Source organism: Callorhinus ursinus, unplaced genomic scaffold (assembly GCF_003265705.2).
Source record: "Callorhinus ursinus isolate GAN/ISIS: 27379988/994484 unplaced genomic scaffold, GSC_fseal_2.0 scaffold22, whole genome shotgun sequence".
Taxonomy (NCBI): Eukaryota; Metazoa; Chordata; class Mammalia; order Carnivora; family Otariidae; genus Callorhinus; species Callorhinus ursinus.
Genome location: NW_027397084.1, coordinates 27706215 through 27778303, shown reverse-complemented (window position 1 = coordinate 27778303; position 72089 = coordinate 27706215). Strand labels below are relative to the sequence as shown.

Below are 72089 nucleotides of genomic sequence, written 5' to 3'. Positions count from 1 at the left end.
TTTTAAGAATCTAAATATTTCAATTTTAAGGATATTTATTACTGAGCACTATCAGTCATTCTGAGGAAGTAAGTTTCACCCAAGTAAGTCTTCTAATTAAGATCTTCGGGGAAAATACTGCAGCCAGTGATGTGGAAAGTGGCATCTATATACCTGCATCTGGGTGAGATCGTAATGAACTTGTGTGAGGTGATGGGTGCTCTTCATGTCTGATAGTAGGATATGAAGATTTGAGAGCATGTGTTAAAATAATGTTATTATTTATGTTTAATATATATGTTCTCAGGTAGAGGAGAATTTAAATGTATACTATAAACGTGCATTTTAAATATTTACTACAGAGCTTACTTAATATTTGCATAATTGGCAAAGTAAAGGATTAACTGTCCTGCAAAATTTGATGATTCTATTTTAAGGAAACTTTAGGCTTTAGAACATAAAGTATTGGTTAGGAGATATTATAAATATTCTATGCAAAATATGACTAAGACTTTTAAAACTGTGTTAAAAGCAACAGGGAGAAATTCTTATGGTTTGGATGGGGTGAAGGGTGCTCACATGATAGAAGAAAGTGGAAGTGTAGAGAAGGCACCAAAAAAAAAAAAAAAGTGAATTTCTAGGCAGAGAGCAGGACTCCCAGCAGCAAGGGAAGACTCGGCCACAGTGGTGCCCGATTTAGCACAAACCCAGCTACTTAATTTCTTCCCCAACCAAAGTTTTCACTCTTGTCTTTTGATGGGTTTTCTGGTTTTGCAACAGAGGTAAACTAAAAAACAGGGATTACTTTCTGCAAATTCATTTCGTAACCAATCTACTAGAATCACAGTCTGTGAATTGTGAAACTGATTGTGTGTAGGTACAGATTTTTTTCAAGTGGTCCTAAACTGTATTTGAGAACTATATGCTCCATAAGATTGAGAATCATCAAGATTTTCTTTTTCCTTCATGCTATCTTAAAATTTGGTTTTACTCTTCCCTATTGCGTGCCGCTTCTGTGAAAGGCTTTTAAAGCTGGCCACGTTTGTTAGTTAACTTACGATGGGATTTTTCTTTCATTGTGTCCTTCCCTTTCTTGGCCTGGCCCATGTGTTGCAGGGAAGCCCAGGCTCCCCAGGCGTCACAGGACCGAGTGGGAAACCAGGAAAACCCGGAGACCATGGCAGACCCGTAAGTGGACAGATTGCGTGTCAAGAGGCCCCTCCCTGTGGCTATAAATAACGAGGATGCTACAAGGCTTTGGCCTATTTATGTTATCGCTGCCGTAATGGGTTTGAAGCATTTGTTGAAACTATACTAAAACCCATGGATTTCACTTGGTACCAGTTCTAAAGTTTTTCTCTCTGAGTTATAACATTTGGGGATGAAAATTGTGGTCATAGGGTTTCTTTAAAAGGAGAATGGGATTTTGAGCCAAGACACATTTTTCTGCACTGTATAAACACTCAAAGCTGGGTCAGCAGAATGATTCTTTTATTTAGGAATGGTATGCTGCTTAAGATAGAAAAATACGTGATGGTGGTTCTCGGCGCCTCCATCCCGTCCAGAGTTTTGCAGATGTTAACCCTTCATGAAGGTCATCCAGCCATGCATTCACTCATTTCTCTCTCACTGAGGATGCTAGACCAGTAGTCCCAGGATTAAAAGGATTTTTCTAATCCACTCCTTTACTTTTTTATATGGCCCTGCTCCAATTTATATACAGTTTATCTTTCTTTCAGTCAGATGGTTTGATTAAAATAGTAGTTAAGATGGCATTATGCCGATCTGGTATTTTCAGGTTAGTCCCTCCAAAACTGAATTTGAAGTTCCTAAAATCACAAATCCAGAAGCATTTGTAATGACCATTGAGCATCATCTTCTTTACAACCTTTTTCTTCTTTGTATGTATGAAGTGTGAAAATATTTTCAGCAGTTTATTTGTCTGAATTGAATTCTAAAATATAAAAATTTATGCCAAAGATAATGAAGTCCAACTATTAGCAATGACACAAGTCCATCAGGACTGTTCTCTGGACAGAAATCTTTTTTTTTTAAAGTATTGTCCAAGTTATATAAACCCCAACTTAAAAACTGTTTAATGTCAAAGAAACTTAGGGTAGAATCTTTATGTGACAGGGCCTGCCTTCCATGTTTACATAAAATTAAGCAAGCAGCATAAAGATGAAAGGACTCCTGATACACTTTACAATCTGTGTGTACCCTAGCACATGAATTTATTACTCTCTTTTCCTCAATGAATCATAGCAGAAACTTCACAAGAGCAGTTAAAAGCACATGGAACTTTTCTACCCATTCAGAATTCTATTTCATTTGAGTATGACTGAAATGGAGTTTCACATAAGAATCTACCTGATGTAATTGTTGGCTGGAGCTAGACACCTAAAAGAAACTTCTGCTCCCCTTACTTGAAATGTGATCTCTAGATACTGGCAATAAAGATGATTCCTACAAATCATATATACTAGAACAATCTCAGAGTGGCAGTAAATTAAAACACACACACACACACACACACACACACACACACACACACACACACCAGGAATAATCTCAAAGTAGCAGTAAATGTAGGAGAAAAAATTCCTTGAAATTTACAGAAGGCTCCAAACTAAGTCATAATAGTGTTTCCATAAGTGTCTAATATTTTTGGCAAAGGGAGCACTAAACTCTGGTTTCTTATAATTTGGTAACATTTATTTGGACCTTACCTACCCTCTTTTCTCCCTTTATTTTCCTCATCCTTCTAAGGTGGCAAATTGCTCCTTCTTTTCTTCTCTTTTCTGATGTACCTTTAATTTCTTAAACTAAAACTAGCAGATGGATGTATAAAGGTCTTAGCAAAGAGCTTGGCTCAATCACTGTTAGCTCATGTCATTAGCTATGGTTACCAGTTGGTATCTTCTTGATAACTTGTAGCACATGATGTTGTATAGAGGGTGCTTTAAGGAACTGCTTGTGGAATATTTGTAGTCATTTACTCAACACCTGGTTAGTGTCTAAATGTGTTAGCCCGTGTTCCAGGGCCTGGGGATAAAACAAAGTTTGTGTAAACAAGACAAAGTCCTGGCCTTCATGGAGATTCTTCTAGTGGGGGATACAGACCAAAAATGTCTAACTAAACAATATAGTTTCTGGTGGTGTTGAGTGATACAAAGAAAAAGGGAACAGAGTAAGGGGTCAGGGAGTAATTGTGGTAATGAGAAGGTGGTTATTTTAGATATAGTAGTCAGGGAGCCCCTTTGAGGAGGTGACAGCTGTTTGAAGATCTGTGGGAAGAAGATTCCAGGTACAAACAAAAGTCCCAAGTGAGGAATGAGTCTGGCAAGTGAAGGTATAGCAGAGAGGCCTGCGTACCCTAGATGAAGGGCGTTGAAGGGGAGAGGGATAACAGGCAAGGTCAGAGAGCTGGGCAAGTTGATCATGTGGACCATCTAGCCAATGATATGGAATTCTTATTTTGTGCTAAGTGTGATGGGAAGCGCTTAAAGGCAAAGAAGTGACATAATCTTATTTCCCTTTTAAAAATATCACCCTGGCTTCTGTGTGGAAAATAGACTCTATAGGGGCAAAATGGGAAAACAGGAAGACCAGTGGAGAAGATATTGGAGCTGTTCAGGCAAAATTCTTGGAGGCTGTAAGAAGTGGTTTGGTGTGGGGTATTATCTGAGCATCAGGTTTGTCAGTGGTTTGGATGCTCCTTCCATGATAGCAGTTGGCAGCCTAGAAACACATTATGGAAAGACGAAAACTTCTTGCACTTGAGAAAACTTTTTAAAGATCCTCTCATGGCCAGTGAGAGGCTTGACAGAGTAGGGAAAATATTCTGTGGCTGTGTTTCAATTTGGGACCACCATTTGGACTGAGTTATTTAGTAAGAGAGACACATGGTTCCTTTTATACCCAATGTACACACACACACACAATAACTGGAGGAAGTTAGAGATATATATTGACGTTAGGAAATTGACGAAGAGCCCACTGGTTCTTACTAGAACTGAACCTGGATTAACCTCATGGACCCTCTAAAATAAGAAGCTGAGCTACCCAGTCACGGTGTAAAGGAAAGTATAATGGTACCAAGGGCAATTTCTCATCCATAGTTTAGTTCCAAACTTATACTGTGAACAGCATCATGAATGTATGCAGAATACATAACTTCTAAATGTGTGATCATAAAATTCACATCTCAGCACTAACTTGGAGGATATGTTTTTCTGAGAGAGACAGACAGACAGAGAGACAGTGAAAGACAGAAAGATTCCTTTTTACAGACAGACAAAATGCAAGTAACATGGATATAAATATGCTGTGTCATTTTGCTAATCTGTTAGAAAGCAGACCTTGCTGTCTTTCATCATGTGCCTTCATGAATCATTTTAGATCATGTTTGTCAGTTTCTAATCTATGAAATTCCTGTATTTCAGGGTCCATCTGGATTGAAAGGAGAGAAAGGCGATAGAGTATGTATTTCTTAAAATTTGACTTATGTTTATTTTGTGTGTTAAACATTGAAGTCTGAAACTATCGAAATAATATGCTAATGATTCTCATTGATTTAATTAACAAGGGAGACATTGCTTCCCAGAACATGATGCGAGCAGTTGCAAGACAAGTCTGTGAACAATTGATAAGTGGTAAAACTTCTTTTATTTTTAATGTATGAATGATTTTTAAGTTTATTGCAGGAAAATGTAGAGTTTGAGTCATAAAGTTTCTAAGATACATGTTTCTATTTCATTTTGATGATCTCGTATTTTTATTCATTCTCAGTTTTGGATCTGGTTAGATAAAACTAGTGATATTTTAATGACTGTGTCATTAACATAAAATAAGAACCCAAGGTAAAATAATAGCTTGTTATCCTATACTTAATCTGATGCAAAATCATATTTTGAAAGGGCTTTTCAATTTCCTTATTAGGATTTTCAGTGATCTTCATCTGGGTATATGTAGAAGCAGCAAACATTGGATTTTTTTTTTTTTAAGATTTTTATTTATTTATTTAACAGAGATAGAGAGAGAGCATAAGTAGGCAGCGGCAGACAGAGGGAGAGGGAGAAGCAGGCTCTCCGCCGAGCAGGGAGCCCGATGCGGGGCTCGATCCCAGGACCCTGGGATCATGACCTGAGCCGAAGGCAGCCGCTCAACCGACTGAGCCACCCAGGCGCCCCAAACGTTGAAACTTTAAGTTATTCTATGACTTTAAGGAAGGAGGCCCATCAAGATTAATTTGATCACAGAAAGTACATTTTGGTGGGGACCTTTTTATTTGCCTCCTTATTTTTTTCAGACTCTTCTTACTCTATGAAGTCTACCAAGTAATAAAGTTCAGTGCCCACAAACCGAGTATGGCCTTAAACTCAAAGTTCCCTATTTCAGAAGTCTTAGCAGTGTTAATGCAAGTGTGATCCTGAGGAACACCTGCATTAGAATACCTTGTTAAAAATGAGGGTTCCTGGGCCACACCCCAAACATAGCGAATCCCTGCCTTTGGAGATGAGGCCCAGAAATCTGTATTTTTCAAAGGATCCCACAGGTGATTCTAATTGGCACTACAGCCTGATTATCATTCTTAGGTACACACAAAAATAGTATACTTTCTTAATTTAAGAAAGGTTCTCTTTTGAGTGACATCTGGCAAAACATAGGGCTTTATATCAGAGCCATATTAAACTTTTACAACTCTTTTATGGTTGATAGTAATGCTATGGCTTACTGGTCAGTACTTTGTGGAGACAGTTGTTTATCAGGGATCATTTTGTCCTGGATAGCTGGAGTGTTTTATTTTGAGGCTTCTAATTAGAATGTGTCCTAGAGGGCGCCTGGGTGGCTCAGTTGGTTAAGCGACTGCCTTCGGCTCAGGTCATGATCCTGGAGTCCCGGGATCGAGTCCCTCATTGGGCTCCCTGCTCAGCAGGGAGTCTGCTTCTCCCTCTGACCCTCTTTCTTCTCGTGCTCTCTATCTCTCATTCTCTCTTTCTCTCAAATAAATAAATACAATCTTTTAAAAAAAAAAAAAGAATGTGTCCTAGAGGGGGAGGAATAGAGATGGATTGCACTAGACACTAAGAGAAAAGAGTTTCGCCATCTCATCCCTTCCCTACTGGGTTTCTTACTAACAAGTCTTTCTGTTTGTAGGTCAGATGAGCAGATTCAATCAGATGCTGAATCAGATTCCAAATGACTATCACTCCAATCGCAACCAACCAGGCCCACCGGGTCCCCCAGGCCCCCCAGGCAGCGCGGGGGCCAGAGGAGAACCGGGACCTGGGGGGCGACCAGGCTTCCCCGGCACACCAGGGATGCAGGGCCCCCCGGGTGAACGAGGTGGGTTTCTCTGGCTGCTATGCAGGGATAAAGAAAGGAGTTTGCAAGTGTGGGATCTGGGTCAGGTTGAAAAGCACGTGGAAGACTGGACTTGGCAACTGCTTTAACTATTCTTGTTTGGACAGCCCCAGAAGAGCTGTGTGTCCATGAACCTGTCTTTTCATTCAGGCAGCCCCAGGCCATCGAGATCTGTATCAAAGAACACAGGAAGATTTTGTCAGGAGATCTCAGTAAAGATAATGCTGTGTTCTGATGGTTGTTGTCATTGTTGATGGAAGAAACTGTATTTTGGCGAACTCACTCGGACGCTAAAATCTGATTAATTATTGTGACTGGCAAGAGTTGGGCACCAACTGAATGTACTTAAGCAGCCCTACAGCTTTAGATCCAAATTCTTTTGGTTCCTTTATTCAGGGCCTGGCACTGGCCTTACGTGTTTGTTTGGCTTTAATTTCATGGTAGATAAGTGTCATTGAAGGAAAAGAAGAAAAATAAGATTATTTGATTCCAGATGTTTCAGGACTCTGGGTGGTCGCTTTGGTCAAAGCAGCAGCTAATATTCTGGAGAAGACTTAGATACTTCGGTAATTCTGACGGTTTGGATGTTGTGCAACGGGGCTCCCAAAGATAAGATACCTTTAAGATGTTTCTCAATGAGTTGTAACTATTTATTCAAGATTCCCGTTCTAAATTACTGTTTCTAAAAAGAATATATTAGACATGTTTGTTTTCTTCAAATAATTTTTCCCCTGAGTTGTAGCCAGATTTGTTTCTTGGCCATGAATCTGGAATTACCCAAATGTCTAGAAGGAATTTGGCTTCAAGAGTGAACTTCTGTGAAAAATTAGGTTCTGCTTTCACTAAAACAAGCGAATTACTTGAATTGAGCATTATCAGTTACGATGAGAACTACGTGTTTCCCGATAATTTTCTCCTTGTGCTTTCTCTTTTTGTCCTCGCTTAGGGTTGCCGGGAGAGAAAGGTGAAAGGGGCATTGGGTCTCCAGGACCTCGAGGGCTGCCTGGCCCCCCAGGTACGTTTGCCCGAACATCAAATAAGTAAACAGCAGAAACACTGGGAGAGCATACAGCCCCAAGAGATTCACCATCTAATCTTCCGAGCTTCAGGCGGGCCTGCCACCACGAATATATTTTAGCAAGAAGTTCAGCTTGTATAACCTCCTCACTTTTATGTTCTCTTTGTTCAAAAAACTTTTTGACTGTGTTCCATTAAGCATTTACTATAACTTTAATATAAAAGGGTGAGAGTCTTAGTGACACAGAGGGTTTCTATTTTCGTTTTTATGGAATTCCTATTTGTTTTGTTTGGCCATGTAGCCTTTAAGGATGGTGTTATTTCCTGTTTCTTCTCATATTCTTCAAGATGTTGCTAGCAGACCGAGAAAATAATATTCTCACTAAAAAGCCTGACACATTGCAAGATTTCATTCACAGTTTCTTTATTGGTGTTTTGGAAAGAACTAATAGTCGTCTCGTTGTTTTATGCATTTCATTTCCTAGGCCGAAAATGGATTTTTGTTTTTCTTCATTGTAAGGTCCACGAGACCCTTGTAACCAAGGTCAGCCCTAGTGGTTAAATCTTTACATTTATGTTAACCATAAATAAGTATAACTTGATCCAGAAATAACATCCCTTTACATAGTCTGCAGGTGTGAAGCAGGCGCTCCCATGTTTTCCTGGTAGTCTGATGTGGCTAATATAGCCATTTTCTTCAGAGAGTTTTGTCTCTGTAAGAGTGGGAGCCATTCGGGGAACTCACTGATATCTTTAGTTTTGCTTAATTCTTGGTAAGTCAGTTTTCTTTGGATAAAATCGTTAAAGTAGTTCTGTCTCTGTCATTAACTCTCGATGGATCACTGGTAAGAAAGTTCCACACTTTAGTTCATCCTGGTGATCTCTTAGGGGAATATTTTCTTTCTGTATGCTAGTGAATCATCTAGTCTGGAAAATTGTTGATTGCCTCGGGAGATGTATTTAACAAAAGGGGAAATCTTTGTTTTAACCCCGCACTAGGTCCACAAGGAGAATCCAGAACGGGCCCACCAGGGTCCACAGGATCCAGAGGTCCCCCTGGCCCCCCGGGTCGTCCTGGAAACTCAGGTACCCGAGGCCCCCCAGGTCCTCCTGGGTACTGTGACTCGTCCCAGTGTGCCAGCATCCCATACAATGGGCAAGGCTATCCAGGTATGTTGTTGCCCGCGTAGGAACCCAAATTCACCTGAATTAAGAACCTTTATGGAAATCAGATTCCCCAGGATTGAAGGAAGGTTGATTTGGGGATTTCTTGAAGATAGCAACTCTTTCAGTTACGTGTTTTGATTATGTAGTAACACTGTTCTCTCTTAAAGCGTGAAACGTTGCTTCATTGTTAGGAGTTGAATAATTATTTGCTTTTCCTTCCTGTATTTGTACATCTGCCAAATCACATTGTAAACCTCTCCTTAATTTCTTTTGGAAGTTCAGAGAATGCAATCAAATGACTTTTTTTTTTTTTTTTAAACCTAAAGATTGGGGAACAGGGATTTGTTGAAGGTAATTGTAGAATGTCAAGAGTACATACTAAAAAATTGTTTTGGGAATCTAATATTTAGGCAAACTACTTGATAACATGGGGCAGACAACTGAAAATAATTCACTGTCTCATGCTGTCCATAGTATTAATGTTCATAAAATCTGGGACTTGATTTTTTTCAAAGAGTTGGTAGGGCAGGTCTAGTGTTTGACCATTATTGAGGCCAGATCTCTTATGCCTGCTTTTGGGCATGTGGGGACAGGGGAGATACGTTGATCTGGGAATAAGAAACTCATGCTGTGGTCAGTGGTGACCTTTTCATCAGCGCACCCTCAAGCATCTTGCAAGTTTTAAAAATGATACTGCTGTTTGATATGGTTGGCTACTAGCAAATAGTGCATGAGTAGTTGAATATCTAAATATCTATATATCTATATATTTATGTGCATAGTTATATATGACCAAAAGTAATAATGAATTTTAATGCCAATTTCTCATGCAACTCGTTCACAAAATTATAATTTACTTCTTTTTAAGAAAAATTTTAATTACCTCTACCTTATGGTATGTGTGAATAACTGGAAATATATGGATATATATATATATATTTTAACCATTACATACTTAGATGGATGTGTATATATATTTTTTGCATAGTAATTCAACTTTTAAAAACTATCATCTTTGACCTGTTTCAGGTTCCGGCTAACAAATTTTCTAAGTCGCCAGTGCTGCTTACAGTTTGAATACATGAAAATCCTGTTTCTGAGATGTTTGCGCACGTGCTTATTAGGAAATGAGTCTGTATGGAAATTTCACCACAGATATGGTTAAAGAAGCGGGTGGACATCATAAAGGAGGGTGGAGACTCTTTATACTAACTTGAATGAGACAAAAGCAGTGGTGTTAGTTTATAAGCCTGATGCATTTCAGTAATAATGTAGAAAAATATTATTAAAAAAAAAAGTTCAAACCCACAACCATGAGGAGCCTCAGTCGTGAAAGAGGCGCATAATAAAACTACTAACCAGCGGAGGTCATGCCATTTTGAGAAAAACAATTAACCTGGTTAAAGAGAAATGTCTTATGTAAATAATAAACTAATTGTGGCTTGTAAATGATTTGTATGTGATCCTGTCCACTAAAATCACTTAACAATTCTACAGTAAGCTTCTGCATCAAAGCCTGCTGCTTGCTCTGTGCCGGAATAACACCGAATGGAATCTCCTCATCTCTTGCTTGTTAGCAATGTGTCTGATTCAGGGCATGTGTCTTATTATTCTTATTTTTTGTACATGTACTCTCATTTGGGTTTTGTAATTGCAATTTCAAACCAAAGTTTTACAATCACTTTTTTTTTTTTTTGCTTCCTGTTTCGCTGTAGTCACTGGGGTTCCTTTACCCACCGAACTGTAACTCAGTCTGTGGGAGAGACAGCCACAGAAAATGTCCTGTACTGTATATTACCTGGTGATAGTTGGATTTCCCCTCCACAGTTCAGTTTCTAGGAGCCAATAACACTTCCCTTATCTCCTCATCTTTCCAAATTGTTCTCTGAATTGAGGAGTTTGAACTCATGAACAGTGGCTTGGGGATTCGCGAAAATCCTACCTAGGTCTCTGCGTTTACAATTCTTTGGCGCAGCCTCTGACCGTTCCCAGGTACTTGTGCAATGATTGTATGTGCTGCTGGATCCTTGAAGGTTAAAAAAAAAATGTGCCATTTTTATTATTTGATCATCACCAAATTCTCTCTGCAAATGGACGTAATCAGAACATTGTAACTTATCTATTTATAGTAATGAGATTCAGACTGGAGTGCCATCACCTCGGGTGATGAATTTAGCTTTTGCTGTATGTGTGCCTTCCAAATCATGCCATAACTGTAATGTTGAATCGGACAGAGCCGTACGTGCCCGAGGGCGGGGCCTACCTGCCCGAGCGCGAGCCCTTCATCGTGCCTGTGGAGCCCGAGCGGACAGCCGACGAGTACGAGGACTACGGCGCCGACGAGCCTGGCGACAAGCAGCCTCCCCACGGGCGCTGGCGGCGCGCCCTGCCCGGCAGTCCAGGGCAGTGAACCTGAGACCGCGCGCGCAGCGCTGCCACGCTGGGGGGAGGTGTTGGGATTTTCATTGACAGGTCAGACAGAGCAGTGTACGTCTTATCTGCGTTTCTTCCGGTGTTGCTTCATCCAAGAGTATGCTTTCTGACTGTAGAGAACCTTGTTTCTGCAGGAAACCTAGCTCGCTGCACGCAGTCTTGTAGACATTTTTGCCTTTGCCCTTGAAATGCTTGCAAAATACTTTGCTCGCAAAAGCTGCAAGGAGAGAACGTGCCTTGTGCCTTTAGTTAGCACAAAAGGCAGCCTCAGTGAAACTCTTAGGTTAAGCAGTAAGTCCTGGAACCCAGAACGACTGTATATTTCGAGAGGGCAGTTCATCTTTTCCCGTACTTGTTTGCAATTCAGTTACACCACGATTCAAGTAATTCCCCTCCTCAAACGGAAAAAGAGGAAAAAAACCCAACTCCATTGCAATAATTTATCTTCCTCTTCTATCTTCTGTTATACGTTAGGGCATAGAATGCTCTTATACATCTCCTTTAACAACCACAAACCTTAAGCCATGTAGCTGAAATTATTGTATCAACTGGATACAGTTCCATATTGCCTTAAACCTCCTTGTTTTAGACACACTAACATTTATGCCAAATTGCAGATTATTCTGCAAAGATGGAATTGCATGTTTGTGTTGTATATTTAGTATGAACTTTTTTTTTCAGAACATAATGTTTCTTAGTTATCAAAAGCAGTTGGAAGATGTTTGCAAGACTATGAATATAGAATTGCTGCTTTTATATTTTAACTGCAGATTGTGAATTTCACTGCCTTATATTATTTATTTCTGAAACAAAAGAGGCATTTTTCAATAAAACTACTGAAAATTTGACATGGTATGTTTTTTTTCTTTGAATGGCCTTTTGGAGTGTTCAGGCGGTTGTCACAACAAACAAGTTTATATCCTTGGATACGGTTACAAATCTTGCTAATACTATTAAATTATGCTAAATAACTTTAAATTTTTAATGATACGGTGAAGTCATAGAGAATGTTGAGAGCCTTAAAAAGCTCAGCAGATTCCAAAGGCTTTATTGAGAATGTAGAGGATGTGTGGGTTGGTGGAAAAACAACGAGGTATCCTAGGGGACCACAAACAACCAAATAATCTTTAACAACCCACATGATTTTGATTTAATCACCTTCCTATACCATATTTTACCCAATAACATGTTTAATGCAAAAAGGAAAATTCCTTAATGGAAATTTTTACATTTAGTTTTAAAAATTTTCTAAATGTAAAAATTTCCTTTTGCACTTTGGTGAATTCAGTAACTTCATCCTAAATAGCAAAGAAAACAATGTAAATGCTGGTTTGAAAGAACCAACATCAATCGAAGGAGAGAGGTGGTGATAAAAAATTTGCTTCAGAGCAAAACGTCTGAGTTAAATACTTCCTGGAGACCAAGATCAAAAGGAAACGACAATAAATGAATGCATTGTGTTCAGGAGGTTTCCAGCAGATAGTGCTAAAGTCATAGCATTCCCCAGTACCTACATTTAAAAAAAAATTTTTTTATTATTATGTTCAATTAGCCAGCATATAGTACATCATTAGTTTTTGATGTAGTGTTCAACGATTCATTAGTTGCGTATAACACCCAGTGCTCATCGCCACACATGCCCTCCTTAATATCCATCACCCAGTTACCCCATCCCACCCCCCCTCCCTTCTGTAACTTACATTTCTAAAGTTAGAAGAGACCACTGAGATCATCCCAGTTCAATTCTTTGCTTTATGGAGAAGGAAACAAACTCAGCTAATTAGTATCAGAACAAGACTAAGACTCTAGGTCTTGTGGTTCTTAACGCAGTTTTATTAGGAAGTACTCTCCCCTTCCCCTCCTGGGAACACTTATACTCTCCAGGCAGGAGCTTTCAAACCTTACAGTTTATGAATTTATTCTGATTAATCTTCTGATTCATTTGGGTTTCTGATGCTCCTTAATGAAGAGCCTTTGTATCAGGAGACTGAAGACAGGTTCAGTTCCTTGTCACTGACCCAGCTGAGTCCCAAGACCACATGAGTTTGGGGCAAAAAGGAATTCCATCTGCTCTCACTGGCTCGATGTGGGTTTGATTTTTTTTTTTAAAAGATTTTATTTATTTATTTGACAGAGAGACACAGCGAGAGAGGGAACACAGGCAGGGAGAGTGGGAGAGGGAGAAGCAGGCTTCGCGCAGAGCAGGGAGCCCGATGCGGGGCTCGATCCCAGCACCCTGGGATCACAACCTGGGATCACGACCTGAGCCGAAGGCAGAGGCCCCTGTGGGTTTGATTCTTGACATCAGCGATGCCCTGAATTAACTACCTGCTAGTCTGTGCTGGGAGAAGGGATGAGGGGCCAAGGGTTCTAACTAGGGGATAAGCACAAAATTAATATCTAGCGGAGCTACATGTTGTGATTTTTATTTTCATAGTATATCTGCTCCTTAGTTTTGGTAAATCTTATGTTAAAATTATTTCTGTAATACCTGATCGAGTGGATACGGACAAGGGATAGGGAGAAGAGGCCAGGTAGCCCGGGTTTAAAAATTAATGGTAAAACCCCACAAAATCAAACATGTGAGTGCTGGTTTATTTATTCAGACTCACTTTGGAGGAAACATAGCACAACCTGAAACACTTATTCTAGCTCTTTAAATTTTAAAGTGTTATAAGAAATTCATTTTCTATAATTTGTATTAACAGCTAGTTCTCTTATTTTTAAGAAACTAGTCTGAAAAGTCTGAAGGGATTGTAGCTTCGAATGAGGTCTACTGTGGGAGATATTTCAAAAATTTAAAAATAGCACATACATAGATACTAATTTCTGAGCATTCTTATAAGAATATTTTGTACAGTGGGATTAACAATTTTTTAAGTAAGCTTAACAGGTGGCTGCATGTATATTTTCTCAGATTTGTGAGCGTCTGTTTTTGAGTCTGTAAAGAATTATGCTGCCTATGGGATTGCTCAAACTTGCATTAAATTTTTGTACAAATAAGGTGAATATAATTGTTTCCAAGTATTTATGATATTTTACATATATTGTACTGTATTTGGCACATTAGGTTATGTCCTCATTTAGTTTTTTGTCATAATTTCTCCATAGTAAAAGGGACTTGATCATACTACCCTCATATGGTTTGAGTGCCTTATAAAGAGTAGCCACTTGGGGCGCCTGGGTGGCTCAGTTGTTAACCTGAGCCTTCGGCTCAGGTTGTGGTCCCGGGGTCCTGGGATCGAGCCCCGCATTGGGCTCCCTGCTTCGCGGGAAGCCTGCTTCTCCCTCTCCCACTCCCCCTGCCTCTGTTCCCTCTCTCCCTGTCAAATAAAAATAAAATAAAAAAAAGAGTAGCCACTTATATAAAGAACAGCTGTGGTAAATCTTTTATTTTTCAAAGGCAATCCTTTAAATACAAGTTAACATTGATCCCTAAGTCTCTCTATACTTGAGGTTAGAAGATGAATTTAAATGTGAATCTCTAAATGAACATTTATTAACCTTTTCACTCTTAGATCTGGCTGCTGAAGTCTATTGGAAAAATCACATGGACTTACTTTCAGGGAATGACCTACGTGTGGTCACTTACAGACTGTCTCCCATGCTGATGTCTTACCTGGTTCTTTATCAGTACATCCAGCAGTATATCCCTCCTTGAAGTTCTACAGACAACTCAAAATTAACACATTTGATATTTACTAGGATTAGAATTCAGCTGTGACTAACAGAAAGTCACAAAACAACAGTCGCCTAAACAAGTAGCAATTTCTTTATTTTTCACGTTTAAAAAGCCAAAGACCCAAGCTCTTGCTATCTTGCTGCTCTTCTGTTTGTGGTTTCCATGGCCCAGTTAAATAGATAATCCAAGATTGTTAATCGAGCTCTGGCTATGGTGTCCATATTCCCCTGCAGGAAGGAGAAAGGGTGGAAAAAAAACCCCGCCCTTCCATTTAAGTACACTTCCTGGACGTTGTAAACATAACTTATTTATATTCCATACCATTAGCCAGAATCTAGTCATTTGGCCGTATCTAGCTCTAAGTGTGAAATGTTACCTTTATTTTGGGTGGCCATGTGCCAAACTAAAACCAGCTATTCTATTACTGTGTAAGAGGGGAAAGGAATACTGGTGGTCAACTCAAGGCTTCAGTCTTTGACACAGTGTCCAAATCTCAACATGTCTCTCCATAAATCTAATTTCCTCCATTGTCCGCGCCCCCCCCCCATCATCAAGTTCCTCAGGCCAGAAATTTGAGAATGACCTTAAACTCTTCCTTCCTTCATTTCTCACATCTAATCAGTGAAGACTAGCTGAGTGAACTCCCACATATTTCTGAATCACCCTCATGACTCAATTGTTACTACTCAATTTTAGACCCTTGGGATTTCTTGTCATGACTATAATAAATGGTCTCTTAAAGGGTCTCTTTTCCTGTAGCCTTGACCCCCCCTCAAATAAGTCTTCAGATTCCAGAGTGATTCAGCATGTTGGAAATAGAGACCCAAGAAGATGTATATTTTATTTATTTATTTATTTTTATTTTTTATTTTTTTAAAGATTTTATTTATTTGACAGAGAGAAACAGAGAGAAGGAACACAAGCAGGGGGAGTGGGAGAGGGAGAAGCAGGCTTCCTGCTGAGCAGGGAGCCCGATGCGGGGCTCGATCCCAGGACCCTGGGATCATGACCTGAGCCGAAGGCAGACGCTTAATGACTGAGCCACCAGGAGCCCCAAGAATATGTATATTTTAAATATATTCTTCAGGTGAGTCATAATGATCAGCCAGAATGGGAAACTTTTAACACCTTCTGTCTTTGGCTTTCGATATATTTTTTATGCCAAAACTATATTTTTGGCCCAGTCCTTTCTTTTGAACCTTTAGGCACATACATCCAAGTGCCTTGATACATCTCCAGTTGGACATTTTACAGGCATTTCAAATTCAGTATGAACAAAGTGAAATCCCTCACTCCTTGGTCCACCCCAGTTTTTCTTTTTTAAAGACAAGTTTCTTGTCTTTGTGAGTGATACTCTCTCAATGGCTTAACTTAGAAACCTGATAATTAACTTTCCCTTCCCTCACCTCCTACGTCCCATCAATCACTAAATCCTTTTGATTCTCTCTCCTAAGCATCTTTCAACTGTTCACCTCTCCCATACCCCCATTGCCATTCTTTCCCTCTAGGCCCCATTGACTGGTCTGGATTCCCCAGAAGTCTTCTATCTGGTCTCTTTCCAGCCACTTTTTCTTCACTCCAATCCATTTTTCTTACAGCTTAGCAACCAAAATGATTTGTTAAGAATGCAAATCTGGTCACATCACTACATTTCTTAAAAATTTTTAGTGGTGTCAAGTTCAGAAACCTTATCAATACTCATTAGTCATTTGGTTGGTAAGCCAGCTAGGACAGATGGGTCTTGGGAAAGAGACATCCATGAGGGAAATCCTGTGTTGACCATTGACCTCTATGTGGGGAAGGGTGGCCCACATGTTAAATAGTTGTGGCCCACAGTGTGAGACTGCAGGGCCACCCTGAACATGCTGGCTGATCTAATAATGCACTTGTTGGAGGAACTGTGCATTGGGTCGGGGGGGCACTGCAGCAAAAAGAAACACACGGCTGCCACAGGGTGCTGGGCTTTACTGTGGGTGGTTTGGCTGCACACCCATGTGCAATTAGAGCCAAAGCTTGAGCTAGAAAATTGGAAGTAGAGCTGAGATTAGAGAAGAATGTGAGGTTGTTGGCTTTGGGGCTGAGAGATGAGGTGAGAGGGCCGGATAATAAGTTGGTGACCTTAGCATGTCATTCTGCAAAACAAGGAAGTTGCAAGCTGCTGTGGATGAAGGTGAAGCATTGGTGACAAAGCCTCATTGGGACACGAAAGGGTGCAATCCCTGGGAAAGTGAGGCGAACAAAATGGAGGATGCTGTAGTGATTGACAGTGGAATGGATGAACACCCCATGCCTTCTGATGCTTAATACAAAAGAAAGCAAAAGCATAGCAGCAACAACCCCAGTCAGTGGGGCAGCCCCCAGTTCATGATGAGAGAATATACTCTCACTGAGCTTATTGCTATAGCTGCCAAGTCCCAGCAAAAGGCCAAGGGAAGTATCCAGACATAGTACAGCTATGAAGGTAGGGGAGAAGGGGTAGGGGGTGGGAGGGTGGGGGGGTGGGAGTGCGACGGGACTGCGTTTTCTGACTCAGCAGGAAGCAAAGAAAATGAGCAACTTTCCTACCCACCATGGCCTCCAACAGCACCTGTGCTTAGGGGGTTCAAGGCACTCACTACCTTATAGACTGGATTATTCTAATCTGCAGGGAGGCTCGGCCCAGTGAAGGGGGTTTCTCTTCTCCCTGGGCATGTGTGAACCCAGAAATTTCTAAAGGAGGTACAACAAATTCCTAGGGGGTAGGGAGTGAGAGAGATCATATATGCCCCTGTCTTTGAAAGCCCAGACCAGGTCACATTCACTGTAGGAATGAAAGCCATGATACTCCAGTCTGCCCTAGTACCTGGTATGGATGCTGATATCTATGCTGAGCCTAGCTGTGGGACAAGACATTTATGAGATCGAGCAGTCCATTGCTGATCTGGGGGAAATAGACAAATCCTGGGAATTGGTATGGTTGTGGGAAAAGCCCGAGACAGAGAGGGAGCTTGAAAAGTCAAAAGAGAATTTATTTCAATCAATTGTAAAGTACAAAAGTAACCCAGAAGCAAATGTGGTTTGACTTTATTGCTGCCGAGGTCTCACTTGAAAAGACAGACTGAGAACCTAATAATGTATTGGCCAGCCTATGGAAAGCCTTGAAAACGAACAACGGTTCAGACCTGCCCCACCTGCCCCTACTATCCCATATGCCCCATCAGCTCCAGCAGAGGCCTCAGGGATGCAGTCCTATCAGGGGTGGGACCACCCACACCTCGGGGAGAGGATGAAGGCCAAGATTGCCTGTAGGTGAGGGCTATGCGGGCAATCAGAGGCTTCACATTGAGCACTATTCATTGACATCCCAGAGATAAACAAAAGGTGATGGTTCTCATTGTCACTAGAGCTGAATGTACTCTAATACAGGGTCACCCTTAGAAGTTTTTTGACCATTTTAGTACCATCGATGGTTACGATTATGGGTAGCAAGTTCCCTTTGACAATGCAATTTGGACATTCTCTTCCATAAGAATATAAGGCTTTTATCTCTTTAATACCAGAGAAAACATTGGGAATGGACATTTTACAAGGTCAAACTCTGAACACCTGTACAGGTGAATTCCACCTCTGGGTTATAGTCATCAAACCAGTGCTAAGGAGAAATGCCAATGGGGAACCAGTAAGAATGGCAACAGTCAAATGATATAAATTGCCTGGGGGACATAAGGAAATCGGAGAATGGAACCAAGTGGGTATTGCACTCCCTGGCCATTGTGCTTTCAACTGCCTGGTAGTGCTGGTAAAAAAGCCAGATAACTCATGGCGGAAGATTATGGACTACTAAGAATTCAAAAAGTATTATTCTCCATCCATGCATCTGTGCCCAGCATTGACGCCATCTTAGATATAACTTTGCCATGGTCCTATGAGTGTGCCACATTGTACTGGACTTAGCAAATGCTAAAATGCAAAAATCTATCTGTCTTGGAGCTGCCTGAGACCAGCCTTATAAATAAGTTCTCTTGCTTATTGAATCTGCCACCTACCAATCTGGAGTGATCTGCCTCTCTTCGAGATCTCCTTGACCTCTGTGTACAGAGGCCAGTTTCAGATTTGACCTGGGAATTTCCTGATATTTTGAACCAACACCTATACTTGTGAATTCGAGGCAATGTGAACAATAAAAAGTAGATAATTGAAAGGATGCCTGGGTGGCTCAGTCAGTTAAGCATCTGCCTTCGACTCAGGTCATGATCCCAGGGTCCTGGGTCCTGGGATCGAGTCCCACCTCAGGCCTCCTGCTCAGCGGGGAGCCAGCTTCTCTCTCTGCCTGCCACTCCCCCTGCTTGTGTCCCCCCATCTCTCTCTCTCTCTGACAAATAAATAAATAAAATCTTTTAAAAAAAGGTAGATAATTGGCTAGATTATAGGAAACATTTCATGTTCTCTTTTTCAAGGTTGATAACTGGAAAATGAGAAATAGAGGTTGTTCCAAAGTCTCACTGAGTTATTAATTCAAAAAGCCTCAGGTGTTCAGGAAATGCCACAGAGAAGAAAGGATGTTTTTATCTTCTTTCATTAAAAAGAACTCTTTTGTCCAAACCACTCCCTCCAGAACCAATACCTCATAGGATGGTTAGACAATGGTGTTTGCTATGAAATTGATGTTTTGTTGAGATAACTGTAGTCAGTCATTGGAGCTTTTGATTGTAGTTAAAGTTACCCTAAATGGGATGAACCAAGCACGTAAAATGGGAAATACCTTTAATCAGAACATTTCCCAGGGTTGCCAAATCAAAGCAGATGTGAGATATTTATCAATTTAAATTTCTGCTATTTATATACCTCAAAGCAAAAGCTACTGAAACATGTTTAAGGTCAATTCCTTTGAGTGGAGCTCAACTAACAAAGAGAATTTACACATTTTTCTTCTATATATACCTTTAACTTTACATTTTCTTATAATATGTATTTTGTTTTTCTCAACCTCTCATTTCTTAGTTTCTCAGCCAGCAATATTAATCTTAGAACAGAACGCAAAATGTAATTGATGCAAGTGGACATATTAAGTTAGATTTTAAGAGAACGTCTAATGAAGTTATAAAATATTTCCCATGGATATTTTAAAGACAGGAAATAAAACAGACATGTAAGCTCTTTTGTGCCTGGCATGATGCTAAGTGCCTCCACTTTGGCATTCTTGAAAGTATTATTATCCCCATTGTACAAATGAGAAAAAAACTTTCAGAAAATTAAATGACTGCTGTGGTCATACAGTTAGAAAAGAGAGGGGGCTTCCACTCTAAGCCTTTCTCCTATGCTGTGTTGTCCTTACCTGTGGGGGTGTTGGCTGAGTTCGGTCTACAAGTCATGATGCAGTCAAGAGTGCAAACTTTGCTCTCAAATAGACCTGGGTTTGAGCTATAGCATGGGTGCTTTCTCACTGATATCCTAAGAAGTTAGTTTACCTCTCTGATTCTAAAGTTCTGAAAACTTGGGCCGTATGCCTACCTCTAGAGTTGCGGGAACATTAATACCAATATTTATTATATTTTTGGCCATATTAAAAAATTAGGCCGGGGTGCCTGGGTGGCTCAGTTGGTTGAGCCTCTGTCTGGGGATCAAGTCATGATCCCAGGGTCCTGGGATGGAATCCCTCAATGGGCTCCCTGCTCAGTGGGAGTCTGCTTCTCCCTCTGCCTCTCCCTCAACACTCTCTCTCTCTCTCTCTCTATCACTCTCTCGCAAATAAATAAATAAATAAATTTTTAAAAAAGGCCAGATACAAATCCTGTGAGAAAGTATTAGAGAATATTAGTTATTCCAGCTCAGGCAAGGTCATTCAGTTCACTTTTCAGCTGAAGCTTTCTTACTTTCTCTTCAATTTCCATTCCATCATGTGAAGTTTTAACACCTGTTTCTCCTTTTACATGTTGATAGCTTATAGTCCCTATTTTCATTACTCTTCTCAATTGAGTGAGAGGAGAAAATTATGTGAACATGTCTAGCACATTGGTCACTAAAAATAAATGCTGTCTCTTTCCCCACAATAGCTCCGGTAAATTGGTCTTAATGTAGTGATTGGATTTCTCAGTGCTTCTTGGGGATCCTGGAGAAAGCTATTGTAAAAGGTTTTAGTAAAGCTCTTACACCACAGGAATTTAATGTTCCCTGCCTTGACTTAACCAGATGGAAGAATGTGGAGGAGGAACATGGTAGGGTTGCATAAAACAGGGAAACTCTGGGAATAATTTTTTTTAACCTCTATCAGAATTTGTTAATGAGGAGAGTTTCACAATTTTTAAAGGTATTGGAATTATGTCTTTCTTAAATAACATTGTGTTCTTAGGTTGTGAAGCCAAGAGTTACATTTTAAGAATAAAATAAGAAGGGAAAGCAACTCACCCAGGGCTTGGCAATGCAGTAATGGAAAAAGAAAGGCTCTGGAGCCAGGAAGACCTGGATGCAAGTCTGGACTTTGCCACTTACTAACTGCTTTGGGAAAGTAATTCAACTTCTCTGAACTTTACTTTTCTTTTTTTAAAAAAATATTTTTATTTATTTATTTGACACAGAGAGAGACAGCAAGAGAGGGAACACAAGCAGGGGGAGAGGGAGAGGGAGAAGCAGGCTTCCTGCTGAGCAGGGAGCCTGACATGGGGCTGGGTCCTGGGATCATGACCCGAGCCGAAGGCAGACACTTAATGACTGAGCCACCCAGGCGCCCCTGAACTTTACTTTTCTAACCTATAAAATGAGTGTATCTCCCTTGTAATGTTGTATCAGAAGTAATACGTGCATAAACACTTGATATGTATTAATTTACTTTTAATCTAATGGAAATTCTTAAATGGGTAGAATAGCTTTTTCAACATTTGATACAGGGCTTATTTCCATGCAGATGTTCTGTCATTCATTATAATGAGTGGGATACCAGCAAGCTGTTAGAAGAGAGGGAAGGTACCAGAAAAAAAATGTAGTTTTTTGCACAAACTCTTTTACAGTATGTCTAAATTGGAGCTGACTGGGAATTCCTCTCCTGTCCTCAAGTTAATCAGCTATTTAGCAGAATTATCTTTGTCATGGCATATTTCTTGGCAGAAATCGATCTTGAATTTAAAGGACTGTCAGTGAAGTTAATAACTACCTTTAAAATTCACATAAGAATTAGATACCATCATGTTCGGGAAGCATATGTTCAAGAAATGATAGGTCTTGTTACTAGTGGAAATACCTTAAAAGACCTATCAATTCAGACAATGGCACCAAGGATTTAATTATATTTACTATCCAAACTGGATGCAATCTAATTGTTTACTGTGTTTTATCTTGAGTATTTTGAGAGCTTCCTCAAATTGGAATGAATTGTTAACTGAATTATTCCTTGGACTTCCAGCATATTCCATGTGTAAATATTCTGATCTGCAGATAAATAAAATGTATGTCCAGGAAATCACTTCAACAAATTTAGAGCTTAATAATTTACTTGTGAACAGAACAAATGCCTCTTGGCCATCTCCTCACACACTGACAACATTCCACTCTTTTAGAATTGAATAAAAAATAATAACACATATCAACCAGGAGTCAAAACACCCTTTGATATACTGTGGCTTGCAGCTGGGCAAGAGGGTCACTCAGACATCTTGGACACAGAAGCTTCATATGGGTTTTGTTTGGGGTTTTGATTCTTGTGGGCAGGCAGCCTTAACCACTGAGTACTTTCCATGTGAAATCCAAAGTCTCTTCCTGGATCTTGTGGATAAGGAGAAACTTCCTAAAACGTTGGCCCAACTTCTCATTAAACCTTTGGTCACTACTGCACTGAAAATGACGAGGCACTTGTACACTAATTCTTCAGTGAAATCTATTAAAGAGATTATTAAAATTGAGTGTGATAAGATGATAACAGCTGAACCACCAGATTGGCAGTGTGGGTGAGGGGCAATGGGGGATTCGTAGGAGGGCATCTTCTTGAAGAAGGTTATGCTTGAGCTACGTCAAAAAAGAGAAGAAGACTTCCCTTTTATCACTCTCAAGCATGGTGCTAATTCAAATATCTTTTGTAAAACGTGGCCTCATTATTCCTACAACATAGTGGAAAAAAATAGTATGGAGAAAAATTACATTCTATAAAGGCTAAGGTAGTCTTTACTGTGATAGAAAGTGATAGATCCTTGTTTTAGTTCTGATTTTTAATGAGTAGTCAACCTTTAAGTTGATTCACTAACATTATTAATAATATCAAACATTTATTAAGTGTTTTATCATGTGTCACTATGGTGCCAAACATACATAGGCATTAAATGAGTTAATACATGACAAGCACTTAGATCAGTTCATGCCACGTAGTGAATGCTCAAGAACATTTTTAGCAATTATTGTTATCACAAATCTACTGTTATATACAACCTATTATATAATGGGTATGTGGACAGAAGTTTGAAGTGACTAAATAATATACTCAGGATCACAGAGTTAGTAAACAACATATTTGGGACTAGAATTCAGGAATGTCTAATTCAGAGCCCAAACTCTGAATCATTATGATATACTCTCCAGTTTATTAAAATTATTTTCTAACAACCTGTAAACGAAATTCATATTTAGTAATGGTGGAGAACATGAGCTCGTACACATTACTTTAACCTAGACTATTGCCAGTCAGTTTTTTAAAGCCCTGATAACATGTTGTATACTGTAAAGAACAATTTATTGATTAGTGGGATTTAAAAATCTCTAGAGATAAAGCAGATATGCATAAATAGGGGGTACAGATGTACCAGGAATCAGATAATCCTGGTGAGAGAAAGTTTCACTGAGCATGAAAAATGAAATTGTGTTGGTGTAAGGAATCATATAGTGGGGAGAAGTCAGGCCACCATGGGAGCCAGTAAAGGCAAGTGCCAGCCCCTGGGAGAATGCATAGTCCCTAGATTATATTGGGGATTTATATGGGTTTTGTCTTCTGTCATTAGGTTTGCATAAAGTAATTTGCCAATCAGCCACATTTATCAAACTCCAGCAAAAGAGCAGATCTTGGTTTTGCTTTTGCTTACTTATTTACTCTCTCCTCTTTCTTCCAGTTGTTTTTATTTTCCTTCATTCCTTTCTCTTTCAGCTCCTGTTATATATTCAGGATATCTCAGGAAAGAAACTCAATTTGCAAGCCAAAAAAAAAAAAAAGAGAGAGAGAGAGAGAGAGAGAGAATCTGTTTTGAAAACCATAGTCTTCACTCTCTTGGGAACTGGAGTGTCCTGAGATGGAACCATGGGAGCCAGATTTATCTTGAAGAGAAGGAAGACTTCTCTTTAGATTTTCTTCTAGGCTGGGGCTAGTTCACTTCTGGAGATCTAAGTAGGTACCTCTAATACTCACTCCCAAACCCATTCCCATTAAACTAAATTTTTTTTTTTTGAAATTCACAAATATGTGGAAATCAAACACATATAAGTAATCAATAGGTCAAAGAAGAAATCAAAAGAGAAATCAGAAAATACTTGAGATTAATGAAGACAAAACCTGCCAAAATTTGAGATGCAGCTAAAGCTAAACTTATAACTATAAATGCTCATATTAAAAAAAGGAGAGAGATCTCAAGTCAATATTCTAATCTTCCACCATAAAACACTAGATAAAGAAAAACACACTAAACCCAAAACAAGCATAAGGAATAAAATAATAAAGATTAGGAAAGACATTATTAAATTAGAGAATGGGGGTGCCTGGGTGGCTCAGTAGGCTAAGCATCTGACTCCTGCTTTTGGCTCAGGTCCTGATCTCAGTGTTGTGGGATCAAGTCCCATGTTGGGTTCCGTGCTCAGCATAGAGTCTGCTTGGGATTCTCTCTCTCCCTCTCCCTATGATCCTCTCCCCACTTGTACATGCTGTCTCTCTCTTTTTCTAAAATAAATAAATAAAATCTTAAAAAACAGAGAATAGAAAAAAGCAGGAGAGAAAATCAACAAAACCAAAACTCGATTCTTTTAGAAGATAAACAAAATTGACAAATCTTTAGCTAGACTGACCAAGAAAAAAAAAAAAGACTCAAATTGGAGAAATCAGGAATGTAAGAGGGATATTACTTCTGACTTTTAGAAATTAAAAGAATTATAAAGAAATAATATGAACAACTGCATACCAACAAATTAGATAATTTAGATGAAATGGATACATTTCAAGAAGGATACAAATTATCCAAGTTGACTCAATTAAGAATCTGAATAGACCTATAGCAGGTGAAGAGATTGAATTAATAATCAAAAACTACCACAAAGGAAGTCCCACACACAGATGTCTTCACTGGTAAACTCTACCAAACATTTAAAGAAAAATCAATACCAATTTTAACAAATTCTTCCAGAAAATAGAAGTGAAGATAACATTCCCAATTCATTATATGAGTCTGGTATTATGCTGATAGCAAAACCAGACAAAGATATCAAAGGAAAACAAAACACTGTAAACCAATATCTTTTATGAACATACAAGCCAAAATCTCCAACAAAATACTAGCAAACCAAATTCAGTAGCATATAAAAAGCATATAAAAAGCCACGACCAAGTAGGATTTATCCCAAGAATGCAGTTTATGGTTCAACAGCTGAAAATCAATTGATGTAATACACCACATCAACAGAATAAAGAACCCAAAACCACACAATCACTTCCATAGACCCAGAAAAAGCATTTGACAAAACCCAATACTACTTCAGGATAAAAACATTCAATAAACTTGGACTAGAAGGAAACTTCCTTAATTTGACGAAGGCATTTACAAAAAACCTCACTGCTAAAATCAAACTTGATGGTGGTAGATCGAATCTATCTGTACCCTACGATGAGGAACAAGACAAAGATGATCACTTTTGCCACTTCCATTCACATTATTTTAGAGATTCTAGGCAAGGAATTTAGGAAAGAAAAAGAAATAAAAGATTTCCAAATGAGAAAGGAAGAAGTAAAATTTTATCTATTTGCAGATGCATGATGTTATGTATAGAAAAATCTTAAGAAATCTACTAAAAACTATGAGAACTGGTAAATGAGATGAATAAGTTTGCAAGATATAAGATCATTATACAATAATCAGCTGAGTTTCTGTATACTAGTAATGAGCAATCTGAAAATTAACATGGAAAAATCCAAAAAGAATAAAATGGGAATAAGTTTGACAAAAGAAATACAAAACTTATACTCTGAAAACAAAAGAAAATCTTGAGAGAAATTAAAGAGGTCCTAATTAAGTAGAGAGACATCCCATATTCATGGATTTGAAAACTTAATATTGTTAAAATGGGAATTCTCTTCAGATTAATCTGCAAATTCAACACAACCTTTATCAAAATCAAAATGGGATAGAGAGTGCTCTAGACCAACAGGAGGTAAAGAAGTCAGGAACAAAGGAAATTCCTTTTTGATGAGATGCAAGGATGCTTTTAGTAGTACTTGGAACAGTGCAGCAAGGGCTGCGTTTGACTCAGTGACGGAGTGCTGAGGAAAAGTGTTAGTTCACCAGTTGGGATGTCTTGTGTTGACCACACATTCAGATCTCCATCCAGCTTTTTCTATGGAGCCTCCTGTGGGAAAGAGCAATAAAATTTTTCATGTGGGCCACATAGACTCTCCTAGGGAGGCTCGTACTTCAGAAAGCACATGGCTTATCAACTTGAACATCATGATGCTAGATGATTGGCCAGAAAACAAGAGTCTTAGAGCTTTTAGGAGTGTTTGAGATCATATGCTCTTTTTATAAGTGAGATTGTGCAAGCAAGGTGAAATTTCAAGTTAAGTATTAAGCTGACGTTTTTTAATGGGAACGATTCATATCTCTAGTGGTATGAATTAATTATATATACCTTCAAAAATAGTTCATTAATTCACAAATATGCCTCAATAAAGTGTGCTGGTTATTCTCCTTTTTCTCATCCTTCAGCCCTAACCCCTAGATCTACTCTGTGCTCTTGGCCTCTGGAACCTAATGTCTTAGGAAGAAATCACCTGGGATCTTTTCCTGGCTGGCTTTAGTTTGGGTTCAGGCAGGGAGAAGCACCAGCAGGAGATCAGAGGAAGGGGGAGACAACTTATTTTGATGTCTCATCTCTGGCAGTAGCTATGTGCTACCACACTGTACCGCCTGCTGGGAGTCTTCCTCTCCTCAGCTCCAAGTCTCCGTGAGCTCTGACAACAACAACATTGATGTTTTCTTCCCAGGTCTCTTCACTGCTGGGGGTGGTAATGCCTTCCTATTAGCAAGTTCCATTGCTAGTTTCTGGATGCTTTACCATTCTTAGTTTATTTTCTTAACTTTTTCACACCTTTGTAAACCTTCTCTTTATTAAAGCCTTATCTTTAGCTCCCTTCTGGAAAAATTTCTTTTTCTGAGGCTCTGACTGACACACAAGGTGTCAAAATTTAAGAAAAGAACACCGATTGGAATTAGATTGGTGATGAGCTGACTCAGTGGTCCCTGGAGACAAGGCTTTAGCTTTTCTGAGCTTCTAGTTCACCTCATGTAAAAAGAGCAGGAAAGTATCTTCTGACTCTAAACCAAACACAACATAAATGGCGGAAAGAGAAAGTGGCAGAATGGATTAGATGACAAGCCTCATGGTTTTTCGGTAGTGGAAACAGATACAAGAACTAACAGGCTGAAATCATGTGAAATCAGGGGAAATTTTATCTTTGTAAGGGAGGAATACTAAGAGAAAATTCGGTCTCAGGCCACACATAATCGAAGGCTGGATTTCCTTTAGATAAGGAAAACTGATACACTGGCACAGCAAGTTGGGGAGACCTGGAATTTTAAGGAGTTCATGTAGGAAAAGGCAGCCTTTTCCTTGATTCCCAAATGCCATAATTCAGGAGAACTAACTCACTGACAAGATATCAGTGGGTTGCCATCATTGCTTAGCACCACGTGCTGAGGGGTGCAGCCTGAAGGTCCCCGAGTCCTTACAGACTCTAGCTTTAGAAGGCTCCAGGCGCACGCTGGGTCAGAGTCTTCATTCAGTTCTCAGACTTTGTCAAATTCAACTTGCATGCTCCTAAGGAACTCTTTTTTTAATCTTACCTTTCCGTTCCTAGTCCTCAGGAAGCACAAAAATGGGTGGTTTAAAAATAACGATTACTTTCAGTTTTATTAAAATGCAGACAAATTTTCAATAAAACCGGATTTATTCATTAGCCTTACAGCGCTCTGCTTTCCTGGAGGGCTCGAATGGGCTATTAGAACTTCAGAAGGCTAGCTGCCAAAATGTCAAATGTGGGGATGAATGAGAGAGTATGGAGGAAAAGTAAGCATAGAGAAACGAATGAAGAAATTGTGGAGAGAAGGAAGGTATTTGTAAAGAGATACACACAGAGAGATTGAGAGCTAAATTTTGCTCAACAACGGAAAGAGGAATGATGGCTATAATATATTAGTTTATTGACTAACTGTAGAAGAAAGGAAAACCATCCCTGTGATATTTGGAGAACTTTTCATTGAATATTTAACTTGGAAGTAAAAATCTCCAACAGAAATGCTGAAAATGAATTGCAAAAACACGATATTCATATAAATATTGGATGAACGCATTTACAAGAAGGCTTAATGGTTGTTGTCTAACATAATTTGGTAAATTTTGAAAATCTGAATAAATGGAATAAGATCCACCACTTGATTTTGTTCATTGTTGTCCATTCATCATGAGAAAGGAAAGGGGTCAACAGAGATGAGCATAGGCATTCTCAGTGAAGTATGAACAATCATTTAATTGATGTCTGTAATTGGAATAGCTTCTCTAGGAATAAGTCTCCTCAGCTTCCAAAAATAAGGAATGCTCCCTATTACACCAGTGCTATATGTATTTCTTTTTGAAGTTCTTACAGCCTTTATCAGTTATGTTTGATTTTATTTGGGGTATTCTTTTTTCCTAGCCAACATTGTCTGCACATAAGTTTCCAAGGAATCCTTCTTTCAAGAACAGCTTGAATCAATTCAGCTTTGGCATATCAGAGCAAGACCTAAATGTCTCATCCTATTAGTATGTCATTTTCTGGCATGTATACTATCATTATTCATGGCATTTAATTCTGTGGTCATCTTATTTTTCCTTGTTGCTTTATCCATAGCTCTTGTTCTCTCCAAAAACACCAAGAAATTATCTTGTGAAAACCAATAGAAAGCCTAATTGTTAGTGTAGAAACCATTAAAACCTGGAGATGTAAGGAAGAAATGTATATGGGTAAAACATAAAGGAAGAAATTGGTGGACCAATTCTCTAACTTCTTGTGGATGTGATTAAAATATTATTGTCTCTTGATATTTATCATGGATTATAAGGAACTTCTCATGATTATTTCCATAAAATGCTAGAATAAATAGCTTTATAAAACTGTAGACCATAAATAATTTCTGGTTATTCCTATGCTGAATGAAATGAATTTCTTGAATACCCAAGTGCCTCAAAAGCTTAATTTATAGTTTCCAATGATCTTTTAAATGATGAGCTTTAATTATGATTTTCAAAGGGCTTTTCACTTAAAAATTTTGATGATACCCATTGACATTGATAAGTCCTTCAGCATTTCATCTGTAAGTGAGCAAATGTAGGCAGCCACAGTGGCTTCAAATATAATGTATAATATAGTCCAGCACACAGTTAAGCTGAAAGTCACATTGTACCCATCATATATAGATGATGTTGAGTATTTCTTTTGGTGTTTCATTCGTGTTATTGCCGTTTTCACTTGAATTCTAATGATTTATCAGTTCAAGTAAATACTGATGGTAGACCTTAGACTTCCCTACACAAGTCCAAAAGTAAAGCTTTAAAACTTAGGCTCATTTTGTGGGTGGCAAGATATACCAATGAATTACTACCTTTGGGATTTTACTATTTTCTCTGATAAGAACATTGCAACATAACTAAGCGATTTGAGTTTCCTAGAGGAAAGGCATTCCTGGCAGATGGAGCCCCTTGTAAAAATCTGTGAAGGAACATGAAGGGAGGGAAGGGAAGGCTGGGAAGGCACAGGGCTGGGTTTGGAGAGGGAAACAGGAACCAGATGGTGGAGATAGGGTCTTGCGTCAATCTGAGAAACTTAACTTTTGTCTAAAGGATGAGCATGAAGGTGATGTCGAGAAAGGATGAGGGAGATATTTACTCCGAGTGATACGTGATCAGAAGTGCCCATTCATCCAACCTTGCCCACCCCCCCGACCCCCCCGCCTCCATTGCTGTGTCTTACAGTCACTGTGGAATTCTTTCCTCCAGTCATTGCCTGGAAAAGAGAGGCAGCCATGAGCTGGAGCAGAGAGAATGAGACTGGTGTTTTAGAGTTCCTTTCTTGCCTGGGGGATGGCTACTTCGCTGAGTTTAAAGGGGAAACTAAACATGCTTATAAAATTTCTGTTAGGCGACTTGGCAGTATATTTGTTTGTATAGAGTCAGTAGACCAGATGAGCCACAGCTCCTCCTCCTCATGCTTCTCTTTCTTTTGTGCCCTTTGCTGCACTGAGGACACATTTAAATTTCCTAACTAATTCTGACTAAATGGAAACTCAAATCCTACAGATCCCAACAGAGGTATTACCTTGTTATTAAAGGATTTTTCTTCGATTGTTCCTCATTCTCCTTTTTCTTTAGGATTAGGTAGGTGGAGACTTGTGAGAACTCTCTTGAGCACGCAGCTATGTTCACTGTTCAGATGGGTAATCATCCTTCTAAAACCAATCTTATTGTCAAGGAACGAAAAGGGAGAAAATAGGAGACAAGGAGATCCAGTTTCTGCCTCAGGCACAGTGTGTTCTCATTTGAGAATGTATTAAGATTTCCAAACTGGATTACTGTCCCAGTGGTTGATATTTTTAGATTATACTGATATCAGAGAAGTTATCTGAAAAGTAATTAAACAAAAGAGCTTCTCAATCCACACTAATGGAAACCCATATTATAGACATGTGTTATTATTAAAACATAGTAGGCACTCAAATATGTTTTGAATAAATGATTGAGCAAATATCCTCCTGGGAATTGAAGGACTTATCTTATAAACATATGGTGTTCCAGTTTAAGGACTAAACTATTTGGACATGTCCCTCTGTGGGATTTTCACAGCTTTGGCCAGATTTTGTTTTGTTTTGCCTGCTTCTGTTTGCTTGATAGTGAAGATTTGAAATCTGAGCCTTTCCAAGGGCAATTCATCAATCTTGAGCCCTCTATTTCAACAGAGTACACTTAAAATATGTTTTTTATTATTAATTAATTTATTCAGAGGCACTGCGTCAGCCTCTTTTGATAAACTGATGAAGTAAGACACCCGCTGCCCCTCACAAATTCTTAGTTTATAGCACAGGATAATTTCTTAGAAAATATCAAAGTAACATCATTTGGAAGACAGGTCAAATGGCTGGCAGTCAATTAGCTATCTAAGCCCTTTATCTGAATAAATTTCCAGAGTTCTCAAATGTGGCACAATTTAAGAGTTCCTTCCTGTCTGCCTATAAATGTGTTCAGGTTTCCCCCCCTTAAGAAAATCCCACTTTAGACACTTTATCTCATTCCTTCCTTTCACTGCCAAACTTCTTGAGAAACGTCTTTGCCTGTTACTTTCATCTTCTTGCCATCAACTTCAGCCATAATTCCATGGAACATGGCCGGCATTCCCATGACTCAGCTCAAGTGACTCTTTCGAGGCCACTGAAGATCACTGTATACAAAGGCTTTTTTCTTTTTCTTTTATTCTCTTTGATGTTTGCTGCATAAGACACTTTTGGTCTCCCCCTCTTTCTTGAAATTCTCTTCTCTTGTTTCCCATGATATTAGCATGTTCTGTTAATTCTGTTATTTGAATGGCTGCTCTCTCTTGCCTGATGGGTCCACTCCCCTTTGTTTCCTGAATATGTGGTTACCTGCAGGGTTTTCTGACTTGCCTTGTTTCCATTTTTCCTTCTGCTGGTTTTAGCACCTTGGTTTTCCTTCAGAGAATCAAAATCTGTGTCATCTTCAGTCCATTTGGTGCCAGAGGAGCTGACCCAGCAACTTGGTGTCAGAGCTCAGCACCTGGCCGCGGCCTCTATAATCAAGTGTGTTCCATCCCATTCCTCACCCCTTTGCTACCACAGGGATTGGTTACGGGATGGTTGTATGATCCAAACTGAGCCAATCAGAGTCAGCCCCAGAACATTTGCTGGAACTCTGGGGAAGGAAAGCTTTTTTTTTGGTCTCTGGCAGAGTTAACGTTTTAAAATACAAGTCTAGTTACAACTGCAGGTGACAGTTCTGCGGTGCAGGGTGTCAGGGCCAAAGCAAATGAGTGTGTGCTCAGGACTGCAGCGGCTTGGAGAGAGGCTTTTGAGCCCAAGTGGTGAAGTTTGAACACTTCTTACCTCTGTATAAATATAATTTATGTAATTGCACATTCATATAACTTAAATTTTAATAATTTTAACAACTGATTCACAAAACTCCTGAAGATTTAACAATTGACTCCAGTTTATGGATGCCTCTAGTCTGACTCTCCGTTGATGTTTCTTGGATGAATTCATTATTACTATGATGGCTGCCAAATGGTAATTTTTTATAATTCAATGGTTCCTGCTACACTAATGAGTTGGCCTTTTAACTCTAAAGGACAGCTTATCTATTTATTTTTGTATGTATGTATGGACTCACTGATATTTTTATTCAATAGGTTAGAATCTATTAATGTCACAATTTATTTTGATGCTTCTGTCATCCACAATCTGGCCAGAGAGGAGCCCTTCAAGCTGGCATCTGTTACCTTTTGACATACCCTCATAATTTTTTTAAGACTTTCTTTTAGGATTTTTAGTTACCTTCTGGTACCAGAAGATAATTCGCTGTATGTCTACAAATTGTTTCCATCTCCTGTGTAGGTTACTATTGTCCCACTGCCATTGTTGCCTACAACATGGATACCCTCCTCACTGTACTTGGGTCCCCACCGCTCACTGCAGGGCTCTGAACGGTCGCTCTCTGTCTACTTGGGCTGCGGCCCCTCTCTCCGTGCATAGATGCCCTCCTCCTAGGCTTTGGCTCTGGCATCCACCCCCACCTCAGCTCCCCCGTGTGGATTTGATCACTACGTAGTTTATGCTTTTACGCATTCGTTGACTCAACTTCGTGGTTGTTTTGTTAAGGAATATTTCATCTATGTCAGGTGCTGGCAAGCTTTGTGAAGGGCTATAGCATCAATATTGTTGATTTGTGGACCATGTATGTTCTGTTGCATCTTCAACTGTTCGCCTCTGCCATAGCAAATGGGTAAATGCGGTTATGTCCCAATAAAACTTTATTTACAGATAGCTGGCTCACAGACTGTAGTTTGTTGACCCTCGATCTGTGTTCATGAGGTCCATAGTTTTGGTCGCTAGTTTTTTTTAATATTTCTGTTGATTTTGGTATCAGGGCAATGCTGGTTTTATGAAATAAGTTAATAAGTTATCTCTGTTATTTTCTGGAAGAGATTGTACAGAATTGGTATAATTTCTTCCTTAAATTTTTGGTAGAATTCACCTGTGAAACCAACTGCATTAGAGTTCTTGATCAGTCTACTTTCTGTCACAAACTGGGCTGTGGAGGCCGGGAGCTCATTTCATAATAAGCAGGAGGGGTGCTTGGTGAAATCTCAACAGTGAATCCTTCTCTGACCACCTTTTTTTTTTTTAAACCAAGTAGCTGATTACCAAAATACTTTTTTGGTGGGTGTACAGTGCCCAATTTTCTCTGAAATTCTTAGATGAAAGCTTGATCTATTTAGAATATAAAATAAACGAAGTTTCATTTTTCTAAATTGAAGAAAATGTAAGAAAGGAGTTAAGAATCTATCTATATATTAATCCCTTTTTTTAATCTCTCATCTATCTGAAGATGTAGACCCTAGCAAGCAGAAAACATAAAAGACATTCTGGCATACTTTTTATTACAGAGGTAGCGATATATGTGACACTCTAATGTTAGCATCTGAACTTACCATGTGTTGAATTCTTATAGCGATGCATCATCTCACAGCCACAAGTCCTGTCATCAGGTGATGTTACTCCTGAAATATTCCAATGAGAGGCCAGGAAGTCTAGGTCCTTCATATAGTGCTGATCGTTTGCCGACAGCATGCACAGACACATGGAGTGATTACTGGCCCAAGTGGAGACCAGCACAACACTCTTGCTCCCATGCAGCCAGCAACACAATTTGACCTGCTGGAAACAAATAATGCTTAAAATATGTTCACCTGGCCTACAATAACCTTAAGAACGTTCATTTTCCGTACTCTGTGTCCCTTCCCAGTTAATTGTCTTTTTCTATCAGGTGCTATAATGAAAGCAGCCAAGAAATGGGCTCACAGGTTTATGTTGACCCTGAGGATACATATGTTTGTAGTACATTTGGGTCCTACAAACAGATTAGGAGAAGCCAAGTCTCAAATTAGTGACCTTTTTGTTCTTAGAAAAGATACATTCCCTAGCAGTGAATGAATCCCTGTCCTTGACCTCACAGCCAAAGGCATGTCTGTGCCATTTGGTCTGTCATTTCAATGAGATGTTTCTGTTCCATAGACTGTGCCAAAAGATACTATGTGCTTCCTTAAAGCATTATCAGCCTGACATCGACTGGTAAGGCAGATGTTCTTCTGGGTATCTTCCTTTGTCTCTTCAGGGCCACTGCGCCCCCCCTTCTCCACCCTGCTCTACGGACAGCAGGGGGATTACATTTATAGTCTCTCTTGCTCTCTGGTTTTGAGTTGGATTTGGCTAACGGGGAGGCACCCCTTCTTATAGGTTCTCACTGTCTGGTTATGTCCTTGTGCTGAGGGTCACAGCTCCTGTAAGCTGGTCTTCTCCATGTAGCTCTCTCTTGGTAACCACCGCCTCCCTTTGCCTCTTCAGGCATAGGCGTGGTAACTGGAACGACTAGCCCTGAAGATCTTGTGGTTACCTTATACCCTGCCCATATCTCTGCAAAGAGTTATTTCTTAAAATTTTCATATTTTGGGGGAGACTGGGTGGCTCAGGCGGTTAAGTAACTACCTTCACCTCAGGTCATGATCCTGGAGTCCTGGGATCGAGTCCTGCATTGGGCTCCCTGCTCAGGGGGAAGACTGCTTCTCCCTCTGACCCTCTCCCCTCTCATGCTGTTTCTCACTCTCTCTCTCAAATAAATAAATACAAGCTTTAAAAAAATAAAATTTTCATATTTTCTTTATTTGAGCATACCATCTTTTTCCAGTTGATATCTAGACTGATACCAAACATCATTACAACAAATATTAAATCTTTTTATTTCTCTGGTTGTCATGCCATAATACTTCTTAGCTTGGTTCCCATAGATTGAAATCAACTCATCAGAAAATTCCTGTGGGCAATAAAAAAACTGGAAAGTCAAACTTGTATTTCTAGTAGGCAAGTTAGTTTTGTGTATCTGCAAGGTTAATTGAATATAAGCTGGTTAAAGCTTGTTGCTCCAAGGTTCTGTTTTGTAAGTTTTTGGGGTGTTCTTTAATTCTAACTATATATACCTGGTTTGAGATACCTTCCTCCTAGGCCCCAATTTTTGCAATGAATAGAAAGCGCAGATCATGGATTGTTTTCAAAAATTTCTGTTGAAAATTTCTGAGAGCTAGGATCTAAGAGGTCTGTATTACATTTTTTCCTCTCTCTGTTAAATACATGGAAAGTTTGGTTGAAATTTCTTCTTTACTACTAATTATTAGAGAGCTTCTGTTAGGTCATACTTGGGCAATATTTTCGTAAGTAAAATGTTTTGAATCACATGAAGTCTTAGATCAGTCTATCAGTCTGAGTGACCTGGTTTGAGAGGCCAGATGACAATGGTGGGGACATATGTAGGCAAAAGTACAGGTGAAGTTTTAAATAAAAAAAAATATTATCAGCGAACAATGGCATTTATATTGCTTTTAGAATATAGTTGTATTTTTAAATTCCTAAAGTAATAACATAGCAAATCAAATATTAGCCATTTCCTTGCTCTTTCTCATCTATAGATCCTCTCTCCCGACTTTTTGAAATTAATGTTAACCATTTGGTATGTCCCATGTTTTCTTCTGCTTAACTACAAATATACTCAGACACGAAGACTTTTTTCATTTTAATATTGTACTACACACATCACTTGGTTCTCTTTTTTATGTGAAAAGAATATAATGAATATCTTTTCAGTTCACTACATATTGATTAAATCTATTCTTTTCAATAGTTGTAGAGTACTCCACAAATTGTCTTGTGTGATGTTATGACAGTTTATCCAACTCCTCTTCTCCTGATAGGGAGGCAGGTTTACCTTTTACTGGTACAAACAGTGCTGCAGAAAGCATTAGGGAACATTCACTTTTACATATTGGTCTTCTGTGGATAGAAGTTTAGATATGGAGTTGTTGGATCAAAAGTTAGACACGTTCGTAGTTTTGCTAGATATGCCACATCACTTTCTATCAATATATCAACTCATATTCCCATCACCACTATGTGAGAGTCCCAGCTGGTACTGGGGATTATCAACTCCTAATTTCTGCTCCTCTGGTGAGTAAAAAATGGTCTCTTGTTGTTATTTCTTTATTTTTCTTTGCAATTTCAAGACTACCAATGAACTTAAGCACTTTTTATATGCTCATAAGCCACTCTCATGTTCTCTTCTGTGTTCAGTTACTTATTCTTTCACCTTTCTAATTGACAATTTGAGGGGCTCTTTGTTTATAAATATTTACCGGTGGTTAGTCTGGAGGGTTGCAAATATTTTCGTCCAGTGAAAAAGTGCAATCTTTATCACAGAAACATTTTACATTTTAATGAAGTCGAATTTGCCAAACTTCTCTTTTGGGAATTCTGGGGTTTTTTGTCTTTCTAGTGAAGGTCTACAAAAATCCTCTGTGTTTATATACATATATAAATTTATATATAAAATTAGATCCTGCAATATGTGGGGTTATGTTGTAGCTCTCTTGACTGGGCAGGAGGGGGAGGGCCCACCTATGCTACTCTTAAGTTTCCAGTTTCTTCGGTTGGGAGAACCTGGGAGCCATCTTCACCCTCAGCTATGAATGAATCCCATTCTCTGTGTGTAGCATGGGAATACTCCACGCCTTGTACTGGCCTTGCTCTGGGGGTGATCAGCTCTGTTCACTCACCTCTTGGTTTGAGCACTGCTTAATCACAGAGCTTTTAGGAATTGTTGCCAGCTCCTCTGGTCAGATGGGTCCAGAAGACACTCTTCATAGTGGATGGGGCTGATTCACCTCCTTGCCTGTACATGGGCCAACTGGGCTCTTGAGCCAGCAAAATTCCTTATTTGAGGATCTGAATCAGGTAGATCGGTAACTTGTCAAGTTCCATGGTCAGAGTGAACCCCTGTTCTGGTTCTGCCGATGAACAGAGCTGCTGGTTGGGATTAGTACTTGGGCACTGCAGGAATGAACTCAGTCTGCCAAAATCCTTGTGCTCCTTGTGAGAATTCTCTTCCGCTCCTCTGTCAGTCAGATTCCCGGTGGTTGAGCCCTGCAGATTCCTAGGCAATCCCTGTGGTGTGAGATCACAGCAGGGGCTCCAGCAAAGCACCTCATAATGCTGTGGTGGCTGGATGTCCTCCCCATGTTTTCTTTTTTCCACTGAAGGAATCAGAGGCTCAGGGGAGACCTCTTTGTGTGGTATTGAGCTATTTTGTGGGTGGGCAATGTGGTCAAACCTACAGTCATTTCTTTTACACTTCTAATACAGCCTGTCTTAGTCTCTGTGGTGCAGGAGTACTTTAGACTCACCCTGTATTCTAGGATTCTCTCAGTGGTGTTTTGTTCTTGAGTAGTTGTTAGTTCTTCTTGTGAGGGAGAGTGAAATCAGAAACAGCTTATGTCGCCATTTTGGTGACATCATTCTATTCCTTTTGTTGTCTTTCGCAGTCACATTTTTTGGGGGCATGTGTGTGGAACAAACCACACATGCAGAGCTTTATGGATTAATTTAAACAACATGAGGGAAGTGTCCAGACCTTCTTAGTTATAGGATCTCATTTATTGAATTAGCAGCAGTAACCATCACTTTCACTGAAAACTAATTTTTGCTCTCCATGGTCATGAGTTGTTTTTTTTTTTTTTTTAAGATTTTATTTCTTTATTTGACAGAGAAAGACACAACGAGAGAGGGAACACAAGCAGGGGGAGTGGCAGAGGGAGAGCAGGCTTCCCGCTGAGCAAGGAGCCCGATGTGGGGCTCGATCCCAGGACCCTGGGATCATGACCTGAGCTGAAGGCAGATGCTTAATGGCTGAGCCCCCCAGGCGCCCCTCCATGGTCATGAGTTTGTCAGCATCTTTATTAATGCCATTTTAATGCCATTAAAAAAAGATCTTAAATTATTGAGGATTGAAGTTGGTGGAGAATCTCTGTATTTAATTAAAATAGTTGTTTTATGAGACTGAGAACTTAAACTGTTGTCTGGAGTCCTTAAGTGATTATAGATTTGTGTAAGACAAAAACCAGCTCAAGACATTTGTTCCCATTTTCTTGGGAGAGAGTATTTATCTTTTGAAAATTAATGACGTCCATGAATTGGAGCACCAAGTCTGTTTTTCATAGACAAGTACTTTATGAAAAGTATGTCTTATATTTATATTTTTTATTTTTTAATTTATTTTATTTTTTATTATGTTATGTTAATCATCATACATTACATCATTAGTTTTTGATGTAGTGTTCCATGATTCATTGTTTGTGTACAACACGCAGTGCTCCGTGCAGAACATGCCCTCCTCAACATCCATCACCAGGCCAACACATCCTCCCACACTCCTCTCCTCTAGAACCCCCAGTTTGTTCCTCAAAGTCGATCGTCTCTCATGGTTCATCTCCCCCTCCGATTCCCCCCCTTCATTCTTCCCCTCCTGCTATCTTCTTCTTTTTTTTTTAACATATAATGTATTATTTGTTTCAGAAGTACAGATCTGTGGTTCAACGTCTTACACAATTCACAGCACTCACCGTAGCACATACCCTCCCCAGTGTCTGTCACCCAGCCACCCCATCCCTCCCACCCCCCACCACTCCAGCAACCCTCAGTTTGTTTCCTGAGATTAAGAATTCCTCATATCAGTGAGATCATATGATACATATCTTTCTCTGATTGACTTATTTCACTCGGCATAACACTCTCCGGTTCCATCCATGTCGTTGCAAATGGCAAGATCTCATTCCTTTTGATGGCTGCATAATATTCCATTGTATATATATACCATATCTTCTTTACCATTCATCTGTCGATGGACATCTTGGCTCTTTCCACAGTTTGGCTATTGTGGACATTGCTGCTATAAACATTGAGGTGCATGTACCCCTTCGGATCCCTACATTTGTATCTTTGGGGGAAATACCCAGTAGGGCAATTGCTGGATCATACGGTAGTTCTATTTTCAACTGTTTGAGGAACCTCCATACTGTTTTCCAGACTGGCTGCACCAGCTTGCATTCCCACCAACAGTGTAGGAGGATTCCCCTTTCGCAGCATCCCCGCCAACATCTGTCGTTTCCTGACTTGTTAATTTTAGCCATTCTGACTGGTGTGAGGTGGTATCTCATTGAGGTTTTGATTTGGATTTCCCTGATGCCGAGAGATGTTGACCACTTTTTCATGTGTCTGTTGGCCATTTGGATGTCTTCTTTGGAGAAATGTCTGTTCATGTCTTCTGCCCATTTCTTGATTGGATTATTTGTTCTTTGGGCATTTAGTTTGATAAGTTCTTTATAGATTTTTGGATACTAGCCCTTTATCTGATATATCATTTGCAAATATCTTCTCCCATTCTGTCGGTTGTCTTTTGGTTTTGTGGACTGTTTCTTTTGCTGTGCAAAAGCTTTTTATCTTGATGAGGTCCCAATAGTTCATTTTTGCCCTTGCTTCCCTTGCCTTTGGAGATGTTTCTAGGAAGAAGTTGCTGTGGCTGAGGTCGAAGAGGTTGCTGCCTGTGTTCTCCTTCAGGATTTTGATGGACTCCTGTCTCACATTTAGGTCTTTCAATGATTTTGAGTCTATTTTTGTGTGTGGTGTAAGGAAATGGTCCAGTTTCATTCTTCTGCATGTGGCTGTCCAATTTTCCCAACACCATTTGTTAAAGAGACTGTCTTTTTTCCACTGGATATTCTTTCCTGTTTTGTCAAAGATTAGTTGACCATAGAGTTGAGGGTCCATTTCTGGGCTCTCTATTCTGTTCCACTGATCTATGTGTCTGTTTTTGTGCCAGTACCATACGGTCTTGATGATGACAGCTTTGTAATAGAGCTGGAAGTCTGGAATTGTGATGCCACCAGCTTTGCTTTACTTTTTCAACATTCCTCTGGCTATTTGGGGTCTTTTCTGGTTCCATACAAATTTTAGGATTATTTGTTCCATTTCTTTGAAAAAAGTGGATGGTATTTTGATGGGGATTGCATTGAATGTGTAGATTGCTCTAGGTAGCATTGACATCTTCACAATATTTGTTCTTCCCATCCATGAGCATGGAACATTTTTCCATTTCTTTGTGTCTTCCTCAATTTCTTTCATGAATATTTTATAGTTTTCTGAGTACAGATTCTTCGCCTCTTTGGTTAGATTTATTCCTAGGTATCTTATGGTTTTGGGTGCAATTGTAAATGGGATCAACTCCTTAATTTCTCTTTCTTCTGTCTTGTTGTTGGTGTATAGGAATGCCACTGATTTCTGTGCATTGATTTTATATCCTGGCACCTTACTGAATTCCTGTATGAGTTCTAGCAGTTTTGGGGTGGAGTCTTTTGGGTTTTCCACATAAAGTATCATATCATCTGCAAGGAGTGAGTTTGACTTCTTCCTTGCCAATTCGGATGCTTTTATTTGTTTTTGTTGTCTGATTGCTGTGGCTAGGGCTTCTAGTACTATGTTGAATAGCAGTGGTGATAATGGACATCCCTGCCGTGTTCCTGACCTTAGGGGGAAAGCTCTCAGTTTTTCCCCATTGAGAATGATATTCGCTGTGGGTTTTTCAAAGGTGGTTTTTTTAAAAAATATTGAGGTATGTACCCTCTGTCCCTATACTCTGAAGAGTTTTGATCAAGAAAAGATGCTGTACTTTGTCAAATGCTTTTTCTGCATCTATTGAGAGGATCATATGGTTCTTGTTCTTTCTTTTATGAATGTATTGTATAACATTGATTGATTTGTGGATGTTGAACCAACCTTGCAGCCCAGGGATAAATCCCACTTGGTCATGGTGAATATTCCTTTTAATGTACTGTTGGATCCTATTGGGCTAGTATTTTGGTGAGAATTTTTGCATCCATGTTTATCAGGGATATTGGTCTGTAATTCTTCTTGATGGGGTGTTTGTCTGGTTTGGGGATCAAGGTAATGGTGGCCTCATAAAACGAGTTTGGAAGTTTTCCTTCCATTTCTATTTTTTGGAACAGTTTCAGAAGGATAGGTATTAATTCTTCTTTAAATGTTTGGTAGAATTCCCCTGGGAAGCCATCTGGCCCTGGGCTCCTGTTTGTTGGGAGATTCTTGATGACTGCTTCAATTTCTTTAGTGGTTATGGGTCTGTTCAGGTTTTCTATTTCTTCCTGGTTCAGTTTTGGTGTTGATACATCTCTAGGAATGCATCAATTTCTTCCAGATTATCTAATTTGCTGGCATAGAGTTGCTCATAATATGTTCTCATAATTGTTTGTATTTCTTTGCTGTTGCTTGTGATCTCTTTCATTCATGATTTTGTTGATTTGGGTCATTTCTCTTTTCTTTTTGATAAGTCTGGCCAGGTGTTTATCAATCTTTTTAATTCTTTCAAAGAACTGGCTCCTAGTTTCGTTGATCTGTTCTACTGTTCTTTTTGTTTCTATTTCATTGATTTCTGCTCTGATCTTTATTATTTCCTCTTTTCCTGTTGGGTTTAGGCTTTATTTGCTTTTCTTTCTCCACCTCCTTTAGGTGTAGGGTTGTGTTGTGTATTTGAGACCTTTCTTGTTTCTTGAGAAAGGCTTGTATTGCTATATACTTTCCCCATAGGACTGCCTTTGCTGTATCCCAAAGATTTTGAACAGTTGTGTTTTCATTTTCATTGGTTTCCATGAATTTTTTTAATTCTTCTTTAATTTCCTGGTTGACCCATTCATTCTTTAGTAGGATGCTCTTTAGCCTCCATGTATTTGAGTTCTTTCTGACTTTCCTCTTGTCATTGAGTTCTAGTTTCAAAGCATTGTAGTCTGAAAATATTCAGGGAATAATCCCAATCTTTTGGTACTGGTTGATACCTGATTTGTGACCTAAGATCTATTCTGTGATCTACTCTGGAGAATGTTCCCTCAGCACTAGAGAAGAATGTGTATTTTGTTGCTTTGGGATGGAATGTTCTGAATATATCTGTGAAGTCCATTTGATCCAGTGTGTCATTTAAAGTCTTTATTTCCTTGTTGATCTTTTGCTTACATGATCTGTCCATTTCAGTGAGGGGGGTGTTAAAAGTCCCCCAGTATTATTGTATTGTTGTCAATGTGTTTCTTTGCTTTTGTTATTAACTGCCTTATATAAGTGGCTGCTCCCATGCTAGGGGCATAAATATTTACAACTGTTAGATCTTCTTGTTGGACAAACCCTTTAAGTATGATATAGTGTCCTTCCTTATCTCTTATTACAGTCTTTGGTTTAAAATCTAATTTGTCTGATATAAGGATTGCCACCCCAGCTTTCTTTTGGTGTCCATTAGCATGGTAAATTGTTTTCCACCCTTTCACTTTCAATGTGGGGGTGTTTTTGGGTCTAAAATGAGTCCTTGCAGACAGCATATCAATGGGTCTTATTTTTTTATCCAATCTGATAGCCTGTGTCTTTGGATTGAGGCATTTAGCCCATTTACATTCAGGGTAGGTGTTGAAAGATGAATTTAGTGCCATTGTATTGCCTGTAATATACAGTAACAGTCACTGTATATTGTTACTGTATATTGTCTGTGTTCCTTTCTGGTCTATGTTGCTTTTAGGCTCTCTCTTTGCTTAGAGGACCCCTTTCAATATTTCTTGTAGGGCTGGTTTTATGTTTGCAAATTCCTTTAGTTTTTGTTTGTCCTGGAAGCTTTTTATCTCTCCTTCTATTTTCAAAGACAGCCTAGCTAGATATAGTATTCTTGGCTGCATATTTTTCTCATTTAGTGCTCTAAAAATATCATGCCAGTCCTTTCTGGCCTGCCAGGTCTCTGTAGATAGGTCTATTGCCAATCTAATGTTTTTACCATTGTAGGTTACAGATCTCTTCTCCCGAGCTGCTTTCAGGATTTTCTCTTTGTCTCTGAGACTCATAAGTTTTACTATTAGATGTCGGGGTGTTGACCTATTTTTATTGATTTTGAGAGGGGTTCTCTGTGCCTCCTGGAGTTTGATGCCTGTTTCCTTCCCCAAATTAGGGAAGTTCTCTGCTATAATTTGCTCCAATATACCTTCTGCCCTCTCTCTCTTTCTTCTTCTTCTGGGATCCCAATTATTCTAATGTTGTTTCATCTTATGGTATCACTTATCTATCCAATTCTGCCCTCATGATCCTGTAGTTGTTTATCTCTTTTTCTCAGCTTCTTTATTTTCCATCATTTGGTCTTCTATATCGCTGATTCTCTCTTCTGCCTCATTTATCCTAGCAGTTAGTGCCCCCATTTTTGATTGCACCTCATCAATAGCCTTTTTGATTTCGATTTGGTTAGATTTTAGTTCTTTTATTTCTCCAGAAAGGGTTTCTCTAATAACTTCCATGCTTTTTTCAAGCCTAGCTAGTATCTTTAAAATCATGATTCAGAACTCTAGTTCCGACATCGTACTAATGTCCGTATTGATTAGGTCCCTGGCAGTCAGTACTGCCTCTTGTTCTTTTTGTTGAGGTGATTTTTTTCCATCTTGTCATTTTGTCCAGAGGAGAATAGATAATGAGAGACCAAAATGCTAACAGGGTACCAATGTCCCCAGAAAATATACACTAAACAAATCAGAAAAGACCTGAAACCAGGGGAAAAGAAAGGTAAAGAAGGAAAAAAGAAAAAGAAAAAGATAAAAACAAAACAAAACAAAACAAACCAGAATATGATCAAATATGATCAGGCTGGTGCATAGATTAGTACCACACACTAGATTTTGGGCATATTTTCGTCTGTTAGAAGAAAGTGCCTCCCAAAATTTTAAAGAATGAAAAACTTATATATGTACAAAAATAAGGGTTAATACAATGAAGGGATGGAATATGACTGTAAAGATGAAAATCATAAAAGATTTTATAAAAGGAATTGATAAGAGAAGAAGTTGGTTGAAAAAAGAAAGAAGAGGATTTAAAAAAAAAAGGGAGAGAATGTGATCAGGCAGGAGACTAGAACAAAGCCATACACTAGAGATTTAGGGTATATTTTCATCTGTTAGAAGAAACTGTATCTCAAAATTTTAAAGAGAGAACAACTTATATATATATATATATAGCAAAAATAAGGGTAACTACTATGAAGGGATAGAATATGACTCTAAAAATGAAAAATAAAAAATATTTTTTAAAAAAGGGATTGATAAGATGTTGGTTGAAAAAGGGAAAAAGAAAAATTAAAAAACAAATAGAAAAGTTAAAAAAATTAACTTTGAAAGACTAAAGAATCACAGTAAAAAAAAATCATGAATTCTATGTGCAGTATTCCCCTAGTGCTGGAGTTCTCCTGTTCTCCTTGATTGGTAAACTTGGTCTTGGCTGGCTGTTCTTGCTGATCTTCTGGGGGAGGGGCCTGTTGCCGTGGTTCCCAAATGTCTTTGCCGGAGGCTGAATTGCCCTGCCCTTGTCGGTCCAGGCTAAGTAATCTGCTCGGGTTTGCTCTCGGGAGCTTTTGTTCCCTGCAAGCTTTCCGTACAGCTTTGGAGGACGAGACTGAAAATGGCGGCCTCCCAATCTCCGCCTCGGAGGAGCCGAGAACTTGGGGCCCCACTCCTCAGTGTGCCCCCAGAGAAAAGCAGTCAATCACTGCCGTCTCCCCGGTCTCCAGCTGCACTCTGTGCTCACTCGGCCTGTGACTGAGCGTTTCTATCTCTGGCACCCGACCCCGTGTGGAGTCTCCAAACCCAGGAGATCCCTGCGGTGCGCTCCCGTGCCACTCCTCCCCGGGGGAGGAAGGGGAGTCTCCCCGGCTCTGCCGCTTGTTGGGTCCCTGCCGGAGGAGCAGTGGCCAACTGTGTCGCCGATCACAGTTTATGGCAACCCCGAGCTGAGAGCCCGCACCTCGGCTCCGTCTCTGCAGCCGGCTTCCCTGCTCTGATACCTGGGAGCTCTGCCGCACTCAGGCACCCCCGGTCTTTCTGTGACCCCGAGGGTCCTGAGACCACACTGTCCCACGAGGGTTCCACCCCCCGCTTAGCCACTGGAGCGACGTCCCTCAGCGGAGCCGACTTCTAAAAGTTCCAATTTTGTGCTCCACGGCTCTATCACTTGCCAGAAGCGGCTGACAGAGGCCCCCTCCTCTGCCATCTATCCTCCCGAATATCACCTCGGATTCACTTCTCCGCACGTCCTACCTTCCAGAGAGTTGTTGCTTTTCTGTTCAAAGAGTTGTTGCCATTCTTTTCTTCGATCTCCTGTTGAGTTTGTAGGTGTTCAGAATGGTTTGATCCCTATCCAGCTGAATTCCTGAGACCAGACAAAATCCAGGTCTCCTACTCCTCTGCCATCTTGCTCCACCCCTATTTATATTTTTTTAATCAAATAGTATTTAAGGAAAGTATTTGGGTCTGATTATAGTTAGGAAACTCAGAGATTTCATAGGTTCAAGTCATCAGCAATGAACAAGATTTAGATTAAGAGACGTTTTATAAAGTCACTAAGTTAAAAACATGGCACCAATCAACTCAGGTTTCCAATAACTTGTATCATTGATAAAAGAATATATCTTTTGTCTTGATCCACTGGATAGCGATGGTGCCCTAGTAGGTATTTCAATATTTTTTCCCCAGTGCCTATCGATCTCTGTCAAGAATTTGTGCAAACATCATGGGACAATTCCAAGCCACTTCACCAAGAGACAAGAGAGTTTCCCTCTTCTGAAGTTGTCAGCTGCTAGTCTGAAACCAAGTAATATATGACATATGACTGTTTCCCAAGATAATTGACTTGTTTTATTATCCGAAGTTAAACCCTTTCATATGCCTCCCAAGATCCTGACTGGCTCAGAAGCACATGAAGTAAATGCGTGTAACAAATCCCTTATTTTGAACATGAGCAGAGAACATATATTTCTTATTAGTAGAAAACTCGAATTCTCATCGGACTAAACAAAGGTTTAAAAGAAATGTATGTATTCATGGTTTGAAGGGGGGCTAAATATTTAGCCTTCTCAGGGCACCCTCATGTCTCTTCTAGCTCTGAGGACCAGATAAAACCCACTGGTTCCCAGTATCTGACCAGGGGTCTGGTCTTACCATGTTGTGAGTCAACCCTATTCAGTCTTTCAGCATACAAATGTAAACTTGGACAAATGCAAAAGCTAGTCTTTATCTTCTTTTTAAGATTTACTTTTATTTATTTGAGAGAGAGAGAGCGAGAGAGAGAGCGCACAGGGGGAGGGGCAGAGGGAGAAGGAGAGAGAGAGAATCCCAAGTAGACTCCCTGATGAATAAGGAGCCTGCAGGAGTATGTGTGTGTCGGGGGGAGGGGATCAGGGCAGGGGAGAGGGTTGAATCTCATGACCCATGAGATCATGACCTGAGCCAAAACCAAGAGGCAGACATTGAATCGGCTAGCCTACCCAGGTGCCCCTCAAAACTAATCTTTAAAGAAGACTTGGTCTCCATATCTAAAAGGGGAAAATGTGTCAAGTGAAAGTTGCTCCAGACATATAAGTCAATATTCCTATTATACTTATTATACTCATTTTTCCTCTGTAGCTCAACTCATCACCCCCGAAGCAGGGAAAGATCTAATTCAGATGTAGTCATTGATTGAACCAAAAGTGAACACTTGACTCGTGTGTTCTTAGAGCAAAAAGTTGTGCCCACACATAACTGATCTTATCTGATCAGATTTCATTTTGTAAAACTTAGAAAAAAGGGACACAGAAGGAAGCAGACAGTTGGGATTGAGGAGATCACAGGGGAAGCATTGGAGCTGGTCACCTAGTTATACCGTGTGTTTAACTAGAGTATGAGCAAGTGAGGGAAGGAGATGTAGGGATGTATTATGGGGGGCTTAGAGTGGGAGGGACTATTGGCCCCTATGAGGTAGTATGAGGCTTTTAGGTCTTTATTCCCAAGTTCTCCTGGTGCCTGGAAACATCTTCTATCCCCAGTGTTTGCGAGAGCCCCTCATCCTTTCAACTTGATTTAGAAGGAGCAATTTCTGTTCCTTGCAACCAAAAGAGTCTTGACTGAAACAAAGATAAAGACATTATTATAAAATCCCAAAGATTTGGAGGCCAACTGATAATAGCAGTATGCTTTAGACAGAACGCTGGTCCCTTCTGCTCAAGCCCCGGCACTCTTGCCAACAACAGAGCGGCCCCTAGAACAAACTTTAAATCTCTGGGGCACAGATTGTTTACCTGCAAAATGGGAGAGGAGAAAGAGGATTGAATTGCACTATAGGTGAATTTCCCTCAAGTTTTCACATTCTTGGAATCTACCAATTTTGTTGAACTTCAAGTGGGTATAGCTATTTGGTTTCTTTACTTTTTATATTGGTACCAACTCAGAGGAGAGACAGGCTGGGATAAGAAATGGAAGTTCCCGTATGTTTCAGTCACCCATGGTGAGAGCCCCTTCTCTAGGATTTGGAAGTTTCTACTCAGAGTATCTTCTGTTCTCTAATAGTAATAGACAGTCAACTCCTTTCCTTTCAGTAAAACAGCTGGAAGGGGAGTGGAGACCTTATCTGATCATCTCTGGCTAAAATGGCCTTATGGACATAGAGTAGGATTTAAGGATACTTAGAGGCACACTGGAGGGTTCTCTTATTGCTTTTCTTCTCGGCCTCCTCCCCCTGTGCTCTCCTTCCTTCCCCCTACCCAGCTCAGATTTTACGCCTTAAATTCCATGAGTGATGGTAAGCACTGGCCTCTAGACGCTAGAGTCTCATTCAAGACTTCTAATTTAAAATTAAAATTCTCTCTGGAGATGGACTAATAGCAAGTTTTCTCCTTCTTCCAGGGGAGATAATCTTGGATTACCTGGGTGGGCCCAATTTAATCACAAGAATCCTTAAAAGCAGAGAAACTTTCCATGCTGTGGTCAGAATAAGGGGGAGATGTGACTACGGCCAGAGAGATGCAATGTCACCAGCACTAAAAGTGGAGAAGGGGACCACAAATCAAGAAATGGACGTAGTCTCTAAGGCTGGAAAAGTCAAGGAAACAGATTCTCTCCTAGACTTTCCAGAAAGTAATGCAGCCCTGTTTACATCTTGATTTTAGCCCAGGGAGACCTGTGTTGGACTTCTGACCTACAGAATTATACATAATAAATTGCATTCAGCCACTAAGTTTGTGGTAATTTCTGACAGCAGGAATAGAAAACCAATATGGTCTATATGACTATGAGCCCTGCAGTGTTCGCCTTTTCTCCAGAATTACAGTCTAGATTCCTGATGATCAAAGTACAGTTGGCAACTTTTTGTGATCTGTAGTCTAGAGCTCTTTCCACTGAACCAGAACCCAGAATGTCAGAGTGGAAAGAAGACCAGGCCAGGGTTTAAGTTCAGGCTCTATGCTTGGTAATTATGTAACCTGCAGTGAGTCACTTAAACACCTCGGCTCCAGTTTCCTCAACTCTACCTTAAGGACTTTGAAGTAAGATAACTTCTATTTCATTTTAGTGCTGGCCCTTGATGATTTCTCTGAGGGCTTGCCTTATGCTGGGGTAAGTGTTAATGGGACACTCTGTCTAAATGGCCCCACCCACCAGGAAGTGGTTTACATATATGTAAACCACTTTCCATTAAACACACACTGTTTAATGGAAAGTTCCACGAGGAACAGTACTATGTCTCATACTTAATTTTCAAGTGTAGTTTTGCTTGTTTGGTGAAGGACGGGCGTATAAAAGTGTTTGTCAAGGGGAAATATTTTATCCTAATTTTTGATTCCTCTATAAGGAGTGACATTTGAGGACCATTTAAGGTGTGAGAGAGAGTAAATCAAATCAAGGACCCAAAACTTCCAGTTTAATTTTCAGCAGAATAGTAATTATTTATTTTACAGTTATTGTAGAGCAGAATTATTGATCCCACAACTACACTTCATTATGAAATACAGATTCTTTGATAATGTATCTTTTTCTTATTTTTATCCCATCAAGAGTTTTGCCTTTGTAGTTGGCATAGCAATTATTCTTTCCCTTAGAATAGTCTGTACTATGTTTCTGACATGCTATTTACTTTAATCTGCCTCAATATATTTATTTACATTTTTGACTCATTTGATTACTTTCATTGACTTTTTTACTGATGGAATTTTAAAAACCTATCAACAAAACCTAAACCTTCCTTAAGTTCTTTTTGGTTATTTTGCCAATAATAATATCTGTTAGTGGTTGCTTGTTTACTATATGTTGAATGGCTTTGGTTCCTGAGGTAGAGGAACTATGTTTTAGTTTTGGAATTATTTTGACATCAATTACAAAACCTTCACTTCTGAAATTCATATTTCCTTTGTTGTCAGGCAAACGAACATTGGGAGACTGAATGAATTAGAGAAGAACCTTACTTAAGTTGTTTTTTTTAACTGAATATCAAAACTTTGTATGAAATGTACAAAACCTAGCCTTAGAGTCATGCTGAGATCCATGTAAACTGATATTTAACATTCGGGACCATATAATTATAGAATGTCATAGTTGGCAAGGACTCTAAACTACAGTTATTATTATTTTTATTATAAACATTTATTTCAAGCTTTTCGAGTCAAATGTTTACCAAATCTACTAAAATAATTAGATTAGAAAATTAAATAAGCTTAGAATAGATAATCCATTGTATCTGAATAATAAAAACAACTCCAAAGGGAATTTACATTTAATTTATAGCCCTTTTTGCATTTACATTTTGGATTGCTAATACTTCATGCTGACCCCAAGTCTAAAACAAGTCACTGAAGTGACCATTTAGGGATTGACCCAGCAGTGGAAAGAACACTTGGCACTGGACCCAAAGGCTGGGATACCTGCCCAACAGCTAGCTCTTCCTATCTGTGCAATCTTGTGTCAGATATTTCATTTCTCAGGTCTCTAGTTATTTCATAGTCCAAATAAGGCTCTTGATCATCAGCTGAGAGCCTCATCAGTAATACATTCTTTAGAGAAAATGCCCAGAATATAGCAGGCATTCAACAAATCATTTTGTTCTTGCATATATTCCATTTGGTTCTTAAAGCATGATACTTCCATAACACTCTTCCAGAAAAATCTGAGTGTTGTTCATGGCATACCTTATGTTCTGTGGGACTTAATGCTTTATGTTCCATGATGTCCTGTATGTTAGAATATTCATTTAATTAGTGGGTTGCCTCACCTGCATTGTAGGCATGGTGCTAAGAGTGAGATCATCTACATAAAAGTACTACAGATATAAGGCTACTGTATTGTTTGCTAAGAATCTTAGATGCACTTTTCTTAGCCATTTGTACTAGTGCATAGGAATTTGTGACACAAAGTTTTGTATTTGCTTCATTTGTGAGTCTATTTTCTCTTTCTCATTTATTTCCAACTTATGTTATATTTCTTCATTTTATATAACTTTGTATAATGTTATTTCTGTTTTAGAACAAGGTGGGATGCTAACAAACACATACATATATGTGTGTGTATGCACGCACACTGACTAATATCATAATTACTGATTTTAAAATTATACACGACAAAGAAAGAAGTGAGCTTTAGAATTCTGTCTAATTTGTACATGGTAAACTTCTGATTGTCCTTAGCAGTTGGATATAACAGCTTTGTGATAAATAAGAATTCATTTTGGGCATCAGGCCGGGAAATTTTCCCCTTAGAAACATTGCATGCCTAATTTATGAAAGGATTGAGTCTATATTCTCTAAGTTTATTTATGTATGCTTATAACAAAGTGTTTGCAACACATTGTACTTCAGACTAAACCAATTAGCATTTAATTGCTTCAGTGATGATTTTCAATTTTTTAACTATGTGAATGAGGGAACTTCACCCAACAGATCTACCTGGGGTCTTCCCAGCTGTCCCAGGCAAAGCATAATTCTAGAGCTTGTTGCCCATTTGCATCTGGAATATATTCCTGCAAGAGAGCATGGGGATCTTTCTGAGGCCTGGGTTTCTTCAGAGGTACTGTTTTGAGAGATGTGATACCCCGGCAAATAATATTTCAGTTTAATATTGGACTCATTTACAAATTTGGCTCTAATGATACTTTTTTTGAGGATTCACCACCCACCAGAATCCCTGATCCTTCCTTCCTTCCGTCTTTCTTTTTCTTTCTTTCTTTCTTTCTTTCTTTCTTTCTTTCTTTCTTTCTTTCTTTCTTTCTTTCTTTCTTTCTTTCTCTCTTTCTTTCTTTCTTCCTTTCTCTCTTTCTTTCTTTTTCTCTTTCTTTCTTTCTTTCTTTCTTTCTTTCTTTCTTTCTTTCTAGATTTGGAGAGAGTCTTCTTTCTTTCTAGATTTATTTGAGAGAGAGAGAAAGAGAGAGAACAAGTGCAGGGGGAGGGCCAGATGGAGAGGGGTAGAATCCCAAGCAGACTTCCCACTGAGCACAGAGCCCTATGCGGGACTCAATCTCACAACCCTGAGATCATGACCTGAGCCAAAATCAAGAGTCGGAAACTTAACGGAATGAGATACCCAGGCGCCCTTCCCTGACTTTTTCTAATTCACTTCCACTTGTTGTCTAAACTCTTTCTACGTTGGGTCCACATTTATCTTCCTCCAGCTGGCACATCAATTTCTGGACACACACACACAGTATATCGGTAAGCGTACACAATATACATTGCTTATATTCCTTCTAAACTTCAAAAAAGATATTTATGAAAATAAAATGACAACTGAGCAGTATTTTGTTTTATCTTGTTTTCCTAAAACATAAACCACTTAAAAAAGGAGCAGAACATACCTGATCCAATGCTTTGTACCAGTACATCTTATTTACTTCAATCTTATAAGAGAAATAAATATAAATGTAAGCACATTTTTTTGTTGGCACAAAATCCTTTAAAAACTAATGCTTTTATTTTCTTTCTTTTGTTTTTCCCAGTTTTCATGCCACCTATTACATTGTTCCATTCTCTGCATACTAATTAACCTGGAGACTGCCTTAAAATAGCATATGCTGAATGTTTATGGGACCTTGAGAGCTTTATGAACAGGTTCATTCTATGGGTTGCAAAAACAGCCTGAAGTCTATAAATGGTTAGTCATTTAATCAATTCTAAGAAAGCCAGCACCCACAGAGAGGGACGAAAGTCATAACATTTATTTTCTTTAAAATCTTCTATAGACTTTAACTCAATATGGCAAATTTCAAATATTAATTTCTTCAATTCTCCCTTCTCCAAAGCAATGAGCTCCCCATCACTAGAAATATTCAAACAGATAATAGACTGTGATGTCAGGAATATAAAGATCTCCTGAAATAGGTGTGTAAAAACATTTTGAATGTGTCAAGCATTAGGCAAAAAGGACTATTTAAGAACATGAGCTTAACTTCACTGTACTATTTTGTCTGCCATGGTCTTCCTCGAGTCTAAGATTCAATACTTGAGAATTTAGCTTTTTTTTTTCTTAATATGGATAACCAAAAGTGCTTTCTACCCATAATGTCAGCCAACTCTACTTCCTAACTAGCTCTTACGCCTCAAGTATTAAAATATCAAAATATGTGTGTGAAGATCCAATAAAAACACTTGAAATTTTAGGAAAGAGATATTGGAAGTCCTTTGGGATGTATAAGTGAACAGGATGACTAAGTTTATTTGTAACTTCCAGTTTGGTTGGATGCCCGGGCAAATTCAATTGCTACTATATATGAAGTAAAATTTGGGGACGTGAAAATGTCCTCTTACCGGTTCTATTATTTATGAAATTTCTTAGGTTTTTTTTTGATATAAGAAATAATAAGAAAAATATTTTCATGGAGGTTAAGATATTGCAATAATAATAATAGTTAATATATAGTGAAAGTTTACTATTTGCAAAGCACTGTTCTTAAGGACTTTGTAGGTCTTCCTTCATTAATTTTCACAATGTCCTTCTGAGATTATTAATTTGATGATCTCCTTTTCATTGATGAGAAAACTAAAGCCCAGAGACCTGAAACAACTCACCTAAGGTCATTTGGAAGGGATGCATATGGTCAGGATTCAAATGCAGGCAATCTTGTGCTAGAATCTGTGCTTTTTACCACATACCATGCTATCTTCCACATAATTCAAATCCAACAAGACTTGGGTTCAAATCCTGGCTAGAGCTTGTATCAGCTGAGTAACCCTGGAAACTGGGTCTCAGTTTTCTCCTCTGTAACATAAGCACAGTAATACCTGTCCTACTGGGTTGTTATTAAGAATAAATGAGATCATCTACATAAACACACAGCAGACTACCCGGCACAAAGTAGATACTACTATAAAATGTCAGATGCTTCTCTTTCCCCTAACGCAATGGAGTTAAAAAAATTTATGAAAAATAAAAAACTCCCCCTACCATATGATCTTTACAAAGCCTAGTTAAAACATTAAATAGCAAATGGCTTGCTTACTCATTCTCTATATCCTTTAAGACTATTGTAAAGAAAGCAGAAAATACTTACCTGTCAAGCATAGAAACTTGTCTATTTTTTTTCCTCTCCTTTCCTCTCTTTTCCCCTGCTACTGCTCAATGGTGATGTTTTTATGATAGGATGGGCTGGGATTGGAGCTGAGGCAGAAACAGTTGAATCTGTGGTTCTTTTTGAAATTTTCATTATAAGCTCACGAATGCTCCTTTGATTAGATTTTGTTATACCTTTTCTTGAAAAGATCATTGTTTACTGTCTCTTAAATGAGGAATTACACAATACAGATTCCACATCTTGTAATAAGTGAACCCCCTAGTGAACATTACTTTAAGAAGAGAATCATCTATTCAGGATTTTGTGGTGAAACTGGCACATGGAGGAGAGATCTGTGTGTTAGATGTCATTCAGATATGCTTCTCCAACAGTAACTGGGTCTGTTCATGTAGATGAGGGGTTCAGGCATCTCCGATATCTAAATCTGAGGGCTGTGAGGAGGGAAAAGTACAATGAACTCAGAATTCCTCCATCTGTTGAGTCCCTCGGTGTCAGGCTCTGAAGGAGCCAAGCTTGTGGTGAGATGGTTGAAAAAAATGTGCTCTTGTCCTTCCACTGTTGTCCTTTAGAACAGTTTAGCTTGAACATCTTTAACATATCATACACTTATCTGGTATTGAATACATGGAAAAAAGTCAGCACTGTGCTCTGTGGGTCATAGGCTGTGGTTTGGCAGGATGTGTGCATGGATTCCCAGGCCACTTAAACCCACGTGAGTAATGGTAACCAAACCCCTTTTCCATTTCCCACCCATACGCATGTCTGCAGAAGAAAAAGACTAAACAAAATGTTCTTTTTTTATCTTAAATGAAAACAAATAGAAAAATGAGTGGCAGAAAGATCTGGTCCAGTTTACTGTAAATGTCTCTGGAAAGAGGCCCTATCACAGTGAGCGAGAAATCCTTTGTTCTCAGGTTTGAAATACCAGTACAGTTTCAGTGAATATTTAACCTGTGAGCTCCTCTCAATAGAAATGAAGTTCTCACTGAGTAACTCCCTTGCTGCAAAAGGTGTTGTGGGTCACTGGAGTGGGAGGCCTGCCTTCAGAGAGCTTGCAATTTTCCTTTTAGTCATTTTATTTACAATTTTATGGTTGTCTTCTGGATAAAGATAGCAGAAGTAACACAAGAGTTTGTATCTGCTCCCCTTCAAAATTCTACTGAAGGAATGGCAAGGGCATAAAACAGAAAGAATACCAAAAGGATGAAGAGAGCGAGAGGAAGGGGATAACAGCAGGTGAGAGGACAACGAGTGTTTGGAAGCTGGAAATTAGAGGATTTGTAACAGGTTTAAGGGTGAGATGCAGCTGGAAGTGTCTAGGGGAAGGATAGCCAGGAAAGAAAGCTGAATTTCTCCTGCAGAATTTAGCAAGGGGTCAGGAGATGGAGGCGCCCAAGTACTGCAAAGTCATGGGGCCAAAACCAGGAGGGTTCTATGCAAGTTTGTACAGGAAGCAAACTCCCGGATCTTCGTTCCCTCCTGGAGCACTGCTGAGCCCTTCTCTACCAATACCAAGGCCTGGAGATTTATTTCTTTGCAGTCATTACACCAGATTCGTTCTTGATTTAGGGAGATAATGGGCAGGAGTGAGCTGCTGAGCTGAAAAAGGGAATCAAGTGAAGTCTATACTGGATGGTGAGCCACACTGCCCCATCTGGTTGCCTCCCAGAATGCTGGTTCTCAGGCGTTCTCTTCCCAGGCAGGCGATGGAAGAATCTTTCTCTGAAGAAACTGAAGGGGCTCTAGCGTTCTGACATTTGGAGAAATCTCCTAAAAATCCATCCTATTGCTTACTCACCCTCTGATGAAGCCCACCCCTTGACAACTCCCTCATATTCCCTTCCCTTCACCTCCCTCAGTATGGAAAACATCCAGTTATCCTTGGTTAGCCTCACTTTTAAACATGAACTGATATCCAAGGATCACCAAGAAATATTCAATAGAAGTCTCTTTCACTTAATAGAGACCATAATAAATGAACAGAAAAAGGACGTAAATGCAAAGAAAGGAATAGAAAAAAATAAAAAAAACCCCTAAAGTTTAAATCCTCAAAGAGATAAAAATCATTGCATCCATAGTATTAGAATAGGATGCAGTGAAGAGTAACATTGAGAAGCAGGAAAAAAAAAAAAAAAACTTCTGGGTATTAAAAATACAATACTCCAAATTAAAATTCAATAGAAGGCAATATTAAAGAAATGTCTAAGAAAGCAGAATGAAACATAGAAAGACAAGATAAAAGGTATGAAAAAATTGAGGTTCAATCTAGGTTCTAAGAGGTCCTCAGAGAACAACATTCACTTAAGAGAAATTATGAATAGAGGACCAGAAAATTGGAAGAAATTTCAAATAATCCACATAAGGACATAAATCAAATGTCCAGAAAAAAAAAAAGACCCACAGCAAGATTTATTAGGAAGTAGAGAGAAGATTCTGAAAAAAATCTAGGTTGATAAAACGTCATCTTTTCCATCGAGGGCTAGGAATGGCATAAACTGCTCAAAGAAACTGTGAGCTAGAAAATAATGAAGAAATACTTCCAAAATTATGACTCTAAGTTATATCCTCCCTGGCAATTATAGTACTGGATCATTCAAGTTTTCAAAAAATCATCTGTCCTGCGTTCTTTCTTAAAGAACTACCGAAGGTTTTAAGAAATAGAAGTAGGATACCCAGAAAACATGAGACAAAGGATTTTCAAGATAGTGACCAAGTGGAAGTCTGAGTTATTCCTGTTAACAGTTATTTGCATAGTCATAATAATGTAAACACTGATTATCATTTTAGCCAAAAATTTAATATAATCATATCAGGAAAATAGGGAGAGGTGAAGGAGGTTATCATCATTGGTGGTGTTGGGAGTGGGGGTTGCAGTGTAAGAGAGGAGAATCCTGACTTATCATAATAGGACATGATGTTTAAAATCAATAAGTCAAGGAATCGCAGCAGAAGCACATTATTTAGTGTTACAGAGTGGATGACTGTTAAGATTTGCTGCAAGCGTGAAATTAGTTGCTTCTAGGGGAATGAACCTGGTTTTGGTAAAGATTAGGTAAGTTTTCTTCTTTTATGGCTTTTTAGTGCTATTAGAATTTTTAAAACTAAGTTCCCGAATGACATAAAAATAAATATAAAAAAAGCATGTAATGTTTTCTTATTTTATCAATCAGGATAGATTAGGTTATGTTGTAGTAACAAATAACTCCAAAATTTTAGTAGCTTGGTGCAGGAAAATTTATGTGTATGCCTCATGTCCAACATGGGTTAGGGGAAGTCTTGGATTTCCACTTCTGTAGTCACTTAGGAACCCAGGGATGGAGGCTTTATGTCAACTGCACTTTCATAATCATTGTAGTACTGACAAGGAAATTCTGGAGGTTTCTAATTGGCAATTGAGTGCTTTGGCAGAAATGCTACACATTATTTCTGCTCACCAACTTACTGGTCAAAGTTAGCCACCTGGTCACACCCAGGCTCAAGAATATTAGGAAATTCCCACCCAGAACCAAAAACTGCAGTCAAGAAATGGGCAGAAGACATGGAGAGACATTTCTCAAAAAAAGACGTCCAAATGGCCAACAGACACATGAAAAACGCTCAACATCACTCGGCATCAGGAAAATACAACTCAGGAAAGAACAGATGTTGGCGAGGATGGGGGGAGAAAAGGAAACTCTCTTATGCTGTTGGTGAGAATGCAAACTGGTGCAGCCACTCTGGAAAACAATATGGAGGTTCCTCAAAAAGTTAAAAATAGAGCTACCCTAGAACCCAGCAATTGCACTACTAAGTATTTATCCAAAGGATACAAACATAATGATTCGAGGGGGCACCTGCACCCAAATGTTTATAACAGCAACATCCACAATAGCCAAACTATGGAAAGAGCCCAGATGTCCATCAACAGATGAATGGATAAAGAAAATGTGGTACACACACACACACACACGCACACACACTCCGGAATATTATGCAGCCGTCAAAAAGAATGAACTCTTGCCATTTGCAGTGACATGGATGGACTAGAGGGTATTATGCTAAGCAAAATAAGTCAGTCAGAGAAAGGCAAATACCGTATGATCCCACTCATATGTGGAATTTAAGAAACAAAACAGATGAACATAGGAGAAGGGAGGGAAAAATAAAATAAGACAAAACAGAGAGGGAGGCAAACCATAAGAGACTCTTAACTATAGGGAACACACTGAGGGTTGCTGGAGGAAAGGTGGGGGGATGGGGTAACTGGGTGATGGGCATTAAGGAGGGCACGTGAGGTAATGAGCACTGGGTGTTATATGAAACTGATGAATAACTAAATTCTACCCCTGGGGAGAAAAAAAAGAATACTAGGAAATTCAGTGCTCCATGTGCACAAAAGGTGAGGAGAACTAGGTATCAGTGAGCAGAATGAGTGACCATCCCATGCATTTTTCCATTTTGCTTTAGTCTTTTTTCCCTATCTCTCTCCTTTCAAACTTCTACCTTTCAAATCAAGTAATCAGTGTTAACTAAGTGAATGTTTTTCTATTCTTTATGTTTTTATAAAAATGCAGCCATGAGATATATATATATATATATATATATATATATATATGTTGCTGTCTAACTTGTTTTTCTTACTTAGCAATATACTGTATTTTCTTTTTCTTTTGTTTGTTTTTTGTACTGTATTTTCTAAGGTCAAAATATTTTGATGTCACTGACTGTACATACTATAGCATGAATATACTACAACTCATTTAATCAATCTCCTACTGTAGATATTGAGGCTGTTTATAGATTTTGTCACAGAAAACAGAGGATCAATGAATATTCTTATACATGCATCTTTCTATGTTGGAATTTTATTCTTTTAAGGTGACACCCAGAAGTGGGATTGTTGTGTCAAACAATAGGTGGTTTTACATTTTGAATAGTCATCACCGAATTACTTTCCTTTGAGATTGTTGCAATTTATATTTCCACCAGCAAAAATCAAATTGCCCACTGAACAGCCACCTTATGAGCACCATGCAATCTTTCTTTTTCCTTTTTCTAAGTTCCTTTCACTAAATTGATGGGTTAAAGTTTAAGAAGATATGACAAATGTACTTGGAGTGACTGATGGTGAAGAGAATATGTAAACAAGAGAAAAATGAAGTGTTAAGGCAGTACAAAAGATTCTCAAGGGGAAGACAGTTCTTGAACTATAAGGAAGTCAAAGAACATTCCAGAGGCAGAGAACAACACAAACAACCTCCCAGAGGCAAGGATGCTGTTGCCGAATTTGCTGAACAGCAAGATAGGCTCTCCTGAAGTGGAAAACACATGGTGGACAATGAAGGGAAACACAGTGCTGGGCTGGTAGGGTGGGAGAGGATTGTTCTAGGTGTTATGATAAGGCAGAGAAATTTAGACCTGAAATGGAAGGGAAAAGTCAGCGAGCCTTGATTTCTCCATGGAAAAGTGACATAGAAGGCAAGTGCTCTGGAGAGCCTTTTGGTAGGAGGCTGCAAGTAGATTGAATGGAGACAAGCCAGGATGGGTTGTACTAATAGAGGCACGGACAGGGTTCAAATGTCCCAATCCACATCTCCTAGCATGGAGCAGACACATTTTGCTTAAAGAAAGAACATGGTGACATAGAGATAAACTGTAGTTTTTGTTTGTTTTACAACCCTTGAAATCGTACCAGAATGGCAAAAACAAAAGAGCAGAAATGTGAGGGAAATCAGGCTACACGGAGAAGCAAAGGAATGAATAAGACTAATTCAGAACATGCCATGTAAGAAGAAAGCAACATTAAACAGCAAAAGGCAACAAATAATTTGGCAAAGATATTCTCTGTATAAACACAGCTGTCAGAGAACAGGAGAACTCAAAGCAAAACCACCTCCTAGAATGAGTAATATAATGTACAGCTACTCTAGGAAGGAAAACTATTATGTAGGTTAAACTTTTGATGTATTTTTGGCTGGTGAATACAATGTAAGTATAATTCCTTCATAACTTAGATGGTTTAGATAGGTCTTTTCTTTTTTATTGGATATCTATTATGGCCTTTGTTTTAGACTGGGAGGAAAACAGAAATGCTATTTTTAGAATGTGGTATGAGACCTCAGAGTAACATGATCATCATAGAAACTAACAGGAAAAGTCGATTGCAGATGATACACAGGATTGTGTGTAAAGATGTATATTATATGTGCAGATACACACACACACACACACACACGCCCCTTTCCTGGCAATGAAGTAGCCACGTCGGTTGCAGGTTAATAAAAGTTAAGCACATTTTAAAATCAAACAACAAAAAACAGGTTTCGTTTTTTTAATATTGAAATGCAACTAATGACTTTCTTGAAATTTTTTCCGTTTCTTGATCTCTTTCTGTACCAATACAGGAGGTGCCATTTTGGCCCACAGTCTTTTCATTCTTGAAGGACACTGAATTCTCAATTAAAATAGAATAACAAACAATGACTTTAAATAGGTAACTCCGCAGGGATTTCTTTGGACATTTTATTGCCTAGGGATGGGGAATGTAATGTTCATGATGACTACCTCTGGCTCTCCTTTCTCCACACTTGTTTCGTCTGCTGGCTCTGGCTCATGGTTCCCGTCATGCATGCTGTTGGGTGGTAGCTCTGGGTAATGTGACCAGTCGTCTCTCTTCTCTCAGAGCCCACTTCTTTCGAGTGACACCCTCCTTCACCACTTGCCATTTACATTCTTCTTTTGTCCATTCCTTCTGCATCAGTGTAAGATATGAAAGATAATAAATGTCACATTGGTTCTGTCTTTCTGGCAGTTCTGTTGTTCAATCAATGCACCATCTTATTTTTGACAGCAGCATCAAAGGGCATTTTGTGGAAAGCCATGCATCGCTTAGTGACATCAACATTATAAGGTGAGAAGTTTCACCTCCAAAACAAAGGTTTCTAAGCTGTCTTGGTTTTGAATGTTACTCCCTATAACTACAGGACACATGGCTTTGTAGAAACTATGTAGGTAAGCTACATAAAGTGTGAAAAGAAATAGGACAATCGACAGATGAATGGATAAAGAAGATGTGGTATATATATACAATGGAATATTATGCAGCATTCAAAAGGAATGAGATCTTGCCATTTGCAATGACATGGATGGAACTGGAGGGTGTTAACGCTGAGCGAAATAAGTCAATCAGAGAAAGACATGTATCATATGACCTCACTGATATGAGGAATTCTTAATCTCAGGAAACAAACTGAGGGTTGCTGGAGTGGTGAGGGGGTGGGAGGGATGGGGTGGCTGGGTGATAGACATTGGGGAGGGTATGTGCTATGGTGAGCGCTGTGAATTGTGCAAGGCTGTCGAATCACAGGTCTGTACCTCTGAAACAAATAATACATTATATGTTGAAGAAGAAGAAGAAGAAGAAGAAGAGGATAGCAGGAGGGGAAGAATGAAGGGGGGGAAAATTGGTGGGGTCGACGAACCATGAGAGATGATGGACTCTGAAAAACAAACTGAGGGTTCTAGAGGGGAGGGGGTGGGGGGAATGGGTTAGCCTGGTGATGGGTATTAAAGAGGGCACATTCTGCATGGAGCACTGGGTGTTATACACAAACAATGAATCATGGAACACCACATCAAAAATTAATGATGTAATGTATGGTGACTAACATAACATAATTTAAAAAATTAAAAAAAAGAAATAGGACAACACAGAAAAAATTTAATTTCTTTTTACATCCCATTTTCAGTTCAGAATTCTAGAGTTAAAGTGGATTTTTTTGTAGTTAATTTCAGATAGAAGATCTGAAATTGACATTTAAGGGGAATATTATATTGGGGTGAGATGTCTGGCATGGGCAAGAATTTGCTTTCTAACGTCATTTCCCCCCTCCTACGTTGGTGGTTCTCAAACTATTCGTGGTAGAGGACTAGCTTTTCCCCCATCTCTGCAGACTGGTATCTTTGTAAAAGTCAATAAAACTAACAACAAAAATGAAAATAAAAATGAAAGCGTAAGCCCTCAAATTTAATATTAAATTTAAACATAGGACTACTCTGTCAAGTTGCTCTAAAAGTTTATAAATGCCCATCTCAAGGTGTGCACTAATCCTAATATAGTTGAGAGGGGGGACGCTCAGGGATGTACGGGACAGTGGTGGACCACGCTTTGAGAACAGTCCCCGATATTATTGCCCATCAGTATCTACAATTTCCCAGAAAAGAGATTTTTCATGGTGTGGTGCAGAACATTATCAATAAAATAAAATTAATGAAAAAGAAAGGGAAAGAACATAATATACTTGGCTCTGAAATATACACACTTCTCAGAGTTCCAAGATAGACTGAGTAACTAAAGGCTCATGGGTTGTGTGAAGGCTGACCTAAAGCCAACTGTGAACTCACCAAAAAACAACGGTATATGCACTGGAATGTGATTTCTTAAGTGACTTATTCCTGTAAGGAGATGGATAAAATTGTAGGCAACCAAACCGCTTTTTGTGTTTTTTGGAAGAAAGCTCTTGATAAGCCAGCTGGGAGTTGAAGGTGAGACTGTAAGAAATCAAAGGAGCACAGAACTGTTCTGTGCAGTGCAATGTGATCATTGATTGGTCAAGTCTGTGAACTTTGACATGAATCTGAGCTCTGCTACTTATGAGGTCTGTGAACCTGAAAATGTCACTTTCCTGAGACTCCGTTTCCTTCAGTGGAAAAAGGAGTCATAATAATAGTGTACTTCATAAGGCTGCTAGTGGGATGATTAAAAATATGGTACTCAGTATGTATTAGTTATTTTTGTTAGTAATAATCACAAATTGTTTCCTGTGTAAGTAATGTTACTGCAGACTTTAAGGGTGGAAGGTAGGTGTACATTTAAGGACATTTACCTTATGTTAGATAGGAAATTATTCCCTAAAACCTTACACAGAGGGTTAATTATGTTCCACGTCAAAAAGGTCTATAGCCTAATAAATTTTGGAAACCCTGCATGTTTTGAGACTCACAAGACACATTGTTATATTAACGTCTCTTGGAAATCATGCATAAATAAACTTGGGAACTTTTACATAGTGCACTTCTTCTTAAGCATGTTTGATCACACAGTGTCTTATGGGAAAACATATCAGCTAATGAGAATTAGCATACATTACATGCTCATTGTGTGTCAGGTACTAATAGAATAGTTAACTTATTCCATACCAATTTACCTTGGTATCCCTATTTTACAAGAGAGGTTGAGTAACTTGTTCAAGTTTACATACTCCAGAAGTAGAGGGTTAGGATTCACAACCAATCATTTGGTCTCTGGTGACCGCAAGGTTTTCTTCCTGGCATCTAGCATTCAATGGAAGATACCTTAGGAAATGCTGGTTGTGAAAAGGATATTGTTCAGGCTGGGGTAGTCACAGTGATTTGTGGTACAGCACGTTGTTCACCCATGTATTCCTTTCCTTACATTGTGCCACTCGTTCTCTTTTTCCTTCTTAAATTTTACAACTTACCTATGACCCTGGTCAAACCACGTGTTCTTTTCCCCATAGTCTTCCTTATAGTTTCAGCCATGGTGGTCTCACTTCTGAAATCCTAGACACTTAGCATCTGTTTCACTGAGTTCATGGACAGATGTCCTACTGGACTTTGGATATGTTGTTTATGCGAATGATGTTTTCTTAACTAGAATATAGATCTTTGAAAATGGTACTGTTTTGTGCTAGAAATTCTAACAGCGTAACAAATGTATGTTGGTTAGTATTTTTTATTTGACATCTGGAGCTATTTCAAGTTTACTTGATATGAGTCCCAAGTTGTTAACATGAAGAAATGAATTCCATTTGCAGCCCTAACCATTACCATACAAATTGGAAATGATCACCTTTGCTTGTTCATGTAAGTGAATAATTCACAAGTTCAACTAAAAATAACACTTTTGTAATTACAAATTACAGCAAATGACTACGCATATGATCTTTGACATTAAACGGCATTAAATATCTTCACAAGGACTAGAATAACAAAATATACTTATTAAAGTCACATTTCATTTGCTTCTTAGTTTGATTATTGGGGTGACCTCTTTCCTAGGTGGTTTGGAGAAGATCTGAAGACAAAATTATTTTAAAATCAAGTCATGGGCCTTGAAAAGTGCTTGAAGACTCATCTAGTTCTCTTCTGTAAGTTCCCACTTAGAGATATGCCACTATAAACTGCAGTGAGGCTAGAATCCATGTTTTTGTAGAAATGGAAATGGCCCAAACAGTTATAACCTTTGTAGAATAGAAAATACTCAAGCCTTTCTCCACCTCTTAATTCCATCTCAATATATCTATTTGCTGTTATTTGAACATTGTTTGAGAAATGTGAGTGGATGGTAATGAACTTTTTATAAAAAATAATCTAAAATATGCCATCAAATTAAAAGAAAATTACTACAAATTCAAAAGTTTAAAACAATGAAAATTATTCTAAAATACAGAGCAAAGAAGTTTTTGCTAAAAACTTTTCTGTGAGCCAGTGGAACTAAGACAAAGAAAAAAATTAGTGAGTTGCTCTGAATTCTTGAGAACAGGGTTTATCATTAAAACCCACGCTTGGGTACATTTGCCATGACCTGAGTCTTCAATATGCTCCCAGGGCAAAGCCCTCACTGGTTTTGAGAAGCTACTGCTTGTCCTTGGAGCTGAAGGCCACCCATGGCCCTTGCCTCCTACTCCAGCAAGGTGATCTCTGCAGTTCCCAGTTGTCACATGATCTGCTCAGCTCCAACTTGCATCTGGCAGACCTGGGCATCATAGTAAAAATGCAGTTGCAGCCAAAACCAAAATTTCACATTATGCCACGTTTGAGTGTGATGGGTGCAGGTTTGCATTTACACTCCCAGTGCCAGATGCTGGAGGTGTTGAGACAGACTGTGTCCCCTGCCTGAAGAGCATCATAGTCAGCAGAGAGATGCAAAACCTATGAAGATGGTGCCGCGTTGAGTGCTGGTGCTAGGGGAGCTGTAGGGGAAGGGCCAGAAAAGACTGGTAGGGAGCTAGCTTTTGAGGTGAAGAACAAGTGGAGATGGGTAAAGCATCTTGGGAAATGGAAACAGCACTTGCTAAGGCACCAGAACATGGAAAGTGTGAGCTTGAGGAAAGAACATGCTTTAGATGGGCGGGTAGATGGCTGGGAGTATCAATCAGAAGATGAAATTGCAAATGTAGAGTAGGTCTTATTTTTACGTTTTACCTTTTCTCTTTTTTGGGGGGTTTTGTTTTCAGTAGTATTTACTCTGCGTCTCCCATTAATTAATGCAACTCCTAGAAAGGAGAGAGAGAGAGAGATTTCTACTTCTTCTATAATTCCTATCAGTCACCAAACAAGTAAGTATTTGTTGGTTGCTAACTAGATTACATGTTAGATTATAGTGTTAGACTCAGATCATTAAACAGTAACAGAATCTATCTTAATATGCAATATTATAAAAAATGGTAGTAGTTACGTAGAGGCTTACTTAACACCACTGTGTGGAACTTTGTGTCAAAATGTTTTTTTATATAAGTAATTTAAAAATATTTTGTTGATAACATACTATGTAAATATTTTTTGATTTAGTTTTGTAATTTTTTATTATTCTTTTGATTACTCTTTTGATTCCCAGGGCTCAATATATTTATGATTTTAGGATATCTTTTGTTACCCACCTCTGGTGTCACAATAGCTGTTATAAAATTTATCACCATTCAGACTTGATAAATGAATGGTTTCCTTTGGCTATTTAATTATGATGGCCACTGGAGACACTTGGCATACTATGTATATTTCAGAAATGTAGTAGGTAAAATCACATCTTAATAAATCGCAAGATATTGTGAAAGCATAAAGGGAACAAGATAACAGGTCCCTAATTTGATTACTTTTGTGGTGTGGATGCCAGTTTCCATTTGGCTTTTTTTGTGAATCTAGATTTTTATCCAATAGGTACATCAGACAGATGGTGTGCATCTCCCTTAAAGAGAATTCCAGAGACTTCTCATGATAATACATCATCCTAAAACTTTTAGGAAAAAAAGTAATTTTATAAGTGAGGCTGTCAATATGAAATGTTAATTAAATTCATATTATCTAAAATAAGTATAATGGAAATTATTGCTCAGTTGCAGTTTTATTGATATGCAATTCACAAAAGACTTAACCATGTTAACCCTAATGGAAGGATTTTTTTAAAGAAGTGTGGTTATAGAAATGTAATGAACATGATTTTAGCCAAAAAGATTGTGTAAATATTCAAAATCTCAAGAATTGAAGAGCAGGAGAATCTGATTTACCCGGACACTAACAGCACGTCAGGGTTAGTGGCTTCTATTTAGTCCAAAGTTCCTGTCTGTAACATAAGTAAGGTTTGCAGCACCTCCAGCTTTCCTGCTGCCGCTTGTGATTGCCAGTGTAAACGCATGCTCACTGTGGAGAATGGAGCCCGGCAGTCTGAAAACATTGAGACTGTGACCCCCTTCAATTCAGTCTAATAGCTGGCTAAATCTGAGACGTAATTAATTTACGTATTTACCCTACCTTTTCACAAAATGGTAGCTGGAGGTCTGTAGGACCAACTTACACAAATGGACCTACTTATTGCAAATCCATCTGGAGATTGTTGAATACAACTTATTGACTTTCATATGAACATTTCTCCTTGTTCTCATGCTTCCTTAGAAATATAAACATTTATACATGGCCCCTGGCACTCTCACTGCTATCAGCTTCTCCTCCGCTGTAATTGATATGCTATTGTAATATTTTTAAAAATCTTACACTCAAAAAGGTAAAAAAAAAAAAAATTCTGCCAGTCACATGCTCCTCTGACTGAGCCAGCCAGGCACTATTCTATGACTGCTTTTAAGATTATCCTTTTCTAGCAGTTTTACTATAATGTTCCTGGACATTCTTTACTTTGTTTTTGGCTTTGAATTTGTGAGATTTTTCATGCTGTTGCTTAACGACTTTCATCAACTTTGGAAAATTAACTATTATCTCTTCAAATATTGCTTTCACCCTACTCACTCTTTCCCCCCCCCATGTATATAGGGAAGAGTATGTACATGCTAGGCTTTTCTGCCATGTGTTACATATATATATGTGTGTATACACACACACACACACACACACACACACATATATATGTATTTTCTCTCCTCTTTTCTTCTTCATGTGCCGGTTTGCATAGTTTCTCCTGAATTGCTCTATCTCTCATTTCTCCTCAGCTCAAAACCATCTGCTCTGAAACCAGTTGATTGAATTGTTATTAATTTGTCATTGGGTTAGAGAATTTCCATTAGATCATTTTTATAGTTCTAATTTGATGGCAAAATTTTCTATTTTGTCATTTGCTCTCTAACAAATTAATCACAGTTATTTTAAAGTTAATGTCTGATAATCTAACATATACTTCATTTTTTGCTTGATTTCTATTGTTTATTTTATTTCTTGGCCCCATTTTCAGGTATTCCTGGTACGTTTTAATTTAATACCTGATTTGTTTATATGTGTGTGTGTGACAAAGAGAAAATTATAAAGACTATTATCTTATTCCTGAGACCTGAGAGGATTAGTTACAGCTTCTGCCAGATAGTTAGAATAATGGAAGATCATCTTTGTACAAAGATGGAGCCAATTCAAGTTGGGTTTGAGACTTTATAAGGCCTCATCTATTTACAGTTTGCTTTTCCTCTTAGAAGGTAGTACCTTACATCAGAAATGCTGATGAGTTTACCAGGATCCTACACACCATTTAGGAATTGGTTTATGCTGCTAGGGAAAAAGAGGAGCAGAATGTCAGCCACTGCTATTCATATCACTTTGGAATTTTTAACTTAAAAGTTTCCTGCCTTGGTTTTTGTTGTTTGTTTTTGATCATTTTACTCAATGGAAAATACCTTGTGGGGGGAAAAAAGCAAGTTAGAATTTTGGAGTTACCTCCACGTGCTGCTAATTTCCCTAGTATCTAAGATTTAGCCCAAGGCAGAAAGACCAGAATGTATTAAATACATTATATGTTAATGGTTTCTATTTTTTCCTCCTGGAGACTTCTAGTGCCTTCTATACTCTTGCTCTAGTTAGCAACCTTCAGATCCTGGAGGCCTTGGTATCTCTGTCCAAAAATATATTTTAAAAATGTATGCATCATATCTAGATATTTTTGGTGAGGTTGTTAGTCTTCTACAAGTAGATTATCAGAGACAGAAGTCCTCCTTGAAATTGATTTTAAGTTGAGTCTTCTCTTGGCAGTCCCTCTTCTACCTTGCTGGCCTAGTGGACATTGCCCCTGGCTGAGGAAGTACTTTTCCTACCCTTACTCTCCTTCCCCTCTCCCATTTGGCTAGTCACCATCAAAAAGATGGGGGGGAGATAAAGCGTACATGTAAGTTCTTACTTGATTGTTAGCATAATAAGATAATTTCATTCTCTCTGGATGTAATAGGCACTTGGAATTGATTCTCTCTCTTGCAGGAATTCTGGTAGTTTCTTCTGAGGACCCACTCTAAATGTTTATTTGTACTTCTTGTGTCTTAGCCAGTGCATTCTCCTTCAGTTGACCACTCTACTCTCACCCTCTGATTTTCTGGTGGTCTTCTTCTAACTGGATTCCATTCCCTTTCCAAGTGCCCATCTTTGGAAGGACTCAGAGTAGCTTCAGATTAGCCCTCTCTCCTTTATATCTCACATTTTATTTAGGAGAGACCTTCAGAATCTTTGCTTAGTAAGTGAAGATGTAATTGGTTTTTAATATATTCTGGTCTTTCTGCCTTGGGCTAAATCTTGTCTTTAGATTCTTTAAGTGTTCTTATGTATCATACAGCAATCCATTATGATCTCTCCTCCTCTTGGAAGTCCCTCTATCCTGGGGGAAAACACATGCCAAATCTCTTGCTGACTCATGGTACACTAGTAGCTCTTTTTATTTTTTATTTTTTTTAAATGGCTAAAAAATATTTATTATTTTTATTTATTTTATTATGTTATGTTAATCATCATACATTACATCATTAGTTTTATTTATTTTTTATTATGTTATGTTAATCACCATACATTACATCATTAGTTTTATTTATTTTTTATTATGTTATGTTAATCACCATACATTACATCATTAGTTTTTGATGTAGTGTTCTATTATTCATTGTTTGCGTGTAACACCCAGTGTTCCATTCAGTATGTGCCCTCTTGAATGTCCATCACCAGGCTAACACATCCCCCCACCCCCCTCCCCTCTAGAACTTTCAGTTTGTTTCTCAGAGTCCATCGTCTCTCATGGTTCGTCTCCCCCTCCAATTTTCCCCCTTCATTCTTCCCCTCTTGCTATCTTCTTTTTTTTTTTTTAACATATAATGTATTATTTGTTTCAGAGGTACAGGTCTGTGATTCAACAGTCTTAGACACTTCACAGCACTCACCATAGCACATACCCTCCCCAATGTCTATCACCCAGCCACCCCGTCCCTTCCACCCCCACCACTCCAGCAACCCTCAGTTTGTTTCCTAGCAGCTCTTTTTAAAGAAATCTCTAGCTCAGAAAACCAAAAAACTCTCTTAACTGCATCTTTTAACCTTTTGCACTCTCACATTAGCTTTCCAAATACAGCAAACTGGGTAGCTTAAAGCAGTCTAGAAGTCTGAATTGAGGTGTCGGTGGGGACATACTCCCTCTGAAACCTGTAGGGGAGTCCTTCTTTGTTTCTCCTTAGGTTTTGGTGGTTTGCTGGCAATCTGTAGCATTACTTGGCTTATAGATGCATCACTCCTATCCTCTGCCTTTGCAAGGCATTCTTCCTGTATGTCTATCTTCACATAGCCAACTTCTTATAGGGACGCTAGTCACATTGAATTAGTGACCCCCCTACTCCAGTATGACTTCAGTTTAACCAATTATATCTGCAATAGCCCTATTCCCAAATAAGGCCATAACCCTCATACTGAGGGTTAGGATTTCAACATACCTCTCTTAGCAGGACACAATTCAACTCATAACAATCCTAGATATATTTGATTTATCTAACTGATTATCAAACACTTACTGCGAGATCATGTAAGTTAGTTTCATAAGTCATTTTGATATCTGATGTCTATTGACCTTGGTGCCTCTTTTGAAACTTCCAATTTAGCACTCTGATGGATTCGAATATAAATTGTGTTATGTATACAGTTGTTAAAATACTACTAGTGAGCAGTACAGGTTAATTGGGGTTTAGGCAATATATAAACAAAGAATTTAAAAAATTTCAGGAAACATCTACAGTTTTTTTTGAAAGATAACTTGATACTTAAAATTTTTTAGTAAGAGATAATAAATTTCAGTTTTCTGATGTTCTGTGACTTAGTAATTGCAATGACAAAATGATCTCAAGCTAAGTCAGCTCAAGAAATTTTATTTTATTTTATATTTTATTTTTTTAGGTAGGCTCCACGTCCAGTGCAGAGCCCAACTCAGGGCTTGAACTTATGACCCTGAGATCAAGGCCTGAGCTGAGATCAAGAGTCTGACATTTAACCAACTGAGCCACCCAGGCACCCCATAAGAAATTTTAATTTATTAGAACTGAAAAAAAAGCCAGCCCCTAGATATAACACAATTTCATAGTTACTGAAGTTTGCCTATACTTTAAATAAATCTTGCTATTGATGCATTAGTGATCAATGTAATCATATAAACTGTTCAATGGAGCTTTCTGGGTAACTTCAAATATAATATTTATCACTTGGCAAAAATTTAAACATTTCAATGAGAAATTGATAAAAGATTAGAATCTATATTTGTGTAAAAACTTTAAAAAGCATTCAGGGAAAAATTCTGAATTTACAAGCTAGACTTCTGTGGCCATGGGGGAAGCCTAGACTTCAGTGTTTATTTGGCAAAAATTGAAAAGGAAATTAAGAAATTACTTATTAATAAATATAGTTATGCAATATGAAGGGAAAATTATTGACTATGCTGCTATTTGCAGAAGAGTTCAGAAACAAAAGCTTCACTTATCTCACACTCAAATGTAGCCATTTAAACAGTGTAAAAAGCTTATAATAAAAAAAAGGAGACCCTTAGTGATTTTTTTATCCCATTACACTTTCAAAAGATGGCTACTTTTAATTCTTTTAACTTCTTCAAGAAATTATCTCCATAATTCTAAATAATGTATATGTATAATACTTTCTCTTGATTAGGCATTTGTAGACGTGGTCTACATGGACTTCTTACTATGGTATATATAAAGATTTTAACTCTGTTGCATCTCACTTTTTCCAGTATAGTTATATCACAATTTTTATTAAATATTTTCATTGATTATGATAGCAAATATTGTTTACTGCACAACCAATTAATGTGCATGTTTATGTTCTTCTTCTTTTTCTGCTGTTTGCATCTCGTGGGGTTAATAATTGTCTTTCTTTTTGTTTTTTCATTTGCTGTTTCTTTGAACCTAAGACTGAGTCTCTCCACATTTTCTAACCGTTCTGTAGATTACCTCTCTTTACATTTTCCTATATGGTCAAATTGGTCAGGTAGTCTGTAATTCCTATTTTTTTCCTCCTGGAGACTTCTAGTGCCTTCTATACTCTTGCTCCAAAGTAGATTTGGTATAAAGGATGATAGCTGTCATCCTGGGATGTCTTTTTGCAGAAGTTTCAGGAATTCTCTGTACTTTGTTCCTGTATTGGATTCTCATTTTCTGTTCATGTCTTTTTCTTGGCTCCCCCACTCCCTTTTATTTTGGTGATGCACATTGTCCAGTAGCTTCCTGAGAAGGGATACACAGGAAATAAATAAAGACCATGAATATCTTGAAATTGTTTCCATTTTATCCTTACTCTATATTGATAGCTTGCTGAGACATAAACTTCTAAGTAGAAACTAATTTTCTTAAGAATTTTAAAGATATTATTCCATTATTTTCTTATTTTTATCATTGCTGTTGAGAAGTCCAGTGATACATCTATTCTCAATACTTTGCTTGTGACCTTTTTTCCCCCCCGCTGGAAATTTTAGGATCTTCTCTTTTCCCCTAAACATCATGGTGAGGTGTCATAGAATGGTTACATATATATAATCTTTTTTGTCCTGAATGTTTTCAGTTGGGAACCTTATGCTTTTCAGTTCTCTGAAAATTTCTTATATTATTTTTTCCATCTGTTCTGAAAATCTTAATGGATTTTGATATTCTAGATTCTCGTCAGCATCGTCTCGTCATCTTTGTCCACCTTTTTATTTTAAGAAGATTTCTTTATCTTCCCACTTGTGCTCATAATTCTTATTTTTGCTATCATATTTTTAATTTCTAAGAGATCTTTTTTAGTTCTTAAAGGCCTTTTAAAAATAATATCCTGTTCTTATTTCATGAGTAGAATATACCCTTATCCCTGAGGGTGGATGATATAATTCTTTTCTTTTCTCTCTACTGTTTTCTTTTCTTTTCTTTTTTATATTTAAAAAAATATTCTTTTCACATACATCTTATACATTACTTGTTAAATTTGCTACTCATTATTTTGTAGTTAAGCATACTCTGAATTACTTTTTTTAACATATAATGTATTATTTGTTTCAGGGGTACAGGTCTGTGATTCATCAGTCTTATACAATTCACAATGCTATTTTCTTCTTCTACTTCCACAGTCTCACTTTGTTCTGATTCCTTCACATGATTTCTCTTCTT

General features: G+C 38.6%; 1 protein-coding gene and 1 long non-coding RNA gene across 4 annotated transcripts in view; one reads left to right on the top strand and one right to left on the bottom strand.

Annotated features, from left to right (window-relative positions):
• Positions 1 to 11069, top strand: part of COL12A1 (collagen type XII alpha 1 chain) — a 112226-nt gene extending 101157 nt beyond the window's left edge. For 2 of the 3 annotated variants that reach the window (XM_073905231.1, XM_073905230.1), the window contains 7 exons: positions 1096 to 1167; positions 4425 to 4460; positions 4568 to 4634; positions 6139 to 6327; positions 7292 to 7360; positions 8362 to 8532; positions 10764 to 11069. In XM_073905231.1, coding sequence (XP_073761332.1) covers positions 1096 to 1167; positions 4425 to 4460; positions 4568 to 4634; positions 6139 to 6327; positions 7292 to 7360; positions 8362 to 8532; positions 10764 to 10939 — 780 coding nt within the window. In that variant the 3' untranslated portion in view covers positions 10940 to 11069. Of the gene's footprint in view, positions 1 to 1095; positions 1168 to 4424; positions 4461 to 4567; positions 4635 to 6138; positions 6328 to 7291; positions 7361 to 8361; positions 8533 to 9558; positions 10330 to 10763 lie in introns of those variants that run through there. The other variant, XM_025890779.2, reaches the window with a different exon arrangement.
• Positions 11070 to 14736: 3667 nt separating this feature from the next.
• On the bottom strand, positions 14737 to 37111 carry LOC141374850 (uncharacterized). The gene is made up of 3 exons (XR_012381997.1): positions 36774 to 37111; positions 33606 to 33828; positions 14737 to 14871 (listed from the first exon to the last, which is right to left on the bottom strand). It is a non-coding gene; the product is annotated as an uncharacterized lncRNA (long non-coding RNA).
• Between the last annotated feature and the right edge of the window lie 34978 nt (positions 37112 to 72089).